At 37.3% G+C, this 72,089-nt stretch overlaps 1 protein-coding gene across 2 annotated transcripts; it reads left to right on the top strand.

Moving 5' to 3' along the window:
* The first annotated feature begins 25,983 nt into the window (after positions 1-25,983).
* Positions 25,984-58,947, top strand: GNAI1 (G protein subunit alpha i1). Of its 2 annotated transcripts, XM_072329220.1 has the most exons (9): positions 25,984-26,524; positions 46,643-46,685; positions 46,761-46,902; positions 49,498-49,655; positions 51,273-51,401; positions 54,617-54,746; positions 55,415-55,568; positions 56,405-56,619; positions 56,720-58,947. In XM_072329220.1, the coding sequence occupies exons 1-8, from the start codon at positions 26,407-26,409 to the stop codon at positions 56,593-56,595; spliced, it is 1,065 nt and encodes a 354-aa protein (XP_072185321.1). In that variant the 5' UTR covers positions 25,984-26,406; the 3' UTR covers positions 56,596-56,619; positions 56,720-58,947. The 2 variants fall into 2 exon arrangements, with proteins under 2 accessions (XP_072185321.1, XP_072185312.1); XM_072329211.1 differs by having other exon boundaries at positions 25,994-26,524; positions 56,405-58,947.
* Positions 58,948-72,089: the final 13,142 nt, after the last annotated feature.

The raw sequence follows: 72,089 nt of genomic DNA, 5'->3' as shown, positions 1-72,089 counted from the left end.
AGTATATGAGTATCATGATTTGAAGATCACAAGGAACCACATTTTTGTTTTAGTTTAGAAAATGTGAAAGAAAAAATGTCTAGGACTGAATCTGGTTTTCCCATCACTGCTTTATTTATGCCTGTTTGCAAAGTGGGTTAGCACTACTACAGGTTAGCAAGACATACATTTTGTTTCTAGTTATAGGTATGATAACACACTGTCATAGGTAGTCTTTTGTCCTCTTTCTGAGTAGGGAGTATCTCTCTATACTCATACACAACTCAGAATGAACATATTAATTAGTTGTGAAATATGCTTGCAGACTGACATAGGAGGAGAATTACCAAGGAAAAATTAGAGGCTTTATTCACTTTTTACTGTTGGCTGGATAAATGGGTATTTTTGCATGATGAGATTGTATACACAAAAAGTTCTTGTTATTCCTCATATCCTATGTCTCTATATCCACTACATATTAAAATGAAATTAAGAATATAAATTTTGTTCTTTGCTAAGACATCCTTGCTGATTTAACTTTTTGCCATAGGGTCTTCTAAACTTATAGGCTATAAAGATAAATGTTCACTTCACAACTCTGAAATTCCATCAAATATTCTGTACAAATACTGAAACAAAAAAATACTTCTGTATATTTCAGAACATAATGCAAAAGAAAATGACACCAATAATGTAAAATAAGAAGTATAATGTTTCATTCAGGGCTGTATAATCAACTGGCACCTTACAGCTGAGATAATACTTTTTTTTTTTTATGAAACAATGAATGTTCTCAATTTTTTCTTTTGCCAGTCTCAACAATGTGTCCATTCTAACAGTAGAGGTAATTAGAAAAAATTAGTTAAAACCCAGAGAACAAATACTATTGCAAAAAAAAAAGCCCACTCACTGCTGTAGTCAATGGGAAGGCATTACTAAATGGTACTGCAGAGGTGTTGTGGAATCATAGAATTAATTTGTAAGGAATTATTCCCACTGGAAACTGTATTTTAAGACAAAACCATGAAGTGTTAAGTCAGGAGGAGTTCAAGATTCCTTTGAGAGTTAATTTGCATTGCAAGTAGGCTGAAGCTCAAGATCCAAGGTCTGAAATACAAGCTACAATGGAAACATTTATTTTCTCTTCTGAATGGCCTTCAACAAAGCAGATGCTTTTTCCTAGACTGCTGAAGGAACAAATATTTCAGCAACAGAAAAGTCATTTCTTATGAAAAGGACAGTCAATTTTGTCTACTTTGTGAAATCAGAATCAAGAGGCAGTACTATACAAGCACAGTTTTTTCCAGTGTATAACCTACAGAGACATATGAGATACAATTCTCATCTATGAGATCCAGAAGAAAAGGAAATTTACAAAGAAATACTGATTAAAGGTGCACTTAGTGATCTAAGTTCAGAAGCTTTATATGATTGCACATACTTCTAAGAAGTTTATTTTCTGATGCTCAGAATTTGATCAAATTTGGATAGAAAGTATAGAAGATATTTAAAGTGCTAAAGTTCTAATAATTTTACATTTTATTATTCTGAGAATCTCAGGGACAAGAGGGACCTCAGAATCAATAAAATGGAATCATTATTCACCTACTTTAAGAGTTTACAAAGACTTGTAACCTGAAAATAAGCAGGAGGAACCAGAGCTCTGCATGCAGTCACAAAAAACACAGCATCTTTGGAATAACTGAGATGTTTTAGGACAACTTCTACAATTAGAGTGAGCAACAGATGGATACAAGCTCTTCAGGAACAACAGACTGGGGAAAACAAGGAGGAAAGACTGCCTTTTACGTGAAGGAGCAGCTTGGATATATGTTCTCCTATGGATGAATGGTGGAGAGCCTGTATGTCTGGATCACAGGACAGGTCTGTAAGGGAGTCTTTGCTGTGGGCTGCTGTTTCAGAGTTCCCAGGCAGGAAACAGAGACTCAAAAGAACTCAAGGATCTTTCTGGTCACAGACACTGCTCTTATGGGGGATTTTAACCTTCCTGACATCTGCTGGAATGACAACACATCAAGAACTAATTAAAGAGAATTCTGGTGTCTCTCAGGAAATACAGGCACTGGATGGAAATGGCAGGGTTGACAGACTTGCAAGTTGCTGGATCTGCAAGTCACATGAAGAACCAGTGAGGGATTTCCCAAACATCTCTGGAAAATCTTTGTGAGCGTTATCTGTAGCAAACATGAAATGGAGCTCAAGATCAGGCAAGTGAGATCCTATGGGAAGAAGAAGCAAAGTGCAAAGCTGCTCAGAAAATTGGTATATCTTTAAAGACACCATCCTTCACCCCAGCACTCAGGAAAACAAACAGAGACAGCAGGAAACCAATTTGGCTAATCAGGGAAAATTTGTGACAGAGCTTCAGTGCAAAAACACAGCCTATGAAGGTACAAGAAACAGCCCAAGCATGCATATACGGTGTTGGAAAAGCCAAAGCCGAGATGGAACTGAGACTTGCAAAGGGCATCAAGAGTATCAAGGGCTACCAGTATATTAGCAGCAAATGGGTGAAGAAGGGAAATAGGGGAACATTTTCCCACAATGTGAAAGTTATTTAGAGAAAGCCTGAGGTACTCATGTTTTCTCTGCTTCAGACCTCTCTGAAAGAGGCCACTGCGCTCAGTCAGAGGGTTCAAGAAGGACTATTGGTTCAGTCTCCATTCATGGGAGTATTCCGATACTGGATAAAAAGACCTCAGCAATCTAATTTGAACCCATGGCTGACTGTGCTTGGAACAGGTTAAACTAGAGAATTCCAGAGGTTCCTTCCACCTTCCTCCAGTGATCCTATAATCTGCTGAAAAACAAGTTGCACAAATATAGATCAGTAATGTCAGTTCAAAAATAAATCTGTTCTGCCAGCTAAACCAAATACCTCGTGCTTACCAAAGAGGTAAAGCTACTGAAAATAAGAGTCACAGTTTTACTTTTCTATGCCATGGCTACTTGCTTCAAATACACATCAAAACTCACTAGCCAACTGGTATATGATTTGACATACAGACAAAGAAGAAACCGTTGTTTAATAGCCTTCAGATGTCATTAAAGAATTCAGTTGAAGAAACATCCTTGTTTGGAAACTTCCCAAATCTTCATTAGATTTATCAAAGTTAAAACATCAATGAGATAAACTATTTTTTTGTACAAGATCTGCTTCTAATAGATGGGTCTAACTTTGACTTCATTTATTTATAAATGGAGTTTTTCAATTTTAGGGATAGAGGAGAAATGAGAAAGGCTGAAGAATAAATCCTCTTTAGGATACACACGTGTTAGTAAATAGTTTTCTGAGGATCTTTTGAACTTCTTTGAACTTTGTCCTGGAAGTCGATAAAATTCAGTGTAATCTCCTATGGAGAAAGTGCTGTCCTTTTAAACGGGTTTTTATGGGAGTTGATGACCATTCATTTGCTTTCATGTGAAAATCCCAAAGTCAGTTTGTCCTTACCGCCACATGTGCAACTGTGAATGAAGAACCGGGCCAAAAAAATGAGCTCAGACTACTTGTGTGTATTTCTGTCATTGCTCACTAGATGGCCTCGGCGTCACTGAGCTCACCTTAGCTGAGGTCACTATTAACTTCTCCCTAATGGACTTCTCCCCAGGCACGGGACATGATGTGATAATACGCTAAAAAGTTGACGCTGTCACTAATACTGTCTTTGGATAATGCTTGGGAGAAGCAAATCAATAATAATAATAATAATAATAATAATAATAATAATAATAATAATAATAATAATAATAATAATAATAATAATAATAAAAGATGTGAAAGCAATTAGTTTTCTTGGGAAAGGTTTACATAATTACTCTATGTTCTTAGTTCTTGAATGTTTTTACTTTCTGATTATTTTCTAGTTTTAGTAGCATAATAATTTTCCTGTGAAGAAAGAAGATTTCACCAGCAAAACTTGGCTAGCCCTGCACAGCAGGACAAGAACAAGTATAGTAAGAAAGGCCCCTGGAGTTTTGGGTTGGACTTCTACACAAAATTATATCTTTGGCAAAACAGTTCAGAATAGCATACATTCCAAGCTACCCTACAATCAGAAAACATCAAAATAAGAATATGTAGAACAAAGCAATAAACTATTTTTTTTAATTATTATTTTTATGGTTTTTCTTGCTGTTGTTGTTGTTTTTTAGTTATAATCTCTGGCTTATGGACAAAACACAGCTACTTCTGAGATGCTAAACAATAGGCAGCTTTGTTACAACTAAATATATCCCAGATGGGAGTGTCTGTGTGAACAAAACCCCACACTTGGTGCACAGATTTTAAAGGCCAGTATCTCTTTTAGAGATGGCTGTTTCAGGGGGGATCTGAAATGGCTGCACACCAGTTCCCGACCTGCCCCCAGTTATGCACCAATGCACCCTTGCTCTTCCAATCTTGTTTCTGCATCTCAGCTGTGGGCTAAAGGGGCTCCACTTGGTGTTATGTCACTAACCCTATCCACTCCGAAAATCATAATGGAATAAAACTGCAGAAGATGCTGTATATTTAAAACTTTCAACAGGGTTAAAAGGCTATTTTCTAGAAAATCGCTAAATTCCTTCTATGAAAAAGTGTGTGCTTGAACAATAAACAGCACACAGCACAGTAAAAGAGACAAGTTTGAGAAGCAAAAAAAGCCGTGAAGACAGAATGCACCACTAGGTGGCAAAATGGTGTTTCCAATCCAATTCCAACGTTGTTACCCTGGGAGCGAGGTTCACTGACACGGATATTAGAAATGGTGTTTGCTAAACCAGGATAGTTAGAAGTAAATAGTGCTTTGTAACGCTGCAGCGTGATTCCATTTGTGGGAAAAAAATGGGTCTGCCGACTTACTCCGCACTGTTTCTGATAGGGTTTCTCTTATTCTCTCACTAGTCTTTAGCAAAAGTCATTAGACAACACCTGCATATTTGCACAGCTTTCCATTTATTTCCTTCTGACATCATGAGCTCGATGAGACATCTGGCACTAATCACTTACAAACAAAGGCTTGCAGACTACAGGCCTTCTTACACTTTGCCCCATGTCACAGAGTATAAAGTGGGAACTAGCCTGAGCTCAGTTTAACTAGACAAGCATGAAACAGATGAGATAGAAAAGTCAAGTTACTTCCAGAGCTTAGGTAGTATTTTAAAGATGCCATGAAACAAAATACAAAAATGTTTGGTACAACAGGATATACAATGCAGATTTCCTCTATAAACTTGGATGCAATCCTGCACTTTGAGTAGCTGAGCAGCATCACCTCCCTGTACTATGAAGAGTCCTGGAGACAGGCCTGTAACATGCAAACACCATGCTGCAGGAAAGTGATAAAACAGCTGCAGTTAATATCTGATCTGGATCTCGAACAAAAAAGGCATTATGCAGCATCTGTGAATAATGTTAAGGACCTGAGATTTACTTGTTCTGTTGGTTTTTAGCTGCTTTGACAACAGTGGCTTCTCTGCAGACATCATCCTGCCAACACTGCTCTTTTCCCACCCATTCCTATCCAACCTGCACTGTCCACTTCACATTTCTCTGTTCTCTTCTTCACGGCTTATACTGGTCATGTACCTTTCTGGTATCCATTTCACACACTATATTCTCCATCACAAGCCTGCCTTTAGCTGCAGAGCACTTGGCTTTCTAAACAAATACCACAGTTTATTATACCTACAAATTACAGATCAACCTGCAAAAGGAGAACTGCACTACACCTGGCACAAATCACCAGAGGCCAAACACAGTTTGCTTTCCTTCTGAACCTTTGTCTATTCCCCAGGTTATCATTTAAAGCAAACAGCAGGATTGAGCTTGGTTCTCTTCACAGGATGCACCCCGCCTGCTGGTGAGACGCCAGGCATGTGGCAACCAGTATCATCCAGATCCTGACCCAAGGAGCTTTGGTCCGTGACAGTGAAAACCCTCCAACATCTTGTCTAAATTATTTCCATTCTATCAAATCATGAGTATGCTCCAATAAGACAATAACATGTTTTAAATGTACCGTGGTCCCAATGTGTACCCCAAGGGACTTACCCCCTCTGCTCTGCAATGCAGTCTTTCCAGAGATTACTTATGGGTCTGATGCAAGCACATTAAGAATTATATCCCACATTTATTTCATGAAGTCACAGAATAAGATCACTGACGTATGAACTGTAAATGCTGAAATGTGATGTAATGAAATGTAAATGCTGAAAATCAAGAATAAGAAATCAGAGTGAACTGGCTGGAAAAAGAAAAAATAAACTCCACTTACTATAAATGATTCCTCTGCACTCAGTTTAAATTAGCTGTTAATTCTGCAAATTCTATCAAAAAGATCAAAATTAAATTGTTGCTTGACATCTGTTGGGTTGTATTGTGAGTCTCCTGTAATAAAAAATTTAATCCATGTTCAATTTTATAACTTCAATCTTTGAGGAAAATTCACTTTATATTTCAAGATCATTTAGCAGTGCAGTGGGGACAGCCTGAGGCTGTATATCATGGTACTTACCAGTAGGTATGAGTCCATGCATACTGTCCCAATTTGTAGGCAAATTCTCTTTAACAGGTCATTTTCAGGTCATTCTGAAGAAAACATAAATGAATCCAAAGGGCCATACTCTTTTTTCCTTCTTCCCCTACCCCCTAACTCCCCCCCCCCCCCCCCTTTTTTTTTTTCCCCTTACATTTCTGGACTTAATTCCAACGATTAAATATATATTTATATAACAGAAGTACGTACAGTGTTATAGAGTCCGTGGCTCAAATCTAATGTACAGATACAATTGTTTCTGAGAAAACAGTTTACATGATTATGTCATGGTATGCAAATTGTCTTCAGCATATTTTCTACAATTGTTATACATTCCTGACAGTATGTTTTCAAGAAACAAAAGGGAAAACAACCCAAACACTGATAAAACTTAGCTAGCCCCAGGCAGGCTGAGTCCCAGGAACAGAGGAATTGATGCTATTTGTTGAGTCCTGACATTACAGAAAATGATGGGAGTGAGCATGCAGTAAAGACTGCACTGATAGATACAGAGTTAAATCAGTCAATATTATTACTACTAATAATATTATAACGAGGCTAAAAAGTCACATTTATAATCCAGCAGAACCCTCCTCATGAGGACATACAAATGGAGAACATTCTACCTTGAGCAGGCATACTGAATAACAGGAAGATTAAAATATAAGTGAAATAAAGGACAGACCTGTCTAGAAATAATATTCACAGCATGGTGACTGAACCTGATATTTTCCTCTAATAATTTTCTTCTAATCCCAGACGGGCAATGTCCTTATAAAGGTTGCAGACTGAAAATGCAGACTGCATTCTGACTGGACATCTAGCACAACATCAGCTGACCAGCAGAACAAGGATGCATTGAACTAAAATTATGTTAATGGCAGAGAACAGTGGTTGTGATATATACTTGGCACTTCCCTGTTGCATCTAGGTGGTTTGTGTAGAAGCTGTACATGTTTAAGTGCTCCATCAGTGAGCCTATGGAATCTATCAATGATTAAACTATGGGTGGTTGTCTGAGCCTCAGAGGCAATGAGGTTGCAGCTTGTAGTGATTGTTGAACTGAAGCTGTCGGCCCAACGTCAACCATAGGCTGCTTTGAGCAAATCAGTCATAGAATCATAGAATCATAGAATGACCCGGGTTGGAAGGGACCTCAAGGATCATGTAGTTCCAAGCCCCCTGCCTAGCAGGGCCACCAAACACACACCTTTACTAGATCAGGTTGCCCAGGGCCCCGTCCAACCTGGCCTTGAACACCTCCAAGGACGGGGCATCCACAACCTCCCTGGGCAGCCTGTTCCAGGACCTAACCACTCTCCTAGTAAAGAACTTCCCCCTAACATTCAACCTAAATCTTCCCTCCTTCAACTTGGATCCATTTCCCCTAGTCAGTACAGTGTTGGTCAGAAAGATCAAGAAAGAATCCTGAAGTCACAAACGTGGTGAGCAGCCAAGCTGAGATCCAGCAGCTAAAAGCTTCTCTTAGCTGCACTGCTCACTGCTCTCTGCGTGTGCCATAATGCATCTCACTTTAGCACCGGAGTGCACAGGAGTGCTCACCTCTCTGACACATCAACTACTGCAGGCTACTCAAGCTGAGCAAAAGTTATTCCTAGTCTGAATAATCACACCAAATTGTTTTAATAGATACATTTGTGACTATAACTCTATGCAAGTGGCCAGTGTAATGCTGCATGCAAAGACAAAACAGTGCCCCTTAGAAGTGGAATGCTTTCAATAACTGAAATGATAGAACATAGAATAGTGCACTTTTCCATAGTTGTTCAGGAGTAAGCATTTCTAACAGAGTTAACATTTATTCATTAAAAATTAGTCAAGTTGATGCTTAGACATATCACAGACACAGTATTTTATTTTTTTTTTACAAAACTGATAGCAAGTATAAGCAATGCCAGCTGCTGGCTTATGCCAAACATTATGGTCACATGCAGAGCCTTAAGCTGATCATGTCAGTTTACTGTAAACCAAACACACCCCACAGGCCTCACCTTGTGAAAGCATTTGGGCTGCAAAGCTGTTGTATCTTATCAGGACAGGATCTCTGGATTGTTTGGCTTGGTGACTGAAGGGGACCATTTAAAATATATATACATACATACATATATATATATATATATCACAGAATCACAGTATATATATATATGTATATAATGTTAGCTCAGGAATGAAAATTATAAGAAGACTTAAATCTTTCTGCACATATTAGAACTGCTTTGAACAATTTAGGTTTTTCTCATAAAGCTTGCCAAACATTGTTCGACAAAACTACTTTACCTTTATAGAGAAAGGCAATGACCTATAAATACAATGCCCTAGAAGTTTAGCAGCCTTGAATTTTCCATCCTACTGCTGGTAGCATTCCACATGAGGCACATATCATGCTTTTCATACAAACATATAAATCAGTTACGAACTTTAAAACATTCATTGCCTGACAGAACAGGCATCTTGAATTTATTTCATTTCCACAGTTTGCCTGTGGAGTCGATACTCCCTGAAATTACAGACACATGCGTTCACACGCACTCGTACAAAACACAGCAGCACAGATCCTGACCACCCTGCAGCTGTAGGCTGTGCACTGCCAGAGCTCAGCTGCAGACTTACAGAGCTCACACAGCCTCGCTGGGTTGGCTCAGCATTCCACCACACCTCTTGCTCTGAGCACAACCAGCTAACTCTGATCTTAGAGGATATTTGAAAAGACATGACAGAGTCAGCCATTCCAGCTGTATTAGTAGCTTTCATACTGGCAGATGAGCAGCAAGGTGCAGTCAGCACTCCATTGATTTCCCAGATAAGTCCTCTTTCTCCCCCTGGGGCCAGAAGCTTGAACAATACCTGGTGTAAAAGGATAATAGCTTGCTCTTACTCTGTACCTGTAATGAAGATAATGTTCTCCGTTCTGTTCTTCCTAGTACACAGTTAATTCACAGAAGAAACAACATTTTCTAAACTGTGAGGCTGAAACATTTCTTTGGGCATGCTGTCAAGTCATCTATTTGAACTACTGTCAGCCACTGTTGGAAGCTGCACAATATGCTGGTTGTTTCCATTCAACAGTTTACTGTGTTCAATAAATAAGAATGAACAAAGGAAGTAAAGATGCAATTGTGCTTCAGCTCACACAGCTAAATGGAATAAATTATTTCTGTTTTCAGTTTTCTCTTTGCACTTTTTATAGTATACATTTACTCACCTCAAAGTTTTCTATCAAAGTACACAGCATCAAAATCACAGTTGGAATAAATCAGTACTGCTGTATTTATACCAGTGGAATTCAGTTTATTTGTACAGTTGGTAATTTGCTCACAGTTACTGTGCCTAGACATTGGTATCCATCATAACTCGATGACATTAAAACATTCTAGAACATTGCCCATGCACATAAAGAAAGTTACAAAACACCCTGACATTAAGTTTTCTTTTTTTTTTTTTTTTCCCAGTGGAAACACAAGTATTTTAACTCAAGGAACTCTCCACTTCTGGGGTGTACCGTGGTAATTTGTAACAAAGCTGCATCAAGCTGCAAATTCACTACTTCTGTTGTTTTACTTTTTGGATTCTACACAGACCTGTATTTCAGCTTCACTTTTCACTTTTTCAACCACTTTCCCTTTCAATTGCTCTTATTGCCTGCAAGTGGAGCAAGCTGGGATAGCCATGCCTGGTTTCCTTTGTAATCAGCCTAAACGGACCGGTAAATGTAGAGGGTGACTCATCTAATCCTAAAATGGCTGAACACAGCGGGAGATAAATTGCCTTTTGGAAGTGCTTATCTTTTCCATTGCTTGTTAAGGAGGTAACACTGATCCGGCAATTTCCTTAGATTGGATACCTAATGTCTAGATAGCTGAAAGCAGAAGAAATTCTTCATTAGCAACCAGAGCACAGTTTGAAAGCAACCGATGTCTGAGACAGCATTGATGCCAGTCTGAACTGTAAACTTGCCCTTGTTGGGGAGGCTTGCCATGTGGTGCTCAGTTCCAGGAACACCTGACATAACTCAGCTCCAGTCACATGCTGCTGCACCTCTCGTGGGCCAATAAAGGGATAGGGGCAGAGAAGGAAAGTGGGAAAGTTTGTGCTGAGATACAACAGGTTTCACTGAACTGTGTAAATCTAGCTCTTGTCCTTGGGGAATTTGATGATTTTTTTCTGTAAGTAGAGAATTCTACAATGCATGCTCACATACACGTCACTATAAGAAACTTCAAGTCATGTACTCGATACTTGAGTCCTCTTGATACTTCCAGTATTAAAATGCAGGCATGAGCAGTTATGATACTTCCTATTTCTTATTTCATAACCTATCACATCCACTTCTGTGTCTTCCACCAAATTTCTTGGGTAAACAGTATCTGTTGGATCCAGGCATTTCAGTGTATCAATGCCCACAACAGTTACCACAGTTTATTTGCAGTAGGTTATTGCATCTGCAGTAGAAGTTAATGTACATCAGCTTCTCGGCTGCCACAGCCAGCCTCCTTTGATCAGAAAGACATTAAGAAACAACAGGGTGAAAAATGGTCCAGAGGCAAATTTTTCACCATAGCTCTGCCAGTTGTGTTTGCAAACAATTGAATTATCGGTATTATTTTACTGGAATGACAAGGAATTCAAACGAACTCTGAGAACTCAGGCTATAAACTAATGGAAAGGACAGACCAATTTCTCACAAATAACAACAAAAAATGACAAAGATGTCATGTTGATTAGCTACAGTTTGGGTGAGTGAGTAGAACAGAAGAGATGGGAGGAATCTGGGGCTCAACACTTGTAAACCCTTCAACGCTTTCATTTTTCTCCCCCTCCTACCCTGCCAAGAAGACCCTCTTATTATCCTGGGACATGAGACACGGCCAGGAACTGAATCAGAGCCAGGTTACAAATCCTAAAGAAGCTGGCATAAAACTGCTCAAGTTCATAAATTAAAGTCATCCGATCAAAAAGGGAAAATTCACTAAAGGAAAAGTCTCATGTCTGTGTAGTGAAAGATGTGAAGCTGCAATAACGCAACTAGAAAGTAAAGAATTTTCCTTTCCTATCTTCACACTGTTTCTGCTGTTCAATATCAAATGATCCACTGTGGGAAGGAGCTGTATAAAGATATAGGAATGTTAAAAAAAGCAGATTATACTTTTGTTACACTCTATTCTAATTGACAGAAGAACAACAATAGCCATTTCTCCAGGATTTCATTACTTTTTGAGAAACAGAACTAATAAGACTCTGGAATCAATATTGGCACTTATCAGCACTGGCCCGTTTGTGGCATGTACCTCTTATCATGGTAACTGCGTCAAGTGCCTCTGTTAATAAACTCCATGTCACTTGCCATACTATGTATTATTGAATGATCTTTCTCCAACACATAATTGCTTTTTAAAATCAGCGGGTGATTTGTAATATTGTTTGATTATATCCCTAGGAGCTGGCTTGTCACACCAGCCTAGCTTTTTGCTGTTTTCAATAGCATAGGAGGAAACAAACAAAGAGGTTAAGTGTTCCTACAGTGAGCAGGCAGTAAACCTAGTGGGATTTCATGGTAAACTGATGCTCAGAGAGTGCAATAACATAAATGACCAATTCAAACCCATAGAAGCATCTGTAGGTTAGTAAAAAGTCTCATGATTGTTTGTCAGTGTCTCATTTTGAGCAGTAAATAATTTCCTGATGTTTTCTTTCTGATTAATTCTGTAGCTTTATCAGGTTTTTAGTGACGTTTGATTTCTATGTCCTTTTTAAAGTTTCAATATAAAATCAGAAGCTTTTTGTCAGTTTTGGTTGTCACTCCACATTCCTACTTTTCAGCTGTGTCTGTTTATTGAATTTATTCCACCTACCCTCCAGCTATTTGCTATATATTGTCTCCATAGCAATCCCTCTCTTCTCTCCAGTACAGAGGCAAAAGAAGATGCTTAATAATTATGATTTTAGATGCAAGGTGCCATTTGAATGCTTTCAGGAGTGCAAACAGCAGGGGATATGGCATTTCTGACACTTTAGGATAACATCACTGCATGAATTCTTTTTTCCATATTCATACTTCATCAACCATTTGCAAATTCTCATTTTACTTGATTCAGTTTAACATTGGTTATGCTCACATTTAATAAACATGAACGATAAAAACCTAATAATACAGTATTCCTCTCTTTGGGCTGCTTTCCTTGTGCAATTCTGCACTTACACTCTAAGTCTTAAGAAGATTTTATGAATTATCCTTCCAATAGTGTGAGGGAAAATCACTTGCTAAAACTCCCAGGATAACACATGAATAAAACATTTGCCACGTCTTTTCTATCATTTTAGCTTTTTTACAAAGCCAGTATTGTTAATATCAAGTGGCTTACTTAGAAATTTTCTTTCAAGAACCAACAACAGTTAGCAAGCATCCTTTATCCTTGAATGATTCACAACTAACCTCATATTTAGGAGATAAAAATTACATTTTATTTGTGTTTGTGTGGTAAGAACATCAACCAATAGATTTTGATTCTATGTTCAAACAGGCTTTGTTGAGTGACAAAAATGGCACTCTACATTTAAAGTTTATTATAACAGAGAAAACTGAGTATTGTAGACATGTAGCACTGCTGCTAGAGAGCAGCTGAAATACACTAATGACATTATGCCACTATGAAGTCTTTTTTGTAGAGTGAATTAAGTATGGATAACTCAGTAAAGCACAGTGAGTTTTAGGCTGTGCCTTCAATAGCTTGCAGTCTGGAATGAGCCTCATTCCTTTCCCCACTGGAAAATGGGAGACATCACTCCTATTTTCAAAAAGAGAAAAAAAAATAAGATCCAGGGAACTACAAGCCAGTCAGTTTCACCTGTGTGCCTAGCAAGATCAGAGAGCAGATCCTCCAGAAGGCCCTACTAGAAAATGAGGTGATGAAGGGAGCCTATATGAAAGCTGGGGTGGAACTTTTTATAAGAGCGTGTAGCAACAGGACAAGGGGAAGTGATTTTAAACTGGAAGAGCATAGATTTAGACTAGATATTAGGAGTAAATTATTTACTATGAGGTTGATGAGACTCTGGAACAGGTTGCCCAGAGGTTGTGGATGCCATTTCCCTGGAGGTGTTCAAGGCCAGGCTGGATGGGGCTTTGAGAAACCTGGTCTAGAAGGATGTGTCCCTGCTTACATCAGGGGGCTGGAACTAGATGATCAAATGATCTTAGAAGTCCCTTCCAACCCAAACCATTACATGATTCTACCAAGTTCACTGAAATTCTTTAAGTACTCATTACAAACTGTGAAATCAAGATGAAGGTTTAAATAAGAACTTTCTGTCCTGTCTATTGAAAAGTACTGACATTTGGAGGAAATCTTGCTTTCTCTCTATTTTACAGTTTATTTTCCTGCTAGTTCTTCTCAAATTTAAGGATTGGTATCCTACGGTTCAAAATGTCTTTATTAACCAGTGAGTGTATTAAGCAAATTAAAAGAAGAAACAGTTCATCTGTCAGGCTGCTGCCTGTTTATCTTTCTGTCAAAGAAACATGGTTGCTTTATGCTTTCTTTGCATCTTTTTGGCAATGAACCAAGTCAATAATACTTTCAGAATATACACATCTCCTATTATTGAGGACCAGAATTCCTCAGTGATACAAGGAAACAGTAAGCTTCTTCAGTTAAGGATCAGATATCAGAGTTCTGCAAAAAGACGGAGCTCATTTATTTCTGTTCTCTCCCTAGCAGCCTGTCCATACAAGAGCCACAAGGAGGGGAATAAACATGGTGGAGGAGAGAGTTCAGAAAGAAACCACTTCTGACAAAAAGATTTAAAAACAGTATATCTTTTCTGTTATTTAACAGTAAGAAAGCCTCCATGGTGGGGTTAAATCTTAAATCTCTTATGTATTTACTATGTTAAGAGAGGGAAGTATTTTTGGGATAATTCCCAGCCTACTTTAACAAGGCTTTAAAAAAATAATAAAGTTCTAACAAATGACAGCCTTAAGAGATAAATTAGTTCCAAATTCAGGAAAACCATGTTGGTAATAGACAACAATTGAATTTATAAGTAATGTCTTATTAACCAATAATTGTTCAGTGTTCAGTATTGTTCTGAATCAAATTTAATTTTTACTATTTTCAGACTGAGTCTTTTGAAAACTTTGAATACACAGACTGACAGCATAAATCTTGGCAAAAAGAAGTAGTAACTAAAACTAGCTATCCTCAAAACAGAACAGACTGCATGACTGCCTTTTTTTCTTTTTAAGATGCAAGCATTAAAAAAGCAACCTTTTATGATCAAATTCTCCACTATAATTCACTTTATACATATTAAATACAAGAGGGCAAATATGGAAATCCTATTTTAATACAACTTATAATTCACCTCTTAATAACACTGCTATGAAGTATTTGTATCGATAAAATTATTGAGGAAAAAAAATCAGAGTGAATAACAAAATACTGTCTTCAATGACACAAAATAAAGATACCAATATTTGCTAAGGTGATTTGTATTAAAGTTTACTTATTGACATATTTGAACACGATTGTCTACAACACTTAGTAATATCTATGGGGAAACAGACGGGGTCAATTATTCTCCAAAAAGGGACACCAGAAAAGGATCATTAATTTCAAGTTATTACTACTCCTGCATGCCAGTAATTAACATTCTTTTTTTCAACTTGAAAATGAAAGAAAGAATGTAAGGATGACCGTAAATTATTCCTCAATAGGAACAGGTTTCTCTTTGGGTTACAGTGAAAAAATGATAGTAGAGATAGCAAGCCTGTTATATAGTTCCCCTGCAGCATATTAAAAATATGTTTGTAAAGCCTTTGGCTTTTGCAGTATAAATTCAGCTCAGTGAAATGCCACAATTCCATGTAGTTTAAGACTTTATTACCATTTGGAGTAGAGAAAATGCACACTGCTTGCGACATGGTGCTTATTGATGCATGTGTATTTTATTTTTTCAGATAGATTCTTGATTTTTTTTTTTTCAGTGAAATTATTGCTTTGGCCTAAGGAATTGCAAATAAGCATTAACATAAAGCACTAAGCAATTATTTTCGCAGTGAAAAAAGCAACAAGAAAAGCAGAGGTGGAAGCATGCTAGTAGAAAAGCTAAATTATTTGGATTAATGAATTTGGTACCCCAAATAATCTGCAGTTATCTTAAAGGCATATTGAAATATTTCTTAATAAAAATATTGAATATTTCTTATTTGAAAATAAGAAATATTGAATATTTCTTAATAAAAATTACACATACTATATACAGAAAAATACCACATATATATGCTAGATGCATATCCCAGATGTATCTGCCATTTCATAAACCATATGCAGTGCACAGCAAATGTATTCAAACAAAAAGGCATCAAAGTTCAAAGAACTCCTAGATTCATACTTAAGCCTTTCCCAGTCTTCCGATTAGCATTTCTCTTTCAGACTGAAATAAAGATTTCTAAATTTGAATTTAAGTACATGGAGAATTAATTGGCATTCTGAAGACGAAAACTTTTTAGTCTCTATTTTGATTGTTTGTTCGTTTGTTTCAGTTTTTAGATAAATGTGATTCTCATTTGGTGCAACGATGAACATTTTAGTGTTGGCCTATCGAGACCCATCTGCATTATATAACTGTCAAAAGCCTGCCTTGGCCTTGGATCATGTTGAAAGCAACTATTATATAGAGGGTCACTTGTCATTTTTATGTAACTGTCCAGAGAATGCCCTAGTCCACATTTAAATGACTCTATGACACAAAATTTCTCCCAGCATTCAATCGGGCTTTTGTAATGCTCTGAAAAGACCCTATTAAAAAGCAGAAATGTGTGAATAGAGAGAATAGCCCACTGCCTGCTTCAACCCACTAGAAGCTGTTACAACATTCTTGTGAATAAACACACATATAAATACATAGATATATATGCACGCATACACATATAAAGATGAAGTTAAAATAAAAGGATTCAGTATGAAGAATAATATTTATATTCAGGCAGTCTACGCTGGTGTGACCATAGCACAGTTCTTATGCCAGAGAAAGCTTGTATGATATCTTTATTGTTCTTCACCACTGAAATCTAGGTTTTTGGTTGTCTTACTGTGGCCTTAAATAGAGCATAACAAGCTATGAATGTTTGTAACTGTTTTGTAGGGTGCACATTAGTAGAGGCAGATACACACATACAGACTTTCCAAGCTGTGCTGAGGAGCTGTAGGAGCAGGAGACCCAGCTCTGCAATCTAAGCATGGCACTGCCCATAAGCCCTCATTGAAACAAAGCAACACAAAGCTCTTCTTCCATGGCTCTTTCGCAAGATCACATTCAGGGCATTTACAGTCTCTAATTACAAGAGATTTGTTACAGTTCATTTCTAAATTACTTTATGATGGATATGCTGACATGAAAGCATTATAAAAAAACGGAGTACTTGGTTTGATTTTCCATATAAAACTTGAGATTTGCGATAAGTAAGTTCCAACAGTCTTCTCAGTGCATGGTATGAGAGGACTGCTCTGAATCCCAGCTGTGCAATGCCTTCTGAAGAGGCTGTCCAAGGTGCAGTTAGGCACACTGCAGCCAGCTCCTTCTGTTGGCTCTCACATTCCTTACCATTTTTATTAGAGAATTCTCCCCAGTCATTTTTATGACTGTTTTTACATTTGACTAGTTTTGCACTATCTGTAGATTTTCAACTTCCTTTTGTGGTAGTTCCACACAAGCTCTTTAAGTAGTATTTAAATCTTAGTCTAATCAAAACTTCAAGAAGAAATAAACATCTGTTCATAAACTTATTCCTTGCTTACCTACATAAATATCACATATTTGTAACTGTATACATATAAAATGTATGTAATTTTTTCCTCAGCATTATATTACATATTTTCATTTATTTCTGAATACAGTCAATTCTAGAGTCATTACATACTACAACACTCTATTCTCTATAATACTATAATACTCTATTCTTGAGCACAAAGTTTTGTGTGTGGCTGAAATAAAGCACATCTTCTCAGAAATGGTCCAGCATTATAATTGCTCGAGGTCATTCTGTACAAATGCGCCATACACATTATTAGTTAATGATTTGCCAGCCCATGTGCCATGCTGATGATGACTGTAACATTTCCCTTATGAGGAAAAGCTGAGATACGTGGGACTGCTCAGCTCAGAGAACAGGACACTGAGCGAGGATCTTATCAATGCTTACAAATATCTAATGGGCAGCAGTCAAATAGATGAGACCAGGCACTTTTCAACAATGCCCAGTAACAGAACAAGGGGTGAGTGGCACAAACTGGAACACAGGAAGTTCTGTCAAAACACGAGGATAAACTTCTTTGAGGGTTAGTGAGCACTATAAAAGGCTGCCCACAAAGGCTGTGGAGCCTTCTCTGGACATATTCAAAATCCACTTGGATGCTTTCCTGTGTAACTTATTGTAGGGAACATACATTACTGGGATGGGGGTGGTCTAGATGTCTTCAGAGGTCACCTACAACCCCTACAATTCTATGCAAAAGCATTATCAGCTACGGTATGATGTTTACTTCAGAGGTATCAAACAGCTTGTGAACAGAACAGAAATTAGTCCTGTATTCTGTAGAACCTTTCCACAGCAGTTAGAATCTGGGCATCATATTTACATAAATGTCATGAATGACAAAATTACATACCCATATAAAGAAAAAAAATATGTACATTTAAGAAAATCTGTCATCTCACTTATCTCAAGTATATGCAGTATATCTGGCCTACTTTAGTATGGGCTATGTTGGCAGCACTCATTCAGTGTTAACATCACATTTATTTCTTACAGCATTTCCATGTGTATCAACACGTTGCCACTTTCTAAATAAACAGTACTGTAACATCGGATCCAGTTCCGTAGGAACAGAAACCTGTAGAAATGAACTGCTTATGTATTAATTCAACATGGTTCGGAATCTCACTTGAAGTATAAAAACAAAATATAGATGAAATGCACACCTATCAAAAACAAGCACTGTGACAGGACTTACTCTTTTTGCTTCAATATTAAAAGTGGGCATGTAAAACTGAAAGAGATGGTCTCCTTATACTGAAGGAAACCTACCTAATGGCTTAGTTCAGAATCTAAAACTCTAAGAATATTATAGGGTTGTTTGATTGTTTTTATTTTGTTGTATGCATGTCTAAAAAATACAGTTTGTGGATTCCAAACTACTGTGCACATCATGTATTTGATTTTGGTCCAAGACAACTCTGGTGGAAAGCTGCCCATTGCTCATAGGTCCATTTTTGAATCAAAGACACAAGGCTACTGCACAGACCAGCCTTGGGAGACAAGGAACTGCTATGTTCTAAAGAAGGTGAACTGAGAGGTGGAGAACCTTTCACAGCTATTCATCAAGATACTCATTCATATTAATTAGCAAAGGAGCTGTTAGAAAGCATAATGATTTCTCAACTGAAACCACTTGAGCTGTGAGCCCCGCAAACCTCAGTTTTCCCGTGATAACAAGCACTGTAAATGAAAGCAAGTACCTGTAGTATTGCCCTACCACACCCATGGGAAAGCCTAGCTGCTTAGTCACAGCAAACAGCACATTAGCAGGATGGAGGGTAAGCCTTAGTTCTGAGTGACACATCTTTACAGTGCTTTCTACCTTGCCGATGATGACCCATTTATCATGATGGGATGTGCCTACTTGTGCCTCAGTTCTCCATCTATCAGCTCACGAGGACTCACCCTTTGTTCCACCTGCAACTCATTACACACCTTGGCTTGGTAGCTTGCCTCCTCTGGCTCTCACACTTTGCTCTCTTTACAGTGATGTATATCTTCTGAACACAATTCTAGTTTGCAGTCTGACTTCCTTGTCTTTAGTTCAATTTACTGCTTCTTTAAACAGCCAGGTGCCTTGTGGACTAGTCTGCACTGCTAACCTGGTTTGTCTGACCTCAGATTGACTTTCTGTCAGAAGCGCACATCTTCAGGGCAATGGTCATTCTGCACACAGCATTAGGGAGTTCTGCAGCAACAAACAGTACTCAGACTTTCCTGTTTAAATTCCTGACAGCTCTTTCTCATCTAAAACATTTCCTGTTTTTTTCCCCCTTAGACACTTTTATCAATACAGAGTTTTCTTAAACTGGGTTCCTCACATTCTTTCAGCAATGGCTCACAACTCAGTTTTACAGTTCTTCAATTAGGAAAATAGCTGGATCTTCCAAATGCCTCTCATGAGAGAGGCTGAAAACAGCATCTACTTTCTTGGGAATAAAGCCTAGATCCTGGCCAGCATTCAGCCTGATGAAATAAACTGCCTGCTTGTGATCTCATGACACATAGAGAGAAAAAAATTATTTTTGCATACTAGGAAAGGGAAGAGATAATTTTGTTAGGTAAGGTTTTCACTTCTACGTTTTTTACCACTTTTCAGCACTGTGGAAACCATAAAGTTAGCAACAGCATTGCAAACATAATCACAACAGCATTCTTTTCTCCGTACACTTGATCTAGTACTCTGAATTATTAGTAATGTTGGCAAAGCTTAGCTAATATACATTATGCTCACAGCTAGCCACAGTATTTTTAAAACAAAACATTACTGAAAATATTCTCTCATTTTACAAACAGAATTTATGCCTGTTTCATCATTATACTTTTATATTTGTGTTACTTGATTTTATTCCATTAACACAATTGTTTCCACAAATTTTATTCTTAAAAAAAAAAAAAAAAAGAAAAGAAAAGAAGGAAAAAATGTCAGAATCCTACACTGGTAATACATTAATTTATTTATTTTGTGGAATTTAAATGATGGGAAAAAATCAGTGGATCAACAGAATGCTCCAAGGCAAAACTTAGCTTTCAGATGGAAGACTACATTCAAAATATAATATATAATACCAGACACCATTAGATATAATGTATTATTCAGCTAAATGCCATAATGGTATTCAATTCACAATGATAGTTAAAAATTAATAACATTGTAACCATTCATTTTCTGCGTTCTGCACAGATTAAAAAAAAAAATAATAATAATAAAAAATGAACTAGTTACTCTTAAAGAAGGAGCAGTCCATTATTTCTAAAAGCTTTAAGGATATTAAACATGTAAACAAAGAAAAGAATTAATAGCGTAACTCAGGCAAGTTGGACTAATATGATATTAATATAAAAGTAGAGTAACTGCCAAGGCAAACAAAGGAACGCTGAAACGTAACCCACAACTGTGTGAGTCTGCTTGTTCCTGTTCAGAAGGTGAAGGAAGAAGAAACTGTTAGTTCTTCTAATACAGCAAATACCTCTTTTGCTCCGAATAATCAGTACTTTCCTCTGAATCAACAAAATGCAACCTATTTTACCAGTGCATTAGAGAATACCCTGCATATTTATTTGCATCTCTGTGATGATAAGAAGTAACCTGCCTTTCTTTAGGCCACTGAAAAAAAACTAAAATGAGAAAATTACCCAGGCCAAAATTCTAAAGAGATGGAAATTAACTTGTGTTCTGATTTCAGGGCCTAAATCAGAGAATATATTTTCTCCAAAGACATGCAGAAGAAGATTTTAAACAAAAAGTTATAAGCGCTTTCTTCATTTATGCAACAAAACCAGTGTTTTCACACTAAAGAAAAAAAAAAAAAAAAGTGTCAGTATAATCTGTTTAGATAAGCAAGTCTTAATTTTGCAAGATGTCGAGCACCCCGGCTGTAGATCAAGCATAAACTTAGGTACATACATAACTTCAAGCATTTGAGTTCCAACTGAGAAATTCTGTCTGTACTGATGAACAGTATGATAAGCTAAAGATAACATTGCCATTGACTTCAGTGGAGCCAACATCTGAACCATGAACTTTGTTGTTAGTAATAAATTGTTTAATCCTAAAGTTTGTTGGTACAGGTAACAATTTTTATGTAGATCAACTGGTGCAGCTGAAAAAAACCCCAAAGCTTTATGGCATATAAACACTTTTTCAGAAGGAGCAGAGTTCAAAGCTAAGCACAAGCTAAGAGTAAAAGTAAGCATAGATAGAAATACAGTTCTAGATTGAATCTGGGACCTTGTACAAGATCATCAGGAATATTCTGAAGATTGAGCATATGTGTAATCACAAAAACATGGCAAACACCTTCCTTCTCACGTGCTTAATATTGCTATAAGATGGGCAGTTTCAAGACTGTTCCTTTTCCATTATTAGTAATCAAGAGAATCGTATAGAGTCACAGCAGTAGAATGTCAGGGTCTGATGTTAGGTTTTGTCATTGTGCCTGCAGAGGTGGACAAATCCACTTTGATACATATTCTAAAGTTAAGATTTTATATATTGATCAGAACTCACAGCTAAGCAGCATTCTTACATGGAAAGACTACAGCCATAACCAGCACTTACAAAGTTGGCAAAAATAAAAACAGAATACTTACTAAAAAATTATGTTTTATGTACATGCTAATGTCATGTACACACTATTAATGTAAAGTCACTAGTTAATGTCAATCTCCACAAGTCATCAATCCTGTTTTTCATTTTTATATGCTTTGTCAACAAAATAACTGCTGAATATATCGTATATTTTTAACTAGGAACTAAGATCTTGCAGTAATATTTTACAGAATCTATTCATCAGAATAAGTGATTTTCATAAGTAATTTTCAAATGCGGGGAAAGGAAACAGATCATTCAAGCTGCCTACTCACAAGAGCTGCCTTTTATAGTACATAGGATGACGTTCCATACTGCAGTTAAAAAACCGTTGTATTTTCTTGAACTCAGTGCTTGTATGAGAGAGAAATAGAATATCTACATAGTTGTTTCAGTCTATATTCTCACAAATCTTGAATAAATATAATTATCTTAAAGTTGTTAAAGACACATCAACCTTTGATGACTTAAGAATAATCTTTATAGGGATCATTCTTGCATTAAGAGTAAAGTTTACTTCCTACAAACCAAAGTAGTCACTCCAAAAAAAAAAAAAAAAAAAAAAAAAAAAAAAGATTTATTAAAACTTTGCACAAGTAGAGTGTTATTTAATCTGTAATTGTTGCTGATGTGGCAACTACACATGAATATACACATTCCAACATAAAGCATGGATCTAATTCTTACTCATGGACAACACTGTTAATAAAGAAAATAATGGTTCAAAGTACTGTTTCACAATGACTGTGAACAAATTTGAAGTTTTCTCTACCTACATGGAACAAAGAATAAACACGTATTCCAAAGGGACATGTATTCTGTAGTACTAGCTGATTTTTTTTCCTGTTTTAATTTATGTATAATTTGTTTCTGCTATGTGTATACTAAAGGCACCACATTCTAAAGCACTAGAGTCCTTGTGTAGGCATCACACTATGGAAATAAACGTGTATCTTTGTGTGTGTGTGTCACTCTTTTACAAGCTAATATAGTATTTATCAGTACGACTCAATTGTTCAGTGAGTTCTTTTATTTGTTTGTACTATGAATTCCTTATCATGATTAGTTAACTTGCAGCTCATTGTTTGAATGAACAGTAGCTTATGCAGTTTCTTTTGCCAGAAATATTGAGAATTAAAGCAAATGGTAATTTTTCAAGACTATGCAGATGGAACAAAAAGAAATTCACCTTACTAAACATTTTCTCTTGTCTCTAACATATTTTAAAACATATTATATATTAAAAAAATTACTTTGCATCCATTGCCTCCATATTAACAAGCAGCTTCTGTATTAGTACGCTGACAAATTGCAACTTAATCAATTCAGTATTTTTCATTCATGGCTTTACAAAATTTAAACAATTTTCATCTCTGTTCCCCCACAAAAAAAAATTCATTTTGAATAAAGCGTCCAAAATCTTAGTAAGGTCATTCACATTTATTGCATTTGAAGACTGTCCTGTCACTAGTTAACACTGCTGAGCAGGGACAACATTATCATTGCTCATTAATACTTAAAGTCTCCACTATCAGATATAGTTTTGTATGTGCATCTTACCTTTCATGTCTACTTTACAGTTTACTCATCTTTCTAACTTTCAAATAGTGCAATGTAATTTCCTACCACTGATAACAATTTACAGCCACATGGCATCACAGCACCAAAGAGGATGCCCCTGGGGAAATAGAAGGGGGTGTAGTAGAACTGTAAAAAAAAAAAGTCAAGAAACTGCCTAAAAACAAAACTTTAATATACATACTTTAAAAGTGAAATAGTAGCATGGAAGAAGGATACCTTACAATGGATTTCAGTAATATTTCATTTTCACAGAATCGTAGGGTTTGGAAGGGACCTCTAGAGATCATCAAGCCCAACCCCCCTGCCAAAGCAGGTTCCCTACACCAGGTCACACAGGTAGGTGTCCAGGTGGGTCTTGAATATCTCCAGAGAAGGAGACTCCACAACCCCCCTGGGCAGCCTGTTCCAGTGCTCCGTCACATGACATTTTGGAATAAAACTGATAGATGGTGAATTGCTCAAATACAGACAATATTTAAATATTTAATTATAGGGGTTTTTTTATTTTATTTTTATTTTTATTTTTTTTTTACACTTCAGTAGAATAGTTCAGATTAATAGAAAATACTTCAGTACACCAGAAGTGAACTTCTGCCACTGCATAAAGATCTCTGCTGGCTCCAAGTGTAGATTCAGACCTTCGCTGTTCTACAATTTAGAATTATGTAAGGTGTTATTTGTGGAAAGTACTGCATGGACAAACTTTTTTTTCATGGAATCATAGAATGGCCTGGGTTGAAAAGGACCACATCTAGTTTCAACCCCCCTGCTATGTGCGGTGTCACAGAGCCCATCCAGCCTGGCCTTGAATGCCTCCAGGGATGGGGCATCCACAACCTCCTTGGGCAACCTATTCCAGTGCGTCACCACCCTCTGTGTGAAAAACTTCCTCCTAATATCTAACCTAATTCTCACTTGTCTCACTTTAAAACCATGCCAAATGGTTTTAAACAAACAAATGGTACTGTTGAAGCATATGTAACCCACAATGAGTATTTCTTCTGCTTCTCTGAAATTAAGAACCCACAAAAACTGTCTGCAGAGAAAAACCTGGGCCTACTTCATTCTGTATGAGTATGGGTGTAATGACAGCATTAAATAGTCAAGAAGGGCATAAACAGATTTGCGACAGGCACTCACAGTCCAAAGTACAAAAATATGTGCAGTGGATACATAATTAAATGAAACAAAACCCATACAAAATTGGGATACCCCACTTGTATATCAATCCACATAACACCTAACTCTTCCACTGTTACACATTTCCATTTACTGAAATCTCTGTTTACTGTTTTCTTATTCCTTAATCTGTACACTTTCACTTGCCACTATCCAAACCACGTGCTGTTTACTTCAGAAATCATTCTTCATCCCTTATTCCTAAATCAGGAAACTACCTGAAAACTGATTAGTAGCCTCACCACCCTCTAAGTAAGTAATTTCTTCCTAACATCTAACCTAAATGCCTCTCTTTCAGATTAAAGCCATTCCCTCTTGTTTTATTACAATTAAACTGAGTAAAAAAAGATAATAATATTTTTGTCCCTGCTGATAAGCTCCCATCCAGTATTGGAATACCACACTTAGGTCTCCCCAGAGCCTTGCCTTTTCTAGTCTGAACAAGCCCTGCTCCCTCAACTGCTCTTCAAAGGAGAGAATCCTGTGGCCCTACTTTTCAAGCCTGTTCTAGTTTCCCTGTATGGCATCTATTCTGTCATAAAACATCACCTGTGCTGTCAAATTCTCTACCTTTAGAGCCCATTCTGTGAGAAAAAGAAGTAACCTTCAAGGCTCACTACAGGAGACAAACCTAAATTTTTAACATGCTTGTCTTGTGCTCGCACATGTCATCTGACTGAAACTTACAATACAGAAAGTTACAATTCAGAAAGTTTTGCCTCATACAGGTTCTGTGGTACTGTACTGGGTTTACATGGTGACGTTTTGCAGCGGGGCGACAAGGAGGAGTCGCAGGGGTCACCTCTGCACACAAAGCCGAGCAACCCCCCCACATCACATCACATCACATCAGCCGCTCCCAAGGGCTCCGCCGCCGCATGGAGGAGGGGAGCTCGGATGGCTGTCAGCAGTGAGGCAGCAGGAGGCGACAAACGGCGGGTGAAGACGTTAGCAGCCACGGGCTACCGAGGCTATGCTTAAGGAAGTCGGACACCCCACCACAAGCGACTCTCAGTCTCCGGAGCAGACCCTATAGGCATTAGCACAGCCTCCCCTGGGCGATCCCTCCTCAACGCAATGGAACCTCCCGCGCAGAGCTATTTAAATTCGAGCCCTCAGCGACATCCTCCCTCACCCCCCGCCAGGTGTGCGGAGCTGTGCGCTGACGTCACGCACACGCAGGGCAGCCTGAGGTTCGCGTTCCCTTCCCTCCCTCCGGCCGCTCGATGCAGTACGCAGGCGCACTCGCGCCCGCCCCGCCCTCCCTCGCGTGCACGCGCACGCCCCCTTTCTCTCCCTCCCACGGCGCTGTGGGCTGTGCGCGCCGCCGCGAGCACCGGAGCGGCGGGGGGTGGTGTTAAGCAGTCTCGAGGAAGGGGGAGCGCGGAGTGCAGGCTTCCGCCGGCAGCGCGTCCCCGGGGATAGATCGAAGGAAACCTCCTGTTTTGTTGTGGTGTTTGTTTTTTTTTTTTTTTGTACAAATTTGTGGGTTTTTTTGTTTTGTTTTGTTTTTTTGCTCTGCTCTCCCCTTACTTGCGTGTGAGGTAAACGTGGTGTGCGTTGCCTGCGCCGCCGCTGCGCTTCAGGTGGGGAAGGAGGGAGAAAGAAAGCGGGCGGGCTCTGCTCCCCCCTCTTCTCTGCGCCTCTCCGGAGCCCTCTGCTCCCCGCTTCTCCCCGCGGCGAGGTACGCAGCCCCCGCCGAGATGGGCTGCACGCTGAGCGCCGAGGATAAGGCGGCGGTGGAGAGGAGCAAGATGATCGACAGGAACCTGCGGGAAGACGGCGAGAAAGCGGCCAGGGAAGTGAAGCTGCTCCTGCTCGGTAAGGGTGGTCTCCGGCCGGGCCGAACTGCGGAACTGTGAGGGCCGGACCGGGGGCGGGGGTCCGCGGAGGTCCCCCAGCATCGCTCCCCCGGGACCGGCGGGGCGGAGGGCTGCGTGCGGCGCGGAAAGGCCGCTCGTGGATCCTCGGAAGCGTTGGGGGCGGAGGGAGGGGGAGCGCAGGTGGGCGCGGCGGGGCTGCAGGCCGGGCCGGGGAGCGGTTCCGAGCGGTTGGGGCTTTGTTTAGATAAGGCCCGACACCCGCGGGGAGGACGTGAGATCTTGAACTTTTGATGTGGGTTCTGGGTAGCTCGGTTCCGAGGAAGGGCTTAAGGGGATTTCAGGTTGGGGGATGTTTGTTTCGTATGGAACATCCCCTTCTGAACTGTTGCTGTAAGAGTGAAGTGGGAAAAACATCAAAGCAACGCGAGGCGCCGTCTGACTTCTCTCTTCGTTTTCTTTTGGAAGTTGGTTCTGTTGCCGAACTTTTACAACATAAGGTCAAACCTTGATGGGGTTATAAAGTGTGTGATACTGCGGATCACTGGAATAGGGTGATGAGGAGCTGCACAGAGAAGCAATGGATGCCAAACCTCCTCAGGATGTGCTCGGGGTGGGATAGGATGGGGCCCTGGGTCCCGATCTGGTGAGCATCAATCCTGCACAAGGCAGGGCGTTGGCACTGGATGGCCTTCGAGATCCCTTCTAACCCGAGCCATTCTGTGGTTCTGTGCTACCAAGGCTTCTTGATTTTGTTCCCAAGTTCTTGGAGCTAGCAGCTTTGCGTATTTTAAGTGATGTTTGTGTATAAAGATAGATGAAGTAAAATTTCCGCTAAAAATTACTATGAAAGAGGAAGCAATATTTAATTAGAAATGCCTTTGTGCAGCTCTAAAACTATTGTACGTGTTGTGGACAGCTGAATCCTGCAAGACATATGATGTATTGATGTTACGGGGAGTTTTGTGCTATGCTTTATAGCTCAACTGCACTGGATCCTTTTAACCCATATTTAAAAAAATAAATAAATAAATAAACGTGGAGTTTCAGTTTTCCTTGTGCTGCTTTTCCTGAAGCTACAGTTCCAAGCAAGGTTTCCGTTTTTAAAATACTACCCAATTTTTTCTTCTTCATATATTTGTTTTCATGGAGTGCTTCCTTCAGCATTCTATTTCGTACAAATCTTGCTTTGCTGTAGTAGAACTCTTAGGTAACTTCTCTCTGTTCCATACTTGTAAAATAGCTCCAGACAGGTACAGGGGACTGAACCACTTCATTCTGTGTGTCTGTGAAGAAACAAAACAAGCCTAGTATACATAAAGCAGACTTCTGAAAACGTATGTATAGATTTAAAGTTCTGCATATGAGGGGAAAAAAGCTTTTCTCCTCAGTTTGCTTTCCAGAAAGGAAAGGCTGTTAGGCTGTTGGTTGATAGTGTGCTTAGTCCTGTACAAATTTGTAAGCCTGGAGTCTGTTATGTGGAAAGGTTATCTTCTGATCAATAGTAATGCACTGCAGAAAATGTCCTTTTTCAAGAGTCACAGAGTACTGCTCTGTGTGTGCTCTGACAAGGCATTAGAAATCGTTTTTTAGAGTTTTGCTGTTCTCTACCGAGCTTTAAATACACATAGGTAGTAGTTATGCTTTTCTGTGGGTATGGATAAAGTCTTCTATAAAAGTTGCATTAAACTTGAGAATGAGCTGTTTTCAGTAGCTTAACATTCTTGGGTATGAATTCATATGATAGTAGCTTTTTATATAAATTCTTCTTGATACAGATAAGCTTTTGTATGAATTGTTTTCTGCTGCAGTCTCCTGAAATCTTAGGATATGAGGCTAATGCTCAAATACATGCATTTTCTCACATTACAACTCAGCGTAGTGTTTTCCCTTCAACTGTTAAAAAGTGAAAATGAACAGATCAGGAACTTTTAAGGCCAGAGCTCAGAGTAAGGCTTTGTGTATACATCCATGGATACATTTATACATTTCAGATCCTAATGGAAGCTTTTCTGTTCAATTTCCTGTGTTAGCTGTCCTAAATGTTGTGTGAATGCTTTATCTGATGGCAAAACTATTTTAAGTTACTTCCACTAGAGTCATTTTCTTCTCACCACTCATTTTCCCAATTGCTTTTTCTGCCCATATGTCGTAGTTTATCATCAACTCAGTTGTATTCCTGCATCTATTTATGGGCTTGTTCTACTTAAAAGTTACTGAAATAAAAGGAAAAGGAGAAGTTGTGGTCTGCTGACAGGAAGATATGCTGTGTGAAAGGCATCTGAAATACCTTGCTTATGGAGAAGAAGAGTATAGCTCTATGCTTACTACTCAGTAACACAGCTATACTTCAGGATCTGTAAAAACTATTTTTATATGGTGATTAGAGAATCCTAGTGAAACTTGAGTTAGTGTGTTCAACTGAAGGGTATGTTTATAAAATTAGTCTGTTTCTGGCTTACAATGGAATTAAATTAAAAAGCTTTTCTAAAGCATTCTGAACCAGGAAATATCATTGATTTGAGAGAGATGTGATACTGCTGTGTGTAAACCATGACTTTGTGAATAATATCACTGACCTATGGTAGATTCATATTGTGTTGTTCTGTATCTAGGAAGAAGCCGTCAGATTCAAGCTGTTCAAAACACTGTTACTTTGAGTTACCTAACTTGTTAGAAACATACCATCTATAAGTTGGTTCTGTGTTTTGTACAGATTTGACTGTAGATCATGCTTCTGTTCTTGGAATAAGAATATTGGATTTGGACCAATATCTGTGTAAAATATTTTAACCTTGTAATTCATTTTAATGTTACATGTAAACAGCAGGAGAACCTTTTCTGGAAAATCTGAAAACAGTCTTTGTTATTAGAAATAAGCTGAACTTCAGCACATAGTTTATGAGCCAGCTGGAAAATGTTTGTATATGGAGCTTGGTGTTGTTTGTTTGTTTTTAATCCTAAATTATTAAATAAGCCTTTTTCACTTAAATGGCTTTTATCCATATGTTTCCTGTCTGTGATGAAGGGTTTTCTTTTGAGTTTCTGTGAAATCTAAGTGCAGTCCAGTGTGACATCCAGTGCTGGAAAATTTAATGTTCCAAGTATTTTTCCTTAAGCCTTTAACGTTTGTATCATTGGTAGTTCCTAAACCCGTTTTTCATGATTACTTGAGGTAATGTTTTGTTTTACCATTGTTCTTTCTCAAAGATAGGCTCATACATCTATGGAGTAAACTATATTTCTGAAAGACTGTGTGTATCTTCTATCCTGACTGCCTTCCAAGAACCAACAAAACAATTTCTTCTCTTCCGTGGTTCTTCGTTTTTATTTTTGTTTTTAAACTTTCTGTGCTTGGAGTAAGGGGAGGGTACAAAGAAAATACTGTGATACTTGCAGAATGAGTGTAATTCTACTCATTTCAGGAGGTGGTGGCTCTTTGTGACTGGTCTGCATGCTGCATTAATATACATGTGATCCAGATCAGGTGTGGATTTGCAAGTACATTTCAGCTGACTTAGCCAAAGCACACAAGACTGAGTTCATGCCAACAGCAGGAGAACAGACAGTACCTCATTTAGTAGAAAGCCTTCTGGTATGAGGTTAACTTGTTGAGTTTTATGAATACATTCAAACTGGCAGCATGAGTTTACAGGATTAACACATTTGTCTTGTGGCTTATCACATTTTTCATCTAATACAATAAATTAAGTGCTGGTGTTCTCAGTATCACAGGAGAAAACAGTAGGACTATTCTTTAGGAGTGGATTCTAGGGTCTGTGAGGCCACTGATCACGTTTGACAAATGAAACTGTCTTCTTTTTGGACAGTCATGCTTCCTGGTTTAAGTTCAACAGGGACTTCGTAGTCATGACCAGCAGAGCTTCTACATTCCTTAACAGATTCTTATGGTTCATACTCAAGCACTGTTGCCATGTTCTTAAGGAGCCTATTTTTCAGTTTAAGGTAGTGTACTTTTTTTTTTTTTTTCATCGCAGTTCTCCCTGCTGCTGAAGGCACTAACTAAAATTACATGCAGTTCTAAATTTTCCCTTCTTAAGCTTTTTTTCTAGCTGCTGTTCTTTTGTTCCATACCTTCATATTTCTGCTCAATTGACTCCCACTGCATACTCATCTTTCCTGCAGCATCATCTTTGCAGTCCTTGGCAATACACCCTTTCCTCCAGACCTGCCTGAAAAAGCCATTTTCTCAAAACATGTATTGCACCATTCAGGAATTCTTACAAATAAAAGGTAAATTATGCCTACCTCTCTTGTCATGGTCCAAAACATCTCCTGCCTAACCTTCGGTGACAACTGTCTGTAGAAATTGAAGTTCATATCTTATTTAAGGCTTTGTTACAGGATAACTGAGAGAAGTGCTTAATGTTACTTTTGGTTTAGAATAGAATATTCCATTTGGAAGTGACCTATGGGGATCCAATTACTTGACTACTTCAACGCCAACCACAAGTTAAAAGATGTATTGAAGGGCATTATCCAAATGCTTCCTGAACACTGTTGGGTCTGAGACAACAACCACCTTGCTAGGAAGCCTGTTCTGGTATTTGACTACTGTCACAGTAAAGTCTTCTTTCTTCTTATCCAGTCTGAATCTCACTGTGTGCAACTTTGTGCAGTTTCTGTGTGTTTACTGGGGAGAAAAGAATTGCTGAGGAGAAAAATAGAAGCCAGTTGCACAGAATGATAACATTGCTGCTTCTCCTTTTCTCCAAACTAGGCAACCCAAGCATCCTCAGCCTATCCTCATGGATTATGCCTTCTACCCCATTTAACCAGCTTTGTTGCCTCCTGCTCCAGACACATTTGATGAATTTAACATCCTTTTTATATTATGGAGCCCTTATAGGCACACAGTTTTTGAGGTGAACTCACAGTAGTGCTAAATGTAGTGGGAGTTACCTCTTTGCACTGGCTGAGTAGGCTGTGTTTAATGCACCCCAAAATGTTGGTTACCGTTTTGACTAATGAACATGCTGTTGGCTCATAGAGAGCTACTGTCACCAATGCTCCCAAATCTCTTTCTGCTGAGCTACTCTCAGCCTTTTGTCTCCCAGTCTGTGCCTGTGTCTAGCATTGCTCTGTCCCAGGCACAGCACCCAGCATTTGTCTTTATCGGACTTTATGCTATTGCTAATTGCCCAATACTCCAGCCTGTGTAGATTCTTCCGAGTATCATCAGCAGATTTGCTAAGGATAAATTCGAATCCTGCATCCACTTCACTGATTAAAGATGAATAGGGCTGGTCCTAGGATTGAGCCCTGGGGAGCACCACTAGTGGCTGGCTTCCAGTCAGGTGTAGCCCCATTCACTACAATCCTTTGAGCTTCTGTTCAGTCAGTTCATCACCCAACATAGTGTGAACCTGTTCATCTCACAGCTGGACAGTTTATCCAGAGGAGTACTGTGGGGGATGGTATCAAAGGCCTTGCAGAAATCCATAAAAATTGCATCCACTGCTTTCTCTTCATCCCCTAAGTGAATGACTACTATAGATGAACATCAGATTAGTCAGACTGGATGGACTTTTTGATCATGAAATTATGTTGATGGTGCCTGATAGTTGCTTTGTTGTTTAAGTGCTCCACTAAGGCAATCTTCTCTGTAAATTTTCCAGGTACTGAAGTTAAGCTATCAGGGTGTGCCCACTTCACATCTTTTTCTTTGTCCTTTTTTTCCCCCAGACTTTCTGCTACATTTTTTTATTAAAAAAATGCTACTTTCTTTATGAAATCACTGTTTAGGATTGTATCGTGGTTTTCTTCAGCATTCTTATGAACAGTTTGCTTTAGTACACGTGCTTTAAGATGGGACAAAAAAACCAATGCTAACTGTCCTTGTTTTTCCCCCTCTCTTGTTTAAAAGTAATGTAGTTATGAATATATATCTTTTTGCTTTCATATCAGTCATTAAAGAAGTTTCTGGACTTTAAGAGTTATGCAATAGAGATTTCAAATGCTTGTCTTTAAAAGAGAGATTTACTCAGGTTGTCTTCTAATGCTATCCAATTTTTTTCTCCCCTCCTGAATCAGTGACAAAAAAAAAACAACCCAGTAAAGTACTTCTTAGTAAGCAGTTCATTTCCAGCATCAGTTTATTGTATCATCATTGTGCTAATGTGATAGCTTGCTACAGTTCTACAAATTATGTTACTGCAATGATCTTGTTTTGAAGCTAACCCCACTTGTGTGAAGAGTTATTCTTCATTAATTTCAGACTATAGTTTACAGTACAGCTCCTTGCCTACTTGTGTTGGCATAACTTGAACTCAGGCTTTGTGCTATAAAGTTAACCATGCTGATTTATCTATATAATCATTTCTGAAGTAGCTTGTACTATTGTTGCTGTATTTTCCTCTTTAATTGTCTTGGTATTCTAAGAAGGAAGGTTTGAGTAGTGGGCACATCCTAAAATCCGGCTAAATATTTTGAAACCAACCCATCAATCTGTTATAGAGGTCATGAAATTCTGAAGTTAGTTTTGCTGCTGAGTTTGATAGATATTTGCAGTGTTTCCTGTAATGTGCTGTCTGGCAAATGTCAAGGTAGAAAACTGAAAGTAGAGAAGAAAGATTAGAAATGTTCTGTTAAGTGTGAACATTTTTCTGCCATGGAAACGCTGCAATAAAGATCTGAACTGAGCTGATAATTAGCTATTAGAAGGCTTTTTCCAAAATGTTTATAGGAAAGCCTGTATTGATGGAAAACTTGCTATTCTGAGCTTGACTCTTAGTCATTGACCAGCTTTACTGAGCTCAGCTGTTCTATTTATTGCCCTTGTTTGTTCAGTGTCCTAGTGTTGTCTCAGGCTTTGTGTAAATTACTGTTTTGTTATTTTGTAAATGGAAATTGGTTGGCTTCACCTGAGAGATTCTTTATCCGGGAAGAAATACTTAACTGGTAAGGGATCTTATGAGCTCTTGGAGAATATGGGCCTTTAAACATGTGAGAGCAAGAAGTTTTGAGTCTGCTGCTTGGAAAAATGCAGTTTTGGAAGTGGCTTAACTTGGTGACATTTCTGAGCCAAAGGATATTAAGATGCTGAAATCTTTTAGAAAAATAAGACACAATAGCATGCGCTTTTTACTGAGACAGCTGTGTGTACTAGGAATAGATGCTTTTGCAATAAAAGACTCGTAATATCACAGAATAGCTGAGGTTGGCAGGGACTCCAGCTACATTTGGTCCAAACCCTACCTACTCAGGCAGAGGCAGCCAGATCAGAGTGTCCAGGACTACATCCAAGTGGCTTATGAAGATCTCCTAGGAGGAAACTCCATATTCTGTCTGGATGACCTGTGCCATTACTTGGCCACCCACACAGTAAAGAAGTGTTTTTGTGAGATTCAAGTAGAATCTCTTGTGTTCCCATTTGTGCCATTACTTCTTGTTCAACCACAGGGGACCACTGAGAAAATGCGTGGCTCCATCCTTTTTGTCCCTTGCCTTCAGGTATTTAAAGACATTGATATGATCCCCCAAACCCCCTCCAGACTGAACACTCCCAGCTTTCTCAGCCTCTTAGTACTGGAGCAAGTTACCCAGAGAGGCTGTGGAGTCTCTTCCCTGGAGATTTTCAGAAGCTGCCTGCATGTGATCCTGGGCACCCTCCTCTGGGTATCCCTGTTTGAGTGGAGAGCCTCTACAGGTCCCTGCCAACATCACCAGTCTGTGATCTGGAAGTACTGTAAGTTGAGGTCAATTTTTGACATGTCAGTTTATTTTGGTTTTTGAATGCCTGCCCTTTACACTTTGGGGGAAAAAAAAAAAACAAAACAAAGGATAGGTTTAGTTATGACCGGGCTTTTCCTCTAAAATAACATTTCTGTGTAATCTATAAGCACTTTATCTCAGTGTCAGTCTTTCAGGATCTCAATTGTCAGGGTACTTTGCATTACAATTGTATGAAAACAGTTTCTTTGTGAAAACTGACTTGTTAACATAGGTTTAATGTAAACATTTATTAATGTGCATGAATTGCTTTCCTTTTCCTGGCTTTAGTGATTGAAGGGTTAGTAGACCTTCAGGTAATGCAATTTCTTGTCTGTTTAAGCGTTAACTTGATAAATAAGTAGAGATGCTGATATATGCATCTGTCCCTTTATATAAGCTATATATTTTTATTGAGAGTATGTAATCTGCAATATTATGTGTACCTATATAAATTGATAATGGAATTAGTACTTCTCATGCATATATTTTATTTAAAGGAATGAGTGTTTGAGTATATAGTGCTGCAGTTTATGGAATAAACTGTATGTCATTACTTTTTCTTACAGGCTTCGTAGAAATGTATTAGTGCATTTGAAATGTGTAATACACTTAGCGGAGGTACCTGATTACATCTTCAGTGAAATGTAACTGTATCTAGGCAACCAAATTGGACAGGAAGTTTCTACAATCATTGCTCTGAACTGATTGCTTTTAAAGAAGAAATCAATATACTGTGTAGCGTCAATTCAAGTTGTAACATGGGGAAGGATGAGCCAACATGAAAATCTCAGCCCACCTTGCTGCAGAGGATTTACGGACCTTCCGTGAAGGAAGGCTGAGGGGAATTGGGCTTGTTCAATCTGGAAAAGAGAAGGTTCCTGGTGCTAGATGTCATTGTGGCCTTCCAGTACTGAAAGGGAGCTTATAAACAAAATTGGGACTGACATTTTACATATGCAAATAGTAATAGGATAAGGAGGAATGGTTTTAAATTAAAAGGGAAGATTTGGATTAGATGTGAGGTGGAAGCTTTTTACTCAGTGGGTGATGAGGCTCTAGAAGAGCTTGTCCAGTGAAGTTGTGCATGTTCCATTCCTGGAGACATTCAAGGCCAGGTTGGATGGAGCCCTGGGCCACCTGCTCTAGTAGAGTAGAGTGGCAACACTGTCCACAACAGGAGGGTTGGAATGAGGTGATCTTTAAGGTCCTTTCCAATCCAAATGATTCTGCTGTTCTGTGAATTTCATTTTTTGAACAGAAAATACTGATTGGATGCACAGCTTGGAATCAAATGGCCGTCTATATCACTTCTTTCACAAAGTTTTAAAAATGATTTCTCTCATCTCTGTCATTTTTTCTTACAAGATTGAAGCTGATGTCATGTGTTTGGCTCATAACATGAGTTTTGTATTACAATGGCAAGGAAACATTTTCCAAGGAAACTTGGAAAAGTGGAGAATCTTGCCTGCTTTGTAAATCCATGCTGGAATGCTAGAAATAAGTAGTCTCCTTTGTTTAATAGTGTAATGACAGAAATAGTTACTCCAGTGTGGGAACTCTTGTGTTGCTAAAAGGAAAGAGCTGTTGCTACATCTGGCTGAATGGTTTTGCCCTCTCCCTGGTACTTTAAAATGTTTAAGTCAGTTTTGTGCTGGTTTAATAGTCAAATTAGCTATTCTGTTTTGCTGCTCGAGTGGTCTGTTGTAAATGGTTTTAATGGTCTGGTCAGCACCTGAATGAGTGCATAGTGAGCAGCAGAGATGTGTGCCTGATGCACATGGGGTACTAGAAGTGAGCAGCAGCAGATGGAAGTTAAGTGCAGAGTGAGATTTTTTCAGTTTCTGCATTCTCTGTTACAATTTATGCTGTAGGATTGGAGTAGCAATAACGTGAAGTTGTTTGCCTACGAAATCCAGTTGGTAGACTTGTTAAACTTATTCAAAACCCATTATAATTTTAAAATATTGCTATTATAGGAGATACTTTTCAAGAAGTGTACTGATAAGTTCACTCAAATGGAAAAAGGAGGTATAAGCTTTGGTTTCATTCCAAGTACAAGGAAAGTCAAACCTGTTTCCTTATTCTTTTGAATGCACTTTAACGTATAGTTTACACTCTCAAACAGGAAAAATCCTTTTCTATCCTGTGCTTTGTGAAGGATGCCATATGGTAGTGGGAAAAAGATATTGACCAGCTCAGTGTCCAAACACTAGAATAGTAGAGATTTTCATCTCGGTTAGCAGTACTGTGATATGGGAACAGTGTGAGTGGAGTATTAGAATGAAGTTTTAAAATTTGCTTTGGTTGAAGGTAAATGACTTGCAGTAACAGAACTGAGAATAAACAAGACAGTTGTCTCAATTATTGTAGGTTTTGTTCAGTTAAATATCATTTTGAATTCTCATTGATTTCCAAATCTACCATGATGTGTGGTACAGGAGGGACTGAAAATAAGCTGCCCGGTCTCATTTAAGTGCTGCCTGTATTCTTGATGCTTTAAATATTTCTTGAAGCATTTTGAAAATGGATTTATCAGCTGTATGCTGCTTCAGTTACTAATCCTCAACAAATCCCGTAAACCATTATATACCTTCTAAAGCTCTTAATGACATTGATAGGGATTCCTTCTAATATGCTTTAGTGCCTCAGTGTTTGCTAGCAAAGGTTGTCATTTAATGCCTACATGAGAGGCTATTTAGATTATTTTATGCCTGCTGTTCTGGAGCACATTGCCTTTTGGAGTCAGATCAAACCATGACAACATACTTGTTTGAGGCTATCAAACTGCTGTGTATGTATCTGTCTTATTCCTCCTCACTTCTGGTCTTGTTGGGTGTGACTGCCTGTTTGAATGGATTGAAGTATAGTAAACCTCAAAGCTTTAACACTTTGAGATCAGTTATTTATTTCAAAGTCTATTAAAAAAAAAAAAACACAGAACAAAACAATTTTGGGTTCAGTACTGTTAAGAACAAATAATTGTGTCTACTCATAGGAAGCTTCGTGGGAAAAACACACGTGTCCAACAGAGTGTGATTGAATATGCACACAAGTTTTCTACTTTGAATTAAAATAAAAATAAAGAATTCTGAAAAGATTTCTTTTTGAAAAAGAACAGTTTTGGTAACAGGACCCTTTTTGTTCAGCATTCCAGTCTGTGTCAGCTTGTAAATCTTCACACCTTTTTGATAGAAGTCGAGACCTTTTTAAAAGTGTATTTATTTTAACTGCCCATGTGCTTATTCTTATTTTTCTGGAACTCAGTCCTCAAGCTGTACAGGATGAGAAACATTATACATGATAGACATGGGTGAAGGCTAAATTTGTGTGAACTGAGGTTTATTGCGTCACTTTTACAATATGGACTAACTTTAGTATAACTGCATTTGTCCTTGTATAACCTTTGATGATACCCATTTATCTTACTTGCGAATGATACCTTGATGTTATGTGATAAGTAGAGCTTTAAAAACCTAAACAACAACAACAACAAAAAAAAACAGTTAAGATTAACATGAGACCTCATTCTGTTTTGGGAGTAATGCATCCAACCTTGCTTTCTGATTTTTCCCAACTCTTTAGTTACATAGTAACTACTTTTGATAGATGAAAGAATAGTACTGTTCTGAATTGTGAGGAGCATGAAGTGAAAATATGCTGTGAATTTTAAGTTATTTTGTTCTATGTCTTTATCAGAATGAAGTGGGTAATGTGTGCCTCTACTGCAGCTATGATTTTTTTGTAAAGTTTCTTTCATTATGATTATTGATGGCCTGCTTATGTCTCTGCTATCTTGTTCACTGAACCTACCATCTTCTCACAACACATCTATTATTCAGAGAACAGTAAAAGGCCATGAAGGCCACCACAATGTCAAGAGAAAAAGGACAATTTGAAGTTCTGGATATTTAATCATACACATTAGGTATGCTGTATACTGTTGGCAGATTGGCTGTAGCTGTCTTGGTAAATGTTGTAAGACCAAAGGAGGTGATTCTTTCTGGTGGACTGTATAGCATTTATCATTGTGCTTTTATGTAACGTCCTCTCAAACTTGTGCTCTAGGAGGTCTTTAAACATATCCTTTCATAGTATGACTTCAAATTATATAGTGATTATTGTTTCTGAGCATTCTACATAAATAATTATCTTAGAAGAGGATAACTACTTTTACTTATGCTTCTTAGCTAACAAATTCAAGTCTTTAGTTTTGAGGAGTAGATCAGTTATTTGCTGTTCTGTTAGAAACACCAACAGATTTCTGGACTTGAAATTTTTGCGGGATTCCCAAAACTTATAGAGGCTGACCTTTGATTCATTTAAGTAATCAACTGATAAACTTACCGAGATGCTGTTGGCATTCTTATGTTAGAAGAAATTGGAGCTGTTGGTGCTATGACATTTAGTAATCATGCATGCTATTTTTTAACAGCTGTGATTTTCATCTCTAAGCACATGTCCATTTCTGACATGATTAAGATTTATTTCAAAGTTTTGAGTTGAGGTATTGTGTGTTGGGCACCTTGTACTTATTTGTGTGAAGCCTTGCATATGTATTAACTGAAGAAAATGCTCCAGAATTGAAAGTATGATAACACTGCCCCTCGTCTTGTAATGTAGTGATTCTACTTTCTTTCAAGAGATCTCTTGTATGCTCTTAGCAGAAATCTCCCCTAAAAGTAGCTTCAGTTCGAAGGTACTGTATTTCCTTTATAATACTACTGGATGACAGCAGCTGTACAGCCAGTGATTAAAACAATTGAGGAATGTGGACATAAGAATAGCTTTGAAGTGCCAGGTGTACTTGATCTTCAAAAGCTTCACGCGTAACTAAAGTTGCCTACTAGATTACCCTTCTTACCATATCCATCAAATTCTTAGGAGGTTTCTTAACATCCTTGTCATAATAAGATATTAAACACTATTAGAGAATTTGAAATAATTGGACACTCAATTTGTACTTCTAAAGATAAATGGGAACATGAATGGGAGGTTACCTTAAAATCTGCACAGTAGAATGTCTTGTGCACATTTACTGCAAACAGCATTCTTTAGAGAGTTCCATAGGTTATAGTGAATATAAAAATACACATTCTTTGCTACTTCAGTACTAAGCTACTTAATATGGTTTTATTAACCACTTTCTATTTTTACATAAGTGATAGCCTACATCAGGAACTTAACTTTAAGTTCATAGTCTTTGGTTGTATAGACCTGTGTAAGCACTCAGGACATTAACTTGAGCTACTCTGTGTTTGCTTGTTTAAGAACATTTTATAATAATAGTTTTTAAAAATAGTGTTTAGTCGTGTATCATTGATTTCAAAGATCCGATAAAAGTGATACTGAAGGCTTGGGGAAAAAATAGTTGCTTATAATTAGTTCTTAACAGAGATGGTGAATTATAGGTTCGCTTAGTGGTTTTGCTCTAGAAATAAACCAGCATGTGGCTGCTGAAACTTTGAGAATTATCTCAGTTCTTTCATCTGAGTCAGTGTCATAATTTTAGAATCTGTCACTCTTGTGGTTTCAGCGAATGATGTAATCTGGGATTTACACTCCATTACTGCATATTGAAGTTACTGAAATGTTTCTTTCCAGACAGTACTAACCACAGCTTCTTTCTCAAGTCATTCAGAATTTTCTGACATACTCAGATTCAGATAGTTGCAGAAATTCCAAAACTAATATCACTAAATCTATAACGACTATTCTTGTAAGAGGAAACTTCTGCTTGACTATACTGAAACAGAATGGGGGAAAAGGAACAGAAAATGTCAGCAGTAGTAGCTGCCATTAGAGAAAAGCAAGATGGTAGTAGATAAGAAGCATAACTGTCATGAGATTTGGAAAAGAGAGCACTAGACAAAAAAGAAAGAAAACTTTGTAGGGGCGAATATTCCTGTGGAGAGCCTGGTGCTGAAGGATATTCCATTTGGTAGTCAACCTGGATGGGTAGCAAAAAAAAAAATCACTATGGATTTTTTGTACTGCTATGGATGTGTTTGTGAGTGTGGTAATAGTGATTAATAACTTGAATAATAGCTAAAATAAGTTTCATTTCTGGTAAAGTGTCATGAGGTGATAAATGTAAGAGATTGTATTTGCAAGCTGTTTTATGAGCCCCGCCCCACTTGTAAGAGTTTACTGGCCCCATGGCAGAAACAGCACTTCGCTTGTGCTGCCTGATGTCAGTGATAGCTGAAGGCCAGGCACCATTCGTCTTGTCCTCCAACCAGAAAATGCTAACATCTGACAGGAGGCAGGGTTGGAGAGTTGTGGGGAGAGGGTTTTCAAGAGATGAATCCAATAATTTATTACATAAAATTAAAATGTTGCCTTTTTTTAAGTTGATCTGGTACGCCTCTACGTTGCAGTCTGAAAAGCGTCCACTGCAAGTTTTATATTAATTACTCTTGTCTATACTTGAACTGTTCTCTGGCACCATACAAGACTATTTAATTTGTCTGTAGTTTCTGTTCCTTTTGAGATTGATCTGGTGGTTCAAAGCCAGCCCTGTTCTACGCTTCAGCTTTTATGTAACTCTTCAACTAGTTCTTTGCCCCAGATTTAGAGTACAATTATTTCTGTGTTACTATTGCCAGGAATATCGTTGCACAATTAGAAATTGTTGTACATAACAGTTGGTTTCCTCCAAAGAGGGATACTATGTACGTGAAATTGTGAAGTTGTTTGGACTGCTTTTTGTTTGGTATATGAGTAGTTCATTCAGTAAGCAATTATTGAGTCTTTCACAAATTAGAAATGTTGCTATTAAGGTATCAGAACTTAAAAACAGCAGTTTCTGTGCTTGGTTTCATACAGCATTTGCTTGTGAAATCTGTTCTGGAGTGCTTGCTATGTAGGCAGTGTGTGGGGTAGTAAATCGTGAGACTAATTTAAAGTAAGGTTCTTGCTGACATTTTTTCAAATTATGGAAATACTTATTTTAATTGTTTTTGAATGTGGATATCCTTCATTTGAAAAGTAAATGAAAGCAGCTTGCAGGACTGAACATTGTTTTAACTCATATTTATTTGAACTTTGATATCGCTACTCAGTTTCTTCAAAGCACAATTCATGCAATTGTTCTGTTAAGCACTTGGGTTTTTTTGTTTTCATTTTTTTGTTTGTTTGTTTATTTTCTTTTGAGACATTTGGATATGAAGAATTAACAAGTTTTCTGTTTCCAAAGTTGAAAGTTGTCATCAAAGAAAAAAGGCAGTACAGTTTAGTGTTTCTTACTAAGTTACAGTTTTTGTCATGAAGGGTGTAACAGTATTAGTTATGTGCTTGAACTGAGTTCACTGAATTCCCATAGTGCTGTCATAACTCATGCTGGATCGAAGTAAAGTAACTTCTTTGGATGCCACCAATAGCTGTCAAAGTATTGAGATGTGAAGATAAAGCCTAAGTACTTTGAGAGGGGGGCACTTCTCAGATTTTAGTACAGTCAGTAGGGGAAACATGGTTCTTCTGTCTCCTTAAGTTGTGCTGAATAAATTGGACATCTTTGCTTTCATACTTCATTGGCTTGCAAAATGAAGCATAAGGATCTACCTTTCTGGCAAACAGGTGTGATATGAATATTAGACTTAGATGATGTTACACTTAATTATATCAATGAAAGTTTTAAAGGAAATGCTATGCTTTAAATGAGATTTTCATCAGATAAGTTGGTTTTTCTCAGTGGGGAGCTCCTGTGGTATCACAGAGGACACGACAGATGAAAATAATCATCAGTTATTCAAGGCTTATTCTAGTGAAGTGGAGATGACTTAATAGCTAACTTACTCTCATTTATAACTAAGCAGTCAAAAGATCCCCGCCATTCTTTCAAATCTGGAACTGATACACTGCGACTTTTCAGGTTAGAGCAACTCTGTGCTGTCTCTTTCTGTTAACATATTTTTATATTATTCATAATTATTTTTATATTACTATTTGAGCCAATAAGCATTAAATTTATTGGCAGCAGCGAAGTTGCAATCAAATATCACACTGATGTAGTACCAGAAACAATAAGTGCTATTCTTTACTAAATGATAGAGAAATATACATTCAAGACTGCCTAAATTTGGGTTTGGTTGTGGTAGTATGGCTATCTTTGACGTGTTATATGCATCTGTCACATTAAATACACAATGCTGCTTGCTCCTTATTAATATTTTCTGAAACAGCTCTCATTTTGCTGTTAAGAACTTATTAACACTGATGCAAAGGAAAGGACATTTCTTTTACCAGTGCAGCTTTGCATCCAAGAAAACTTGGCTGAGCTCTGCATTCTAGAATGCAAAAATTGTCAATTTCTTTTCAATATGGGACAGTGAGTAAGGTGTCTTTTTCTGACATATTTTGAAGGATTATTATCAAGCTGCAGACATCGTAGCTTAAAGTAAAAGCAGATACAGACACACACACACACACACACAAGTCAAAACACTCTCCTCAGTAAAAAGAAGAACAGAAAAATAATCCACAAAAGCAAAAAGATGTGTTTCTATTTTGCAGTTGGTAAAGTAGGTAAAATAGGTGTATGCATCTTCCAGGAGCTCCTTGTTAATGCTAGGTACACTGCAGTGAATTGCTTGTTGTTTTTTTTTTTTGTTTTGTTTTTTTTGGGGTTTTTTTTTTTTTTTTTTTGTACATAAGTGTTTATGGTTGTGTTACAGAAAGAACTTTTATGAGAATTCTAGGTGTTTGATGTGATTTAGTGCTAACACCATAGTGGAAGATGGATTTCCATTTGAGTCAGTTACATGTTACCTAATAAATAATTTTGATATAATAACCAGACCTGACACTGACCTGCTCTGTTAATCAAATATGTTAAGTGTTTAAACAGAAAGCGCTTCACAAGGTGATGGAACAGCTTGTTCTGGATATCCTCTCCAACAAAGTTTATCAGGAGTAGTCAACATAAATTCACAAGTGGGAGATCATGCTTGACCAACCTGGTAGCCTTCTATGACTGACTGGGGTGAGCAGTGTATGTTCTGTACCTTGACTTCAGCAAGGCATTTGACACAGCATCCACACAACATCTTGCTCTGAAACTCAGAAAGTATGTGTTAGATGGGTGGATTGAGAACTGGATGACTGGCAGGGTGTTGTCATCAGCAGTGCAGAGTCTGGTTGGAGGCCTGTAAATAGCAGTGCTGCATCTGGTCTTGTTCAACACCTTCATCAACAACCCAAATGGAGGTGTCCACCCTCAAAAAGTTTGCTGGTGATACAAAGCTGAGAGGAGTGGCTGACGCACCAGAAGGCTGTGCTACCATTCAGCAAGGCCTAGACAGGCTGGAGAGTTGGGCAGGGAGGAATCTGAGGAGGTTTAGCAGCAGCAAGAGTAGAGTCTTGCATCTGGGAATGCATCAGTGCAGGTTATGGGTTGACCTGCTGGACAGGAGCTCTGTGGAGAAGGATGTGGGTGTTCTGGTGAACAGCAGGTTGGTTATGATCCAACATTGTGCTCTTGTGATCAAGAATGCCAGTGTTATCCTGGAGAGTATTGAAAAGAGCAGGACCAGGAGAATGAAGAAGGTGATCCTCCTTCTGTACTATGCCCTGATGAGGACATGCTTACTGTGTCTAGTTCTGGGCTTCCCAGTTCAAAAAAGACACAGATTCCCATACGAGGATGCGCTGAATCATGTGGATCTGGTCAGTCCTGGGAAAGCAAGACTAAGGGGGGATCTGATGATGTTTTTATAAAGCAAGGTGTGAGGCAAATGGATGAGGCCAGGCTCTTCTTGGTGGTGTGTAGTGGTATGAGAAGGAGCAGTGGCCTAAAACTTGAACAAAGAAAAATCCATGCAAGCATGTGGAATAACTTCATGATAAGGGGTGACAGAGCACTGGAGCAGGTTGCTCAGAGAGATAGTGGAGTCTGCTTCTATTAAGATATTCAAGACCTGTCTGGATGGCCACCTGTGCAACTGATTGTAGGGTACCTGCTTTAGGAGGGTGATCGGGCTTGATGATCTCTTGAGGTCCCTTCCAACCCCTGCAATTCTGTGATTCATATCTTGTAGTAAATAATACTTACCTCCAAAATTCATCTTGAATAAAGGAGCGTAATGGGGTGATATGCTTTTTTATTCTTTTTATGATTTGGAAAAAATGTATATATATTACATCAAAGCAAAGATTGTTTTATTCGTGAAATTAATGTAAACCTTTGACATGTATTTATGTACACAATTAAAAATTTGCAGATTAAATATTAATTTACTGTATAACTGTTCAGATGTCAGAGTAACAAGTAATTATCATAATGTTGTCTTCGTGTGTGTAATGCTGACTACAAGGCTTTCATTCTTCTAACTCATTATGGCATGTGTGGATGTTGTCATGGTGTTCCATGATTCTTGGAAGTGATGCACGGATCTTGCCTACTCCAGTAAGACTATTATTCCTAAGTCTGTCATATTGTCAAAATGTGTTGCACTTATTATCAGCTTTTAGAGGTTAGTGATCACTGGTTTTGCCTACATTTGTGTAAAGTACTGTTTTCTGTTTATATTAACATACTTTTATTGAACTTCTGTAGCAGCTCAGAGCCTGAGAACTGTTGCTGCTCTGTAATTAGTAGTATGTTTATCAAAACCATGCCTTTTACTAGGTAAAGAGCGCATAAACCAGTCTTAGGCCAAAGTCAGCAGTTGCTTTATTCCATAGCAACGTAATTCTACAGTGTACTAGCTTCAGTTGGTGATAACAGACATTGTGCTGGATATTGGAAGAAAAAAAAATCTATCACATCAATTGCAGTGCCAGGGAGGCTGTGGGATGACTCTTGTCTGACAAAAAGTTCAAAGCTGGATTCAGCCTATTACGATGTTACATGTTTTGTTTAACCTACTAGGAAGAACATTCCAAATGGATTCATTATACAGTAGTGAAAGTACAAAATATTTTATCAGTCTTCAAAGGGTATTTAAGTTGGAACACACCTCTAGAAGTCATTAGTTTCAGTCCTTGGCTCAAAATCAAGCAAGAATCAAAATTATGTGAGGTTGCTTAGGGCTTCATCCAGTTGCATCTTGAAGATTTATGAGACTGAGTTTCTACTTCCTGTACAGGCAGTAAGAACCAGTGCCTAACAGCTTCCCCCGTGATAGTTCCATTTTTTACAACACCCTCCCCAAACCTCTAGAGTAACATATACTGGTGCCTCCTGTTTGCTTCTGTATTTTATTTTGTTGAGAAATTTTGATCTGTATTCAGCTGTCATAAGTGGCTTTATGGAGAAGGAAGCAATTAGATCCCTCCACCAGTCTTTTCAAGATTAAACAGCCTTTCTTTTGTAGTTTATCCTTTAATGCCATGTAACCAGTTCCTTATTCATGTAAGTAACATGCTACTGTTTTTTTGTCCTGTTAATCTCATTTTTTGGGGTGCTGAGGGGAAGAACAAGAGGTGCTGAGGTACAACCTCATGGGTGCTGACAGCTCAGTTGTCTTAACTTCTTGAGGATCCTTTGAATAAGCAAAAACCTTTGCACTCCCAACCCTTAAACTATTTTCTGACCTCCAGAACTGATGTTGCCTTAATTTAGTGACTTAATGCAGGTGTATTCTGTCCTGATTTTCAGGTCAATGAGAAGATGTTAAATAGGGTTAACCAAATAATGGCTCCTGAAGATTACCTCTTGTAACTAGCTTGCAGTTGGACTGGCTACTAACCTTTACATTTGGCTGTCTAGACAGTGTTTTAGACATCTTGAAATAATTATTTATTCATTGTGGTATAAGGATATTACTGTAGATGATATTGAAAGGCTTGCTAGAGGCACAGTAAATGATATAGTTGGCATTCTACATCCACAGAGCCATCTGTTTCCCCATTAAGGCATTACCGAGTCAAGTACAGTTGTTAAATCCATCCTCGTTTTTGCCAGTCACATGCTTGTCCTTCATGGACCTGGAAATGACTTCCAGGAATATTTACAGTATCATTAATTTAAGAAAAAAAGTGAAGCTGACTGCCCCTTTTTAAAAAAGATGAATATAGCCTTTAGCAGCGACTTCTTGTGGTCACAGTGACCTCTGCAATGTTAGAGAGTTTTCCTTGGTCATATTGGGATCGGACAACTGGCAATCTGTTTGCATTTAGAAACACTATCAAGCTGTATGAAGTTTAATGTTCTCATGCACAAAAAGAAGAACAAAGACTTTCCAGAGTTGGAATGATTTCTTGTCAAAATATCTCAATTTTGAAGCTTAGCAAGAGGCATTTAGGTTCTTATGTTAAAAATAATTTGTAATGTGTTTGGAACAGTTAAAGTTTTTTGTATTGGCTAGGTATTTGAAGTGTAGAAACAAAAATTAAATGTGTTCTCAAAGATGAGCAAAAATGTAATGAATTTCCATTTATTTTTCAGGAGCTGGTGAATCAGGGAAAAGCACAATTGTCAAACAAATGAAGTAAGTATAGTAAAATACAATCATAGAGAGGCTTCTTTTATTTGAATAGAGAATTTATTTTTTTTCCTTCCGTAGGATTATCCACGAAGCTGGTTATTCAGAAGAAGAGTGTAAACAGTACAAAGCTGTTGTCTACAGTAACACCATTCAGTCAATTATTGCTATCATTAGAGCAATGGGGAGGTTGAAGATAGACTTTGGTGATCCAACCAGGGCTGTGAGTATTGAAGTAAACATGCACATATACAGCTGAAATATCCATTCTGTTTCAGTTTCTATCCATTGTTATTTCCTGAAAAAATCTCTTCATATCCAACAGTCCTTATAGGCTAGAAGGTTTGATAAAGAAAAAATGTCATATAGTTTTCTATATGGTGAAGTGCTCTACTGAGCAGTTAACTGTGAGTTGATTCATCACAACTATTTTGTTTAGATACAGACCTCCAAATTCTATGTAAATCCCAGTCGCAGGGATTTTTTGAAGAATAGTAAGCTTTGTAGTTGTACTTCTTAAGTTTTACTTATGAGCTGCTGTAAGTCCTTCAAGGTGATCATTGCTTTCCTTAAAAAACACAGATTAAACAGGTAGGCATCTGGCTGTTCTCTGCACTTCTCAATTGAGTCACAGACACAGTAGTGTCTAAAACATTCTCACCTGTAGGCCAGATCCAGCGTCATACTGACTAATACTGTGAATTGCTTTACTGTACTCTTCAGGCATATTGCTGCTGCTTGTACTCCTTTTTTTCCATGATAGCACATGGATTAAGGATTTTTCCCAAGAAAACAGTTGCCCATTTCCAGGCTTTCTTGTACCTTTTTCATCTCTTTTCATTCACTTATTGGAGCCAGTCTGCCAAGCGTTTTGCGTATCACTTTACAGTTCCTAACGCTGTACACTTATCTGTGGTGAACCTGATTGTGTCCCTGTCAGATCTGGAGGGTAGATGCTGTTTGTGAAATGTAGATATGTTTATGTACATATGTTAATTCTATCTGAAATCTGCTTAATTGTAAATCAACTATGTATATTGCTCTGAAAGTAATGCCTCCCACTTATTTCCATGAAAACTATGACAGATTCAAAGAGCACAATACCATCGTTTGATATAGCAAACTCTCATTTACTAAGCACTATTTTTCAACAGTCCTAACCACGAGCTGTACTTTTTTTGTCAGCAGTGAACAAGAGGCTGCATGCCACACTAGTAAAAATCTGGATGTTTTTTGGTAACATCGATTGCATTTCATGTTACTGTCACCACTGCTGAAACACACTAACCCCTGCCTGCCTTACTGTACTCACATCCACTGTTGGATATCCATAGATGTTCTGCAAGCATCAGTGAATGTCAATGGGTGCAATTTATTCATATGGAGGAATTTAATCACACACTTTTGCTTCATGCACACTTCAGTGTAACACACAATTTTGTCAGACTTCCTCTCTACTATTCTCACTCTCTGTCCCATGGCAACAAAATGTAATGGAATATGGGTGGGAAGGTTCAGCCTCTACTGCCATACCATCATCATCCTCCTCTGACAGAATGGGTCATTGTAGTAAAATAGGAGGCACTACTTTTGAAGCAGTCCTTCTCTCACTTTCTTTTCATGTTTTCTGTTGTCTTACCTTGAGACCAGAGATTTTCAGGGCAGGATCAGTACGTGAGTGCATATTAGTTCATTTGTACAGTGAAGTCCTCTTTGATATCTGACAGTTAATGCTGGAAAAAGGTGAATTGTATATTTCTATTACTAAATACAATGTGAAAGAAAATGGAGTAGAGAGTAAGTGTAGATTTTATCGGATAAAAGGACTGAATAGGAGATTGTGAAATTGTTTTATGCATTATACGAATTTTTCATTTTCATCGTATATGATAAGGAATTTTTCAACTTCAGTATAGAATGCAAACTTCTGTCGGGGATATTAGTGCAATAACTGCCTATTCTTTAGCGTGTAAGCAGGTCTTGGTGATCTAAATTCTTTTTACAGATCAACATTGCTATTGAAAATAAGTATTAGTCTTGAAGTAATTTCAAAATGAAAATCTGAAAAAGGAATCCAGAGCTTGTGGGACACAAGTCTGCCTTTTTAGAAGGTCTATGGATGTTCTTCATTGTACTAAATGTAGGCCTTTAAATTTTATCTGATTTTATTATCATTTCTACAGAAGAAAAGAATACGCAAAATTGCAGTGTCCTGAGGATAGCTGTTATTCAGGCTCTTCCTTTGTTTTTTGAATTGAATTTTTGGAGATTTTACTCTGAAAAAATAAATTTGTTTGGAAAATTGCCTGTTCTTCCCTTATCAGAATAATGGCAAAGTAACAAGTTGAATATTTTCTTTTGTGAAACTACTGAATCAGGAGAGCGCAAGTTATAACAGGAAGTTCAGTAACGATCTGTCCTAGGACTAGCATTCTAATTTTAATATGCATTGTAACTGTTCTGTTCTGTCTGAGGGGTACAACAATAAAACAAGGTTAATGTTAGAATTCAGCACAAAATGTATAAAATATTTCTGTTTATAGAAGCTTAGTTCAAGTAATAAACTGATCAGAATTTTTATCATCAGTTGCAAAATTATTGAACTTTTTCTGTTGTTGAAAAGAGTGGGAAGTAATATCCTATATAGGGTACTAATTGCTTTTCTTCACGTTTTTTTGTTTAGTTATAGTCATGTATACCAAGTGAAGTAACTCTTGCTGAATGTAGTTTTTATTCTTAGGTGATAGGGGAATTTAATATACCCTTTGTTGTATTTCTCAATGTTTCTCTTTCCACTTTTTTTTTTTACAACCTAAAGGATGATGCTCGTCAACTCTTTGTGTTAGCTGGAGCAGCAGAGGAAGGATTTATGACTGCAGAGCTTGCTGGTGTTATCAAAAGACTGTGGAAAGACAGTGGAGTACAAGCTTGTTTCAACAGATCTAGAGAATACCAGCTTAATGACTCTGCTGCCTAGTAAGTACTATGTGACATACAAAGCTCTCTTGTTTTCTAAGTAGTAGATAAAAGAATTTAAGAAAATTGTACATTTTTAAGTAATTCTCATCCCATGTAGGTGGAAAACCTAGAAATATCTAGCCAAAGATATTGTATACTTGGATCAGAATGCAAAACACAGCCTTTGAGAACAGAGAGAAAGAGATGTGGTATATATAACTATGAGTTTAAGTCATATTCTGATCAGTTGCTAGATTATTTTGAAGAAAAAAAAAATACTTTGAGATACTTCAGTATTCTTTGTAGCATTTTTATTACAAAATCGTGACTTGGTTACCTGTTCAGTATCAGAACATGTCCAGGAAACATGACTAATTGATGTGAATTTGTATTAAAAGGACTCAGTTTCATGTTTGTAATCGAATTTCTCCTACATGATTCTCCAGTAGAATTCAAATTGCCACATTTTCTTTGTTAACCTACAGTATTTATTAGATATATAGAGTAAACATAACAATCAAGTTGTGTTTCTTGTGTTAAGGTACTTTGAAAAATAATAATTAGAAAAAAGTTAGGAATCCAAGGTATGAGGAATAGGGTATGACAGCAGTAAGGGTAAGTCTGTTAAGAAAGAGTGTCAGACAAGGGCAAAGTAAGATGGTAGACAGGTGTGATAGTTGTTATCCTAAAGAACATAAAGTATAGTGAGATAACTACAGATGGAGTTATGTAATGAAAGGCACTTTTAATAAATAACACATTTCGAGCATGGTCGTTTGTTGGATTTGTTGAGATGAGCTCGCAATGACAAATCTCTTGACTTAAACAATAGTAGCACAAGTATATAAAATTCCCTCTGTGCAGAGCTCTTCATTGAGAAGGGTCCCTCTTAACTTCCTCTAGCAACCTCTGCTGTTTTGTTTTGTTGTTTAGGTAACTTCGCCTTCAATTTTATAATAAAATTGATGTTTTAGACATGCAATTGTATCCTGAAAATTGCTAAGTTTTGATTTCACTTAAATAAGTATCTGCTCTATTTACTGTGCAAAAAGCACAGATAAGATTTGTATTGTTTTTGGAATCACTGGGCTTCTTGGTGTGCATCACAGCAATTTTGGAAACGAGACCTTACTGTTGTAAGAATAGGTGCAATTATAAATTCTCGGTAGAAAATTACTGATCATGAATTTAGTATTATACTAAAACATATATTAATTCTGACTAAGATACTGAGTTGTTCTCTTCACAGCTGTTTTCAGAGTAACTTGGGTTTAGTTGTAGTAAAAGTACATTAACTTCCTGAAGAGCTATACAGGGGTGAAGGTGTTAATACAAAGAACACTGGTAAATGTAGAACTGTGTTTGCTTTCTGGGATTTTAGAATAGTAGTGCTTTGTAGTAGAATCAATCATGAGTTTTCTTCTAGAACAAAGGTGTCTTTAAAACTTCATTTTTAAAAAAGAAGTGGAAAAAATAAGAGGAAAATAATCTGTCTAACCTTTTATCTCAGAGAACACTGTTCATATAAGAGTCATGTACAGTGTAATGAGTAGACCTAGAACCTGTGTAATTTTTCAATATTATTTGATTACTGTTTTATGAATAACTGAATGCAGTATTTATTTTTACCTCCAGTTACTTGAATGACTTGGACAGGATAGCACAAACAAGCTACATTCCAACTCAACAGGATGTTCTCAGGACTAGAGTGAAAACTACAGGAATAGTGGAAACTCACTTTACTTTCAAAGATCTTCATTTTAAGTATGTAAATTATTCTGCATGTTCATCTGTCTGTTAGTAGCTTTGTAAAGTTCCCATGGATAGACTTTTAGTGATGCAGTTTAACAAATTTGTCTAGCCATAACTAATTATTTTATTATTTTTTTTCTTTCTACTGGAAAATTCCTTCCTGCTTGACTCAGTTTTCTGAAGGTATATGGGAGTTTGAATTTCTATAGTAACGTGGAATGTTAAGTAATAAATGCTTTTGTTTTTATTTGAAGCTTTTTGGAAAGTTTATTTTCAGTGTAAATCAAATCTTGAAATGTTCAATTTTGTACTGTGTTAACATGTAGTTGTTTGATCAGATTTTTTCCCTTTAAATTCAGTTGGAGAGCTGGAGATTTGAAAGTATTTGTTGCTCTGGTGTGAAACAGCAAATCCTTTTTCCTGGAGAATTGAATTTAAAATTATACATTAGGTTTTTGTAAGGTAATATTTTATTTACTGATGAAAGACTGTTAGTAAAGTTTCTTTTGACACAGTTTGTACCAAATAATGCTAGCCTTGTAACCATCTTGTGTCCAAAGATGTTTGTTATGGAAGTGTAGGATAGTATAACTGTAACACTATTGTGTCTTTTCCTTTCTAGGAAAATGAGAAGGAAGCTTAGTAAAACTCTCATTGCATATATGTTTTAGATTGTGTGGAGATAGTTGTCCGCACATCTATACACATTCTGATTTCTAAAAGTAACTAATTGAATCTCATCAAATGCATTTTATCTTAGTTATATGGTACACCAAATCAGTAGGTTTTCTGTCTACACATGTACGCCACCCCCCTCCTCTTACAACCTGGGGAAAACATAATCAATGATAAAAATCATTTAATTAATTATGAGACTTTTCAGAGCCTCCTATCTTTTGTGACAGGTGAGAGAGGTTACAAAAAATATTTGTCAAATAAGCCTTCTTCAAGTCTGGCGTTTGGGGAGTAGGGAAGCAATCAACTTGTATAACCTTAAAAGGAAAAACAAAACAAAACAAAAACAAAACAAAAAAAAATCAACAAATCAAACAAACTAACTAACTAAAAAACAAGAGCAACAGCAACAAGAGAAAAACAAAGAAACTGATAGAAATCATAAGAAGTACCTGCTGTCTTTTTGTCCTATATCACATGTTTTATGGGTGCTGGAGCTGTGTTCTCAGCTTAAATAATAGAAAGAAACAAAGCATCTCAAACTTGGCAACGCTAGCTTTAAAAAAAACATTAATTGCTAATGAAATACCTTGCACAAGTCCTTAAATTTGCACATTTGCTGATAAACCATTCAGAAACCAACTCATACAGCTAAGTAACAAAGATTAGCATGGAGATGTCTTGAAGAACCATCTGTGGTGCTTTAGACTTGGTTCAGTGAAATAATTTATCTTAATATATTGACAGTCACCATGCAATCTCACCAGAGAAGTTTGTATTATTTAAATAAATGAAATGGAAGTTCCTTGAAGCATTTATTTAATGACATCATCCTTTAGATAGGGCAGGTAGATTCATCTCTTACAAACTATAATTCTTTCAGTACTGCCTTGTCTTTCTTTGTAGTCTACTGTAGACTGTAACATATTCTGCAGAAGCAAAACTTCTTATAGTATTAATATAGTATTCATAGTATAGTGCCAAATTGCACTATGATTGGAATATTAAGGCAGAGGATGGGCTTGCACGCCATACTCCCAGATTGTGAGAGAATCTGTAAAGCATCCAAGCTTCTCATTCTTTCAAAGCTCTTTGAAATTTATCTGTATGTCAGGCAGCTTTTGTCAGTGTCTTAGTTTGCTCAGACTGTGACCTAACAGACCTCTGTGTACACAATTAAGGCTTTCATGGTAGATGCTAACCAAAGTGGATGGAAAAGTTCTATCCTTTGTTCTTCCGTCATCTCCTTCCCGTGTAAATATTTTTATACTTACTGAATTCTAAACTTTTTCATGATGATGCTTAAAAAAGTTAAAATTGCTTGGAAAAATAGCTGAAGACATAAGTCAGGACTCTCTTAAAAGGAATAATTGCATTTCCTTGTAACAAGGAGGAAAAATCCAATATTTGCATGGTAAAATATTGGCTACCATAGCTAAGGGAGGCATATGGTGACCTTTTAACATTGTTTTTAAGCTGAAGGTAATCACAAGAATCTGAGACAAGACTCTTCTTTGCATGGTAGAAAGGAGACAGATGGAAAAGGGCTGTGTTCTGTTTTGTTGAGAAAATTCAGCAATTTGCATCCATTTTAGGGCAGCACTATTGTCTGCTTATTAGATTGCATTTTGTTGCTGTTGTTGTTGTTGCTTGGTTGTTTAATTCTTTTTTTTCATAACTTAGTTCATTAAATCCAGGATACTGTTTTTCTGGCTTGCAAAATACTTGAGGTTCAGTTAATAAAGATGTCTAATAAATCATTCAGTCTTTCAGATTTACTGTAGCTTAGATGTTAGGAAATAGTCCTCAAAGCACTTAGATAGCAGAGAAAAGCAAATTTATGTAAACTACGCTAACTTGCTGATCCTCTGCTGTTAAGTGCTTGTATGTGGTCTTTTCATATCATGCTGTTTCTGATTAGCAGGGAATTGGAAAGAAACATCTTTATAGTTTAGTTGTCCCACTTTACTGCATTTCCAAAAAGTTTCTCTATTAGAGGGGAAATTACTAGTCTTACTGTTTTGTCTTTTAAGAAGAGAATGTTGAAAATAATATTCAGTATCACTTAAGAAGTACACTTAAGATAAATAGCATTTTTTCAAGTACTAAAACGGAGTGAATTCTGCTGTTAGATTTAAAGAACTTTGTACTGTTGACATGTTATTACTTAGGATTATTCATTTGGGAAAAATATTGAAGAACTTCATGAAAGCTTGCATTTAGATAAGCTAACAGTATTTTTATAGATCACAGTTAACTGTGTTACTGGAATTATTTGTAATAATTCATTTAAAAAAGAAAAAAGATTTATATTGCTTTCATATCACTTTCTCATGTTTTGTGAAATGTATAGGAAGATTTCTAAGTCCTAGATAATTTAGTTATTTCTTATACGAAGAAATGAAATTACAGTAAATACTGCAGATTTGATGCTGTTTTTCAAAATTCCGTGATCAGGCTTGCATGGCTGATGGTTTCAGATTTTATCACTTAATGTTTAGAAAGCTGGAAAATCCAAAGTTTATTTCCTGCTTTGTATTTGTGTTTTGCAGAATGTTTGATGTTGGAGGCCAAAGGTCGGAGCGGAAGAAGTGGATTCATTGTTTTGAGGGTGTTACAGCAATTATTTTCTGTGTGGCATTAAGTGATTATGACTTGGTCTTGGCTGAAGATGAGGAAATGGCAAGTACCTTAATGTTGAAGAAAGGAATAGTTGTTAGAAACTAAACATTTTGAAAGGGAAGCTAAATACCTCTTTAATGAGATAGATGGGCTTTTTGTAAAAGTTTTCAGAGAACTGATGATAGATTTTGTGCTTTCAAGTTTCAAAAATAATTTCTTTATTCTTGAGAGTAGTTTGAGACAAGTACTCTTATGAGATATATTCTTTCATATATTTCAAATTATACATAAATCAGTGAGGATGTCAATAATACAGGTCCTTGTCTCTGTGGGTACTCCGAATATCAAAGAAGTTGTTTTGCTTATCTGTCTGCTGTGTTTTGTTACCCTTCCTCAGCCTTCAGTTTTTGTTTCTTTATAAATGTACTCTGACCTATTTCCTTAGTTGCAGAAATCTTTCTTTTCTTTCTCTTTAAATCCCTTTCCATCCTTTCTCTTCTTTCAGGATCTTACTCCTCCCACATCAATATACACAGAGTGTGTGCTTTTTATTATCTGGGTAGTCAAAAGTGATGCTGATGTAAATCGTTAACAAGCTTCTGTGTTATTTATTCCTCTTGTTGTGTGTATATATATATATATATATATACATTTTACTTCTAAACTCTGGTAAAATACAATAAAGTCTGTTTTTTTGTGTTTCTCCCTCCCCCCCCCCAAAATTACAGAATCGGATGCATGAAAGCATGAAATTGTTTGACAGCATCTGCAACAACAAATGGTTCACAGACACTTCTATAATTCTCTTCCTGAACAAGAAAGATCTTTTTGAAGAAAAAATCAAGAGGAGTCCTCTCACTATTTGCTATCCTGAATATGCAGGTATTGTGAATGAACAGGTGTCAAGTAATTTGGGGTTAAATTATTTTTGATGAACAAATTGGGAGGAATTTGATAACTGTAGATGTACAAAATATTTAAATAAAGTTAAAATTGCTAGGATGCTCTTAGAATTCATGAATAAAAGAGTGTGGAAGGCAGATTAATCTCCTTAATGAGATGAAATGATGGTGATCCGCTGAAGGTGTTTAGATGTTGCTGTTATAGAGCTTGTCAACCTACTCTGGTTAGCCTGTTCTTTATTCTGGATTCTATTCTTTTCTACCCAGGTGTATTTATTTTTGCCCCCAGTAGGAATCCCTGAGGATATGTGAGAGTTTATTTGAACGGAGCATATTTACAGATGTATTAGAAGTGGTAACTTTTTGAGGAAATATACAAAAGACAATTTTATTTAACAAGGCTTAGGACTTTTATGTATTACTTTCATTGTAATTTCAGACTGTTTTTTGTCTGAAGAAAAGAAAAACTGTCAAAAACATGAGAATTGAAAGTGAATAACTTGAATGAAAGAATCATATACAGTCTGTGTAATAGTGATAAGTTGTTAATGACTTGCTCCATCTACCATTGTTATAAATACTCTTTCTGCAGCACATTTTATTATTAAAATAAAATAATTAAAAATTTGTCTAGAAAATTTCCTTCAATAAGATGCATGTTATATTGTAAAGTAGTGGCTGTGAAATTATTTAAATCAACATACTCCTTTTCAGGTTTTAGTGTTTGTTGCAGAGTAAGTACTTCCTTCTAAGATACAATGTAAGTTTAGTTCTTCCTTTTTGAAACCTGCTTACTGAGCAATTTTCTCCTTTTAGGATCGAACACTTACGAGGAAGCAGCTGCTTACATTCAGTGTCAGTTTGAAGATCTTAACAAGAGAAAAGACACAAAGGAAATCTACACTCACTTCACATGTGCCACAGATACGAAAAATGTGCAGTTTGTTTTTGATGCTGTAACTGATGTCATTATTAAAAATAACCTTAAAGACTGTGGCCTCTTCTAAGAACAGACAAGACATTGTTAAATGGTAAATTACATGCCTGAAAAAAGGACTTAGGCAGTTGGAATAAGCCCATGTTGTGTGAAACTTGCATAGATAAACTTAATTCTCTTTATTTTATTTTTAGGTTTGAAGAATGACTTCGCACAATTCTAATCTGATTGATTTCAAGATGAAAGATATACAAAATATGTTGTGCTGAATGATAGATCAGTACTGTACTTGCCTGTTTTAACAGCTTTATTTATGTTTGTCTTGTAAATTTAAGTAATTAGGTAACACTGAGATGTCTTTTGACTGTATGTAAACTTGTAGTAATGTATTTGTATAAACGTTGAACGGAATACTTTGGTAACTGGTTGTCCTCTAAAATTTCTGTGGTTTATGAAGATACTCTTAGAGGAGACAGATACTTTTTGCCTTTTGGTTATTTAAACATCTTGTAAAATTAAACTTTCTTTTCATCTAGAGGGTGCATGCTACTTTATTCTTTACTTTTTGTTCGTAATACTGTATATGGCACTAGCTTTTTTGATATTTAAACAGCCTCATACACCTGCTCAGATTTAAAGAGACATAACTAATACAAGTTGTTATTTTGCCTTAAGTTTTGGGGGGAAAAAAAAAAAAAAAAAAAGTTTTTATAAATTTAGGTTGAATACAAAAATTATTTTTAAAACATAATTGAAATCCACAGCTTATGAAATCTGGATTTTCAGTCTTTGCAGTGCAAATGTGACTATACTGAAAAACTGAATTTTAAGGTTGAAATATCACTGAAGCTCATGGAAATGCAAAAAGAAAGTTGTTAAAAACATGCTTGTAGAAATAAAAAAAGTTTGAAACTGATCTTTACTCACTGGAGTGAATGGCAGTTTTTTTTAAAACCTCTAACAAAGGCTGGACTTCCAATTAATGTAATTTCTTTCTGCTTAATAATTGAAATGATGTTACCCTTTAACTCTTTGCTATCTTGTGGTAATAAAGCTAAAACAAATTTGCTAATTTAATAGCCATAGAAGTACTAGGTTCTCCTGCAAGGCATGACCCAGTTTTTATGGTTTAAAGCAATTTACTGTTGCTTATTAAAAATAATCTTCAGTATGTTGGGTTGGATGACTTTAGTGACTTGGAAAATGCTGATTCTTTAATTTAGTTATATTTAAAGTCTCATACTTTCATTTAAAAATAACCTAAAGAATATGATTTTCTTCTGGTTATGCTTTCAGTATGTGATTTGCAGTTTTAGGTATACATCATCCATTGCCTTATGGTTAGTGCCAAAACTGATTTTTATACCTGTTTTAAAATGAATAAGCTTCTATTTGTAAATAAGTTCCTGGATGGTTGTCTTAAATGTATGTCTTCTACATAATACAGACGTACCAAACTTGGAAATATGATTTTCTATAATTGTTAGAATATTCCAGGCAGCTACAGTACGCTGTAAGTTTTTTGAGAATGATTCTTTGAATCTGTTGCTATTTTTCTATACTGTCTTAGTTTACTGTTCTTAGAAGTGTTTGACCAAAACATTCAAATCATTGTTCCGTTATTTAGTTTTTAATTGTGTGTGTGTGTCATTAGGCCTCAGCTTGAGTAAAACTTTGATGCTTCCTTTGTTAGGTACAGAATTACTTAAACGCGTTTCAAATGAAAGTTTAGAAAGGAGTTTCTAATTTATTACTGGAGGTTGTTAAATATATTCATACATTATGAGCTCTTTCAGCAGTTGTGGTAAAAAATCTGTATATCCTGGGCTGCTTTTAATTGTGCTTTACAGTTCTGGATACGTAACTGATTTTAAATTTCATTGAACAACTTTGTGAAAATTGTATTTACACCTACGTTAAAGTTGGTTTTTGTACTTGTTGTAAAACAAAAATTGGGATTAATCAAATTACATAAATAAATTTAAATTTTGTGCCTTGCTTGAAGGAAATGTTCTTCCTTAAATGTCCTGATGGAAGTCTTTCTGCATCCATCCTGTAGACACAACTGGGTAGTAAAACTGAGAAGATAAAAAGTCAAGAGCCAGTTCAAATGTTCTGTGCAAGAAACAAAATGAGCATTAAACTATTTATTAATTCCTAAATATTTTTCCTCAACCACCATTCCTAACATCTTCAATTTCAGATTTTTTGGAATTTATCTGTTGATTTCTTAAATGTTAATGTCTTAACCCAGAACAAAATTGTGAAATAGTTTTAAGTCCGGGAAAATGAGCTCATCTTTTGTGACTTGATGAGTTGACACCTGATATGTTTCCTTATAGATGCTCTGTAGTTGTCCTTTGTTTAGGTTTATAAATTGCCTGTATAAAAACTTCTCCTATTAAAGGCCCGATAAATCATTGATTGCATCTGTTCAAAACTTTCCAAAACTGGGTTCTTGATAAAAAATAATTTTTTATACTTAAGCTGGGAACTCCTTCATGTGATAAAATTACTATTTACTAAAAAAAGTTATTATTTTTTTTTTTAGTATTCTAAAAATTATCAATACTGATAGCAAATATTTTGCTTTTCTTCTGAATTTGAATATCTTCATCTTTGAACCAAATAAGTTTTACCAATTTTGTTACCTAATAAGACTGTTGATATAAATCCCTTCTTCTTTTTAGGGTTTAATTAGATAATAATGAGATAATTCTAATATAAATATTTCCAGACTTACTTTCAACTGGTCATATGACTCTGCCTGGACTTCATGGATTTTAGTTATGTACTTCTTCAGTATGACTACATTCTGCAGTGGACTTATCTACCTTGGACAAAACTTTCTGAGGATCTTGTATAACAGAGTTGATCATTCTTTTTTGTCTTGGGATTAAAGTTTGTCATCCTAACCTATTTGTCTAGGAAAAACTACAAGAAGGCTAAAATGCAGTGGTGGGATTCCACTCTGATTGTTATAGGCTCCATTCTATCTCTGCTTGATCAGGAGGCTCCTTTGCAGTTGAAAGTAAACAAAAACAAGGAAATCCTACTGGTCTGAGGGCAGTCTTGTGCCTCAGCGGACTTAGCTGCTGTTCTCTTCCAGTTTTTCATTCCTTGCATTGTTTCCATTCAAAGTATCCAGACAAACTGTTTTTTCTAGCAATACACAGGGAACCTCCTTCTACTGTCTCAAAATATTTCCTAAAATTATCTCAAATTATTCTCAACATGTATAGGGAATTACAGCCTGATGGAGGGTTCTCTTATGCCAGGATCTTGTGGATTGTTGAAGTCTCGGTAAAACACAGCCATTGATTAGATTTTCTTTTGAAGGAGATCATTTGTGGGGGAATGAGGTTTGGAACATTTGGTGTGTGGCTTTATGCTACCTACTGAATTTGGAATAAGTTTCTCAGCAAATATAGTAACTTGGGTAACCAAAACAGGGTTCAGGCTCAGCATGGAAGCACACTAGCGTTTGCTGAATTTCAGTTCCTGTTTCCACGTACACAATTAACATCTTCATTATTTAAATTCTACGTAAAACCTTAGGGGGGAAAAGAGATCAATCTGCAGCCTGCTGAACAGCATGATTCAGCTTGTATGCATTTAGAATTGGGAAGAGTGAAAAAAGTTTCTTTTTCAAATCAAGCAAAGAGGAAACCCTACCAACAAACTGACTGTCCTACTGTGTAGAAGTCTCTTGACGCTATCATATCTCATATGAATAATAGCCTCTGGGTCAAAGAGAAACGGCAAGGTTGAAAATTTCAATTCCATACTTATTTCATTTTGAAAAAATAGCAACAAGAGGTTGTAAGAAGCTTATCTTTGGATAGCTTAGAGCTTGTGTGAGTGCACTCACAAGGAAGATGAGACTGGATATTGAACAACTTATTTACCAGTCATTAACTACATCAGAGTGTGTCTGCATTTTTCACGTAAGAACTTAATTGATGTTATGGGCTCTGAAAAACAGAAGTCAAGTTGCAGAAGTGGAAACCAATATTTCCAGCTTTGCATCTACAGAGTACTTGAAAAGAAGCTTCTTTGACAAGCAGGACAAAAGATGGTTGAGACCAAGTATGTTGTCATCAGAATTCACTGCAGTGTCACAAAATAGAGAATTTTGGGGAGGAGTTTTGCCTGTGTCCTTTCCTACTCATGCATTGGTCATGTGAAGACTGTACAGAACATCTGCACAATGTCTGCAACAGTACTGAAGGAATACATTGATTATAAGTGTGCTTAAAACTGCACATATGTGTATCTTCAAAAGCATGAACAAAAGTCTAGAAAACGAACCTGAGGAAGAGAAGGATTTGTGAGTGTAGTTAAGTTTCTGAAGTCAGACACAGCCTGATCAGATGACTGTGCAGTGTGACACAGCCCATACCTTTTACAAATAAGTGTCTGTATAACAATATAGTTTTAATCCTCCATTCTAATACACATAACAACGGTGAAGAAAATACTTGATTTGTTAGATACTACACATGGAAATGTGACTGCGTTTGGTTGAATTCTGAAGTGGCTTTTAGATTCTGCCAGTATCTTTCCTAGCCAGGTTATGTTGTTTTGGCTTGAATGTCTTTAATTTGCTTTTTTTACTTACAGCTAAATTCTCTATGACATTGTCAGTCTTTGGATTTCTGACTCTCAGGGATGGAAGAAAGTTATAAACTATATCATCTGCTGAGATTAAAAGAACATTTTCAAGATGTAGTCATTTGAGGCATAGGAGCCTGAGGTTCTGGGCGAGCTGTAAGGAAAGTACTCTGTGATGAACTTGACAGCTGTATTCAATATTTGAAGAAAGCAACTTTGGGAGAGTGATGTGGCATAAAGTTGCATCTGTTTTCGTTGAGGAGCTCTGAGTGTTAGGGGTCATGTAGGCTGATGTATGTAGAGCTGCTCGGCTTTGTACCTGTTTCCCAGATGAGGTTGTGAGATGCATGTGCTTTAAAGCCAAGAAGTGTGATCTTATAAATATTGAGGAAATGCCCCTTTCTGCATTGCAGTCTAATGTTCAGGGTATTTTTGAGCTTGAGAAATTTTGAGCTGCCTGCTACACTTGAGGGACGTGTCACTGCTGGCACTGATACTTGTTTAGGTCTGCTCTCCAGCTTGCCTGAACTGTGCAGTCAGGAATAAAGAACAACTCAGCAGAAAGCAGTACACAAAGTGCATAAGAGGCCCCTTCATCTGCTGCAGGGGGAGCGAGAGGATGCTCCCCAGATAAGTGAGCGTGGGGAGCTGCTCTTCTGATTCTTGATGGTGTGTTTGAATGTTTTCAAGGCTTAATGCAGTTTTACAGGAAGTGATGGCAGCAGGAGAAAGCTGGTGTTTTATATGCTGCAGTATATAGTGTGCTTGTCTTCAATGAGGTTTTTTCGCAACCAGTATTTTTAGTGGTGTAGAATTACAAAGATGATCTAGATGATAAATCCAAAGGCTCTTAAATATTCTGATATTTAAAGTGTCGAGATAAGTGAAATGCAGTCACTTATCCCTCATTTTTCCCTCCGCTGAGTCTGTGAAAGGAGGGTTAACGGAGCACTCAAATTGATCATTGTGAGCCTTGCAGAGACCAATGCTGAAAGGCAGTGCTGCCATGGGCTGTAATGGAAGTGGAGTCAAGAATTTATGTTTTCTGTGGAACTGCAGTTCTTGAGGAACTACATGGCCCTTTGCTGCAATCTGTGGTCACCTGTCTGCTGACATATGGTAATGGGTGCTCTTAGCCTTTGACAAATGCAGGGTAGCTCATCGTATTTTAAACAGTGGAACTTATAAGAACTAAGGAAGACATGATCGCTAAGGAAGTAATTTGCAAAGTTTAGATGATGAAGATGAGGTTAGAAATGTTTGCATGCTTCCAGTAACACTTACATGCATTATGATCATGTTATGCCTGCATTTTCTGAAAGTATGAAGTGGATCTGTGCTGGATTTCTGGCCGTAGCGCATCTCATTGTACTTTGCGCAGAACTGAGGAGATGATGGCACTCATCCAGATGTGTATTCCTACAATCTAGCTGCAAGACTATTCAGCTGGCAACTGAGGTACTGAGCTTCATGTAGTCTGATTTCTGAAGTGCATTTGAGTAAGAGAAACATCCTATTGACTGGGACAGTAGATTGACTGGGACTCTTGAAATGATGATGTCCACTTTTTCTTGTTACATTTATTTTACTTTAGAATGACTTCCCATCTCCATAAGGATTAGAATCTGTACATATCAGTTACCATACCAAATCTTCCTGTTCGGCAACAAATTTTTGTACAGTCAAGCAACTTCCATAGAAGATCTCGGAGTAAAACATTTGCTTAGATCTGAGCTCTGAATCAAAGCTGACACTGAACGTACTTGCGTATGTCCTGATCAAGCATCCTAGCCAGCTGTATTATGTTGCATAAATTTAAGCTTAAGATGTCCTTTTAAGAGGACATCCTCTCTCATCACCTTTAAATGGTAACAGAATCACCCTTGTGGATGTTTTGTTTTCTAGATATCATCTCATTTACAGCAATCTAAAACATTCAGTTCAATTTGAAATTAATTAATGAACTATTTTTGAAATTATCAGCAAACAGGGAAGTTACATACAGAGCTTGCTTGGAGACTAATCTCATCCTTCAGTGGTCTCTTTGTTGAGCTGCATGGATTCAGCATATGAGACTTTCTTTACAGTGTATGTTTTTAGTCAATCATATATCACAGAATCATCGAACAGTTCTTGCAGTTCCTCCCTGCATCATTTTTAACTTTTCTTTTTTTGCAGGATGGATGGGAGCAGAATACAAAGTGAGTGTTCTACCAAAAAATACCAGTTAGAGTCATCTCAACAAGCTTCAAAATTTTCCATTCCAGAAACATAAATATTGCTAGAGCGGTCTGTAGGTTTCTGAGCAATTGTTATATGCCTTTTAAAAACTAACACAGATTGAAAGATAGGAAAACTCCACACTGTGAAACCAGAGAAAGACAGATGAAAATCGGAATACAGCACTCGTTCTGGAATAATTCATTAATAAGGAGGAAAGACCATCAATAAAACAGGAGAGGGAGATTTTACTTAGCAGAACTCTGCATTTCTGCAGGAAAGCTGTGCTGCATCCCCACGAGTCCCTTGTCTGATCTGATTTTAATTAAAGGTCCCCACTAACACTTTTATTTTCCTGACTGACAACCATTTGTACTGGAATTAAGCTCCAGAGCCGTGAGTTTTTACTACTGAGTTCAGAAGGGGGTTCCTAGGAAGTCAGGTCTCTTTTTGCCTTTAACTCTTATAGCTCCCCAGGGTACTTCCATATTCTTAGGTGGGCTCAGGAGGAAAAAGCTGGACTTGTAATGCAGGTTTTTCTTAAGAATAGTTTTCTGAAGGTAAAATACTGTAGTTATACTGTAGTTAATACATCTGTGCAGGCTTCTGTGCTTTAAACAGAACAGCTTGGTAAAAACACTACCATTTCATTATGCCTAAATAAGGTACATAGTTAGCCATTGTATCGGCCTGACTCTTTACTTGTATTCTAAGTAGGTCTCCAGTGATGCAGCATTCTTCCCCTCTGCTGAATTCTTTGAAAGAGGGATGTGACAGAAGTGTGGTGAGAAGCTAACCATCTGCCATCACTTACCTTCCTGTGTCTGTTAGTCTTTTAAATGTGATTTTCTTATTGCTGTCAGACAGCAGGGAGGGCAACATGCTCATGCAACAGCATAATCAACATGCAGTTTAAATCACAAAGATGAATTTGGTTCTTATACCAAAAGATACAGATAATGGAGGAGTAAAAGATAAAAAATTGTACTCAGTGCTTCTGTGGGGCATTTGATTGATTTTGCTTAGCGGATTTTTGCTTTAGATCTCAGTTGGCCATGGACGGCTGCTGCACAGAGGAGGTTTTTCAGCTCCAAGGGCAGGTAGTTTTGTGGCCACGGTATTCTGTAATGCTTTGACAAAAAATCATACTGTCTTTGTTACAAACTGTTCTATCATAACTCTGCCTCTCTTCCAGAGCTGGGATCTCTGATAGATGGAAAATGCTGCAAATGCCCATCCTTCCACTAGTATGTTCTCATGTCCATATTCTAGATATAAGCATTTCGGTGGTCACATTTACAGATTTGTTTGTTTCTCATTTGTGTTTTCTTCCTATTATTATTATTGTTTTTATTATTTTGCTCAATTTTCTGTCTTCTGTGGCACTACAATTATGTTCAGCATATCAGGAAGAAAAAAAAAAAGCACAGGTATTTAACAGTCTTGGTGATACAATGGTTATTTTGGACCCCGATAATTAAATGTTTCCTCCAGAGTTTAGAAATATCATTCGTGTTTGGTTTTTTTTCTGTTCTGGGATTCCACTTGAGGGTGTGGGGGCTTTGTCAGATTATTTTTAAATATAGGCTGTCTGAAATCTCTCATCTTGGGCTATTAGCTCATGAAACATAGATTTCGGTAAAAGCTGAGTAGATTAATGGAACTGTGAGCCAGTGTACATTTTCCACTTGCTTATTTTTTCCCCTCTAGTTATTTATGTACTGCTACAATAAATGTATCTGGCAAGTAATGCATTTGATTTAGTGTTTTGTTTTGTTTTTTGATATTTTTTATTAGCAGAGGTAAGTAACAGGAAAGGCAGTAAGTAGAACTCAGGGAAGAGGAAGCAGCTGGGGATGCCAGTGGCTATGGGATTTGTCATAGCTGAAAAATAAGACTTTAACGTCTCTGTTGTGCACGCTATTTTTAATGTTCTGGAGAGGAAGCAGATGGAAGGAGACTGTCACTTCTGTGCAACAAGGAAAGGTAAAGAATAAACCCTTCAAAAGCAATATATAATCCTTACTAGTATGTCTCTCTTCCATAACAGTCTTAATGTGATGATCACATGGGCATACAGGCAGCCTCTGTCTGGCCGTGCAGCTCCTGAGCTCCTTGCTGCATGGCTGATCAAGTAAGGTTCTGACACACTTCTAAGCACTTGCTAGGTTGTGTTTAAAGTGTTTTGTGCTCAACTATCATCTGTATCATGGGTGTACGGTTCCAGAACTTTTAAAAGCGCAGTTCTCAGTCACTGTTGCCCTGCTGATGGAGACAGGTACCTCTTGGCTCTGCTGATGGTTTAATGTTGGCACCCCAAGGCAATGAGGTACCAAGTATGAAACCATGCAGCAATAACTTTATGAGAGTATTTAGAGAAATACCAGTATTGGACTGTTTGTATTACAATCTTTCACATTTATCCTAAAGCAGTCAAACTCATCCTGAACTGGAATTGCCTCATTTCCTAGACAGCTTACTCTCTCTAACCAAGAATATAAAATCCTCTTGGCTTTGTTTCCATATATATTCATTTGAGGTGAATGACTTGGAAGAGCATTTTGTAGAGACAATGCATGAGTAAAATCCAGTTCCATGGTTACTCACAACATGTAAGAAGTCATTCCACAAAAAGGATAACAGCTGAGAGAGTCGACAGCATGTGCAGTTCTTTCAATGACATCATGATTTACCATTCAGACAAGATTTTCCTACAATAAATTAGCTTGAGGGATTAGCCTGGTCTTGAGAAGAATGTGAATCCTCTTTAGAAAAGCAAGCATTCATCACGCTTTATCCTATAGTATTGCAGTTCAGTGCCTTGTAGTCAGGATGTTTTCTGGAAGAAAAACTGGAAGTTCTTTTCTACTAGTGGAAATCACGTAGGGTTGTTAACCTGCTATTGAAAACAGAGATTGAAACTGACTTCAACAGAATCTCTCAATAACCATTTCCACGTATACCTGATTCATTATAATAATTTCTTGCTTCAAGTTCCATGCAGAATCTGTGATAGAACAAGTGAATATGAGATAATATTTCATCTGTACTCTCCATAATTGCACTGCTACTGCTCAGTAATTTCTAAAGTCTGGTTCTCTGACCTGTCGTATAGACAATGTATTTAGTGCTTAACTATCCCTACGGTTTGGAATGCTACTGAACCTAACCTCTCTTCATGAAGGCATAGAATAGAAGAACCCTAATCTTCCAAAGAGGTGGGTTTGAACTGATTTGGAAATTAGTTAGATAACTTTCTGGGGGGGGGAATGTATGTTTACGTCCATTTAGAAAGCAAGTTTACCTGAACCCTACAAAAAAAGATCTGACTTCAGATTAGTTTCTCTGAGGTATATTTTTTAACTCCTTTAATCTGGAGGTAAGACAGTAAATGTTATGTACTTGCAGTTGCTTACAATACAATCTGCCAACAATCCTGTTGAATAAAACTGAACCTCTTTTCATGGGTTCATAAAACTAACACTAAAAACACGTTGTAGCTGAAACTGAAATTGCCAGATCCATTCCAGCCTGAAGTGCTTTTTATATCCATTAGAGAAAAACAGAACACCCTATGCACATCTTTAATATAAGAAGCAGATGAGGAAGGTTCTTCTATTTCATGCATCTGGGAGTGGTCTGTGTATCCATTTCTTCCCTGCCCCAGGCAAGCACAACCAAAGCAAGGCACATGGTAGGTCTTAGTTTCTATGTTTTATACTACCATAAGGGGTTGAATTTTTTGAGTCCTCATAACTACAGAATATAGAAGATTTAGGATTTACCAAAGCCAAGGGAAGATACCATGGAGATATAGATTATAATACTCCAGGATGCCAAAGAGCTGCAAATGTGAGAATCTGCAACTTCCACCATTGTCTTGATTCAATAAATACTGCTTTGGAATTGACAAGGCTTAGGAAAAGCCACTGAATTCCTGTCAGGAATTTTATGGCAGGTAAAATGGCAGAACAGAGACTTTAGACATGGGGACAATGAAAGGGCAGATTTGCTGTTGAAGGTTTCTGAAGACAGACCTTGTGCAGCAGGCTCCCACAACAGAAGTTGATTGCGTAGCCTGTATTTTGCAGTGCTTTCATAACTCTCAGTGTGAATCACTCCGTTTAAAAAAATAAGATATGACCTTAATTTCTTGGCATTCATTTTTTAAAAACAAAAATTGTAATTAAAAAAAAAAGAACATAAGATGATTATATTGGTGTGTGATTGCATTATATAAATCCATAATTTTCGTCTATTTTACTTTGTTCCTCAGTTGCTAAAACCAGTTGGGTCAATGAGATGTAGCAGTTGTACTGTTTTCTTATAGATCTGTTCAATGCTAAAAACATTCAAGGATGTTGCTAAAAATAAACATCCTCTTCCTGCAGGGCTGGGAAGATGGGTTGTATAAATACATCTCTAAGGGAAGCGTGCTACGTAACAGGAAAGCACTTTAGTCTTAGCTTCTAAATGATGTCACCTTTCTAAACCCTGGGGTAGGTCCTGAGAAAAAAAGTAGTCATTTTTTCTGCTTCGCGGTCCTATTCTTGAATGACGTGACCTCAGTTAGCTGTTGGGCTGAGCAGTTAGGATGGCAGGCTGTCTGTGCTTTCTCCTTGGGCAGCTGCTGTCATTTTGGCAAAAGGCATATATATTCATACTCTCTTTTCCCTGAAGTGATGAAGCAAGTGATAAAATACATCCATTCAACATCATGTTCCTTATGCCAATACAGCTAATAAAATGGTGGTTTTGAACATCCTTACTTCATTCATTTCTCTAGTTAATTTAATGAGGTCTAATGATGATGCAAGTTATGCACATTCATACTTGGTTTGGGCTTTTGGAATTATTATTTACTATGTAGGAATAGCAGAGAGAAAGCATAGGAAAAAAAGCACTATTTTCCTAATAAAGGAAGTGTGTCATCTGTTCAGTTCAAGGTGTTCAGGATCCTGTCTATTAGAAAACAACCAGAATGGTTTTAGCAGTTGGGAACTTTTTGCTTCGGAGTGTTTTGACTCAACTGATAGTGATTTGAAGTGAAATTCTAACCCAGGGACTATTGAAGAGGTTACATTAGCAGCCAGTGGCATTTTTATAGTAGGAGAAGGTTTTTCAGTTCTAAACTGCATTCCAAATTTCAGCTGTTTTTTCATTTTCTTGATTAGATCTGTTTGAATGTGTTCATGATTGCCCACTGGACTAACTAATGGCATATTGGCTCCTAGATTAAATTTTAGTGCTAAAGAATCATATGTTTTTTCATGTTTACTTTTTCAACTGATAGATATCTACTCTCTAAAAAGTGATGTTCAAGTACTTTGACAATATGTACATTTAAGAAGAGCCAATAAGAGGAAGAATTGTCCTTGTTTCATTAAAAATATTCATCCAGATTTTTTACATTCTGATTTTTAACACTTATGTGTTTTCACAGAATCACAGAATTGTAGGGACTGGAAGGGGCCGCTGGAGATCAACAAGTCCAACCCCCTGCAAAGAGGGACCCTACATCAGGCTGCAAAGGTGGGTGTGCAGGCAGGTCTTGAATATCTACAGAGAAGGAGAATCCACAGTCAACCTGGGCAGCCTTTTCCAGTGCTCTATCACACATACTGTGGGGAAGTTCCTTCACTTCCTATGAAGTTTCTATGTTTTACCTTAGTTTTACCTTTGCATATAGTCAAGACTCAATGGAGTGGTGTCCTTAAATTCTTTATAAATGAATGTGTTACAAGTCTTTTGTTACAGAATGTATCCATATATCTAAAGTGCTTCGTTAAAAGACGTCAGTAAAGTTATTATTTTTCTATGAGCGGGAAACTGAAGGGTGAGAAGAGTCACCAGGGCAACACGTCACTGTTCAAATCAGAGAGATTGTCTTGTTTTGGTGTCTCATACCATTCACGTAGGTGTCACATGAACGTACATACCATTTAGAATGAACCCACATCCATAGACAAAAATAATATGTTTAGACAGGAAGGACTTTCACTGGCCTACTCAAAATACAAAAATCCTGCTGAATATGGCCGATTTACAGAGCAGGAAGCCCAAACCTGAAGTTTCCCATTTCTGTGTGACTCCACCTTTAGGATGACTTGTATCTGTATCTTTTATATTAGACAAACAACCTCAAAATTACATTAACTGCAACCTTATCCATGAGGTGTTGCATTTTTAAAGCTGAGTACATTAAATCAGTTCCCAGCATCACTGGGACAGAAAATGCTGCACATCTCAAAAAGTCTACTAGAGACATCCCGTTCTGCCTCATAACGTCAGAAAAAACTTCTTTACAGAAAGGGTTGTTAAGCACTGGAATGGGTTCCCTAGAGAGGTGGTTGAGTCACCATCCCTGGATGTGTTTAAAAACCGATTGGTTTTTGTGGTGCTCAGGGACATGATTTAGTGGTGGGTTGTTAGGGTAGTATGGTTGGGTTTCAGTTGGACTTGATGATCTTGAAGGTTTTTTCCAACCTGAGCAATTCTATGATCCTATAAAATCACAATGTTGAGAACTTTTTTGTCTTAGTTTCCCAGCAGCGAAGGAAGGCAGTAGGCAGCTCTTGTACCTACAAGTGCTTTTTGACTTGTCTGAGTTGGTGCAATCTCAAAGTGCAAAGAGCCATGATGAAAACACCTGAGAAGCACCCAAATTTTGTGTGCACTTCCTAGACTTGCTGTGTAAATGCTTAGAGATATGCCATGTAGCAGTAAGAGAGGAGACAGAATAAAATGAATAAATAGCCTTCCACAAACTCTCTGACATGTATCTGTAATTGAAAGTAAAGTAAAAAAATGGCCTCAAGTTGCGCCAGGGCAAGTTTAGGTTGGATATCAGGAAACACTTCTTTACAGAAAGGGTAGTTAAGTACTGGAATAGACTTCCCAGCAACGTGGTTGAATCTCCATCCCTGGATGTGTTTAAGAGCTGTTTGGATGTGGTGCTCAGGGATATGATTTAGCAACAGGTTGTTAGAGGTAGGGTACTATGGTTAGGCTGCGGTTGGACTTGATGATCTTCAAGGTCTTTTCCAACCTGGGTAATTCTATGATTCTATGATTCTATTTAAAAAAATAATTGTTTGAATCATTAAATAATATTATTTGTAGTAGGAGAGTTGAATGGCTGCATCAAAAAACGCAGATGTATGGGAACACCTTTGTTCTCCAATAAACGACTTCAAGGCTTGTTTTTAAACATGTTTATGTTATTCAGAAGACTTGAATTGACTTTTGTACTCTTTGAATGTGACATTTGAGAACAGAGTAATTATTTATTTTCTATTAGGAAAATAAGCACAGAAGTCATTTTTGAAACATTAATATATGTAGCCAGGGACTTTAGTTCTCCTTGGGATTTGAAGAAGCAGAGAGACACTGAACAGACAGAACCATTCCAGGAATGATTCCCCTGTGTTTAAGCTCAATCATAACAGATTAGGAAATGTGATACATGACCTTTGGGACGCATGAACAACTACTAAAATATGTAGTCTTAAAGACATACCTCAATGTTATATGAAGAATGGAAATTCTGTCATTAGCCAAAAGATACATTTTCCATTTAAAGCTTAACATTCTGAGGAAAACAACTGTCTATTACTGGCGGAGACTGATTTTTATGGCTACATGGACTGGTACGTTTTCACTATTTTATATCATTCTGCTGATACAGAGTAGGCATGTTTTCAGAGCAAGTTCTTCATTTCAGCAGTTTATGGCTGCTTTTCATCTTGGGGATAGCACAAATCAGGTAGGGTATGTTGTTGGATCTGGCTCTATACTTTAGCCAAGTAAAAGTCAATACTGTAGACAAATATTTGCCATGCCTGGCAATGAACAATAAGAAACATAGAACAGCTTCTGAAGTTAACATCTCTTTGCACGGCTGATCTCTGGTTTCCTTGGAGTCTAATTTACAGCTGCTTATGCCTGTGGGTGAGGGGGCAAAAGAAGCAAAGATCACGAGCTCTTTGGAGTATTCTGTGCCCAAGATGGGCGTACCTACCAATTTGCACGTTATGGGCTTTTATGAATGATTCTCCTTTCTACTTTCTCTAATCAATATTTTATTTCATAGCAACCACAAATGCGTGGTAGAAGCAAGACAGCACAACTTGTGCACCACTATATGCAACAAAGGAAATTGAGGTGGCTTATTTTTTTTTTTTTCTTATCTGTTCTAATTCTTCGTGGCAAACTTCCTTTCTTCTTTGAGTTCTTCATACACCTTTAGAACAAAAGATATTTAAAGCCATTATTCAAGGCTGCAGTGTGAAATAGAGCTGCTCTCCTTGCTGGAGGTTAGAGAACCAGCACTAAAAATGAGCATAAGTTACAAGCAACACATTTTGCCCAATAGGTCTGATCATATTGCTGTTGTTTGTGTTCCTGGAGAATCACTGACCATTGCAAAGCAAAGCTTTCCATGACACGAGTGGCATTACAGAGGAAATATTCTCTGTCCTCATCCTCTGTTTTGTTGAGGGGAAATCTTGGTGGACCCATGGGTTTGATCCAGCCCATTGGAGAGAGAATCCTCAACACACATTGAGCGGTGTGACAACAGGTTGCTTTGGCCCTGCTAGGGTTGTCAGGGCTCAGAGTATGGTGTGGTGCCAGCACCCAGAGCTGTGTGTCTGCAGCTCCTTCTGAGCTCCTCCGCTCTGGGTCTGACACAACAGAGACTTTTTTTTCCTGCTTCTGTCAGCAGTTCTT

This window comes from Excalfactoria chinensis, chromosome 1 (genome assembly GCF_039878825.1).
Source record: "Excalfactoria chinensis isolate bCotChi1 chromosome 1, bCotChi1.hap2, whole genome shotgun sequence".
NCBI classification, from domain to species: domain Eukaryota; kingdom Metazoa; phylum Chordata; class Aves; order Galliformes; family Phasianidae; genus Excalfactoria; species Excalfactoria chinensis.
Note: the sequence above shows the minus strand (reverse complement) of the source record. Positions and strands in the feature narration are given on the sequence as shown.

What these genes read in the sequence shown, in the direction of transcription:
- GNAI1 (XM_072329220.1), top strand. Translation starts at nt 26,407, where the DNA reads ATGGGCTGCACGCTGAGCGCCGAGGATAAGGCGGCGGTGGAGAGGAGC. An exon ending in TTCAAAGATCTTCATTTTAA is followed by an intron (nt 51,402 to 54,616) that starts GTATGTAAATTA and finishes TGTGTTTTGCAG; the next exon opens with AATGTTTGATGTTGGAGGCC. An exon ending in TGGCTGAAGATGAGGAAATG is followed by an intron (nt 54,747 to 55,414) that starts GCAAGTACCTTA and finishes CCAAAATTACAG; the next exon opens with AATCGGATGCATGAAAGCAT.